This window comes from Urocitellus parryii, chromosome 10 (assembly GCF_045843805.1).
Source record: "Urocitellus parryii isolate mUroPar1 chromosome 10, mUroPar1.hap1, whole genome shotgun sequence".
NCBI classification, from domain to species: domain Eukaryota; kingdom Metazoa; phylum Chordata; class Mammalia; order Rodentia; family Sciuridae; genus Urocitellus; species Urocitellus parryii.
Genome location: NC_135540.1, coordinates 70,629,486 through 70,701,574, shown reverse-complemented (window position 1 = coordinate 70,701,574; position 72,089 = coordinate 70,629,486). Strand labels below are relative to the sequence as shown.

The 72,089-nt window shown below is 41.9% G+C and overlaps 1 protein-coding gene across 1 annotated transcript; it reads left to right on the top strand.

The window, feature by feature from the left end:
* The first annotated feature begins 22,104 nt into the window (after positions 1-22,104).
* Positions 22,105-71,411, top strand: LOC144257164 (transcription factor RFX3-like). The gene is made up of 9 exons (XM_077803125.1): positions 22,105-22,174; positions 23,482-23,563; positions 33,641-33,899; positions 42,565-42,746; positions 46,742-46,861; positions 64,689-64,810; positions 66,484-66,596; positions 70,549-70,664; positions 71,195-71,411. The coding sequence occupies exons 1-9, from the start codon at positions 22,105-22,107 to the stop codon at positions 71,409-71,411; spliced, it is 1,281 nt and encodes a 426-aa protein (XP_077659251.1).
* Positions 71,412-72,089: the final 678 nt, after the last annotated feature.

Below are 72,089 nucleotides of genomic sequence, written 5' to 3'. Positions count from 1 at the left end.
TGTCGCATGCATGCAAATTCCGCGTGCATGCAAATTCCGCGTGCATGCAAATTCCGCGTGCATGCAATTTCCGCGTGCATGTGCAAAGTCTGCATGCACGTGCAAAGTCTGCATGCACGTGCAAAGTCCACGTCCTTGCACCAGATGCGGAAGAAATAGGCACAACCAATGGACGTGGGGGCAGTCAGAGGGCTGAGAAAGCTCTTGCTGCGGGTTGAGGGTAGCTCTTGGGGCGTGGAGCACTTGCGGACTAGGGTGATGAGCAGGTGTTTGGCTGGCAGTACCTGCACCTCCGGTACAGGGACAGGTCGGTGCCTCTTCAGGAGTGCTCTTCTCTGAAAAGGCGGCAAGTGCCATGGCCCCAATAGAAGCGCCCCCCATACCTCCAAGCTTGAAGCAGGGGGTAGCCTCCCTGGGCCTCTGAAGGGGAAAGCAATGTCATTAGATGGGCGGTGCACCAGCAGGTGAGCAAGTGGTGGTGGCATCTCCAGGATCTCGCTTGCTGAGGCTGGGAAGGACACCTTGTCCTCCCTTGAAGGTGTGAGCTAGTGTTTGTATCTAGCCTTGCTCTGGTGAGGGTGGGCGGGGCTTAGTTTGACAGCCAGGAGCTCTTGCAATGGCAGGAATCCCTCAGCCCATGCCCCGCCCCTGAGCTGTCAGAGTTCTGTCTGCTCTCCTGCCTGGGCCAGGAACTGTCGCACGCGTGCAAATTCCGCGTGCATGCAAATTCCGCGTGCATGCAAATTCCGCGTGCATGTGCAAAGTCTGCATGCACGTGCAAAGTCTGCATGCACGTGCAAAGTCCACGTCCTTGCACCAGATGCGGAAGAAATAGGCACAACCAATGGACGTGGGGGCAGTCAGAGGGCTGAGAAAGCTCTTGCTGCGGGTTGAGGGTAGCTCTTGGGGCATGGAGCACTTGCGGACTAGGGTGATGAGCAGGTGTTTGGCTGGCAGTACCTGCACCTCCGGTACAGGGACAGGTCGGTGCCTCTTCAGGAGTGCTCTTCTCTGAAAAGGCAGCAAGTGCCATGGCCCCAATAGAAGCGCCCCCCATACCTCCAAGCTTGAAGCAGGGGGTAGCCTCCCTGGGCCTCTGAAGGGGAAAGCAATGTCATTAGATGGGCGGTGCACCAGCAGGTGAGCAAGTGGTGGTGGCATCTCCAGGATCTCACTTGCTGAGGCTGGGAAGGACACCTTGTCCTCCCTTGAAGGTGTGAGCTAGTGTTTGTATCTAGCCTTGCTCTGGTGAGGGTGGGCGGGGCTTAGTTTGACAGCCAGGAGCTCTTGCAATGGCAGGAATCCCTCAGCCCATGCCCCGCCCCTGAGCTGTCAGAGTTCTGTCTGCTCTCCTGCCTGGGCCAGGAACTGTCGCACGCGTGCAAATTCCGCGTGCATGCAAATTCCGCGTGCATGCAAATTCCGCGTGCATGTGCAAAGTCTGCATGCACGTGCAAAGTGTGCATGCACGTGCAAAGTCCACGTCCTTCACCAGATGCGGAAGAAATAGGCACAACCAATGGACGTGGGGGCAGTCAGAGGGCTGAGAAGGCTCTTGCTGCGGGTTGAGGGTAGCTCTTGGGGCGTGGAGCACTTGCGGACTAGGGTGATGAGCCGGTGTTTGGCTGGCAGTACCTGCACCTCCGGTACAGGGACAGGTCGGTGCCTCTTCAGGAGTGCTCTTCTCTGAAAAGGCGGCAAGTGCCATGGCCCCAATAGAAGCGCCCCCCATACCTCCAAGCTTGAAGCAGGGGGTAGCCTCCCTGGGCCTCTGAAGGGGAAAGCAATGTCATTAGATGGGCGGTGCACCAGCAGGTGAGCAAGTGGTGGTGACATCACCAGGATCTCGCTTGCTGAGGCTGGGAAGGACACCTTGTCCTCCCCTGAAGGTGTGAGCTAGTGTTTGTATCTAGCCTTGCTCTGGTGAGGGTGGGCGGGGCTTAGTTTGACAGCCAGGAGCTCTTGCAATGGCAGGAATCCCTGAGCCCATGCCCCGCCCCTGAGCTGTCAGAGTTCTGTCTGCTCTCCTGCCTGGGCCAGGAACTGTCGCGCGCGTGCAAATTCCGCGCACGTGCAAATTCCGCGTGCATGCAAATTCCGCGTGCATGCAAATTCCGCGTGCATGTGCAAAGTCTGCATGCACGTGCAAAGTGTGCATGCACGTGCGAAGTCCACGTCCTTGCACCAGATGCGGAAGAAATAGGCACAACCAATGGACGTGGGGGCAGTCAGAGGGCTGAGAAGGCTCTTGCTGCGGGTTGAGGGTAGCTCTTGGGGCGTGGAACACTTGCGGACTAGGGTGATGAGCAGGTGTTTGGCTGGCAGTACCTGCACCTCCGGTACAGGGACAGGTCGGTGCCTCTTCAGGAGTGCTCTTCTCTGAAAAGGCGGCAAGTGCCATGGCCCCAATAGAAGCGCCCCCCATACCTCCGAGCTTGAAGCAGGGGGTAGCCTCCCTGGGCCTCTGAAGGGGAAAGGAATGTCATTAGATAGGCGGTGCACCAGCAGGTGAGCAAGTGGTGGTGGCATCTCCAGGATCTCACTTGCTGAGGCTGGGAAGGACACCTTGTCCTCCAATGAAGGTGTGAGCTAGTGTTTGTATCTAGCCTTGCTCTGGTGAGGGTGGGCGGGGCTTAGTTTGACAGCCAGGAGCTCTTGCAATGGCAGGAATCCCTCAGCCCATGCCCCGCCCATGAGCTGTCAGAGTTCTGTCTGCTCTCCTGCCTGGGCCAGGAACTGTCGCGCGCGTGCAAATTCCGCGTGCATGCAAATTCCGCGTGCATGTGCAAAGTCTGCATGCACGTGCAAAGTGTGCATGCACGTGCAAAGTCCACGTCCTTGCACCAGATGCGGAAGAAATAGGCACAACCAATGGACGTGGGGGCAGTCAGAGGGCTGAGAAAGCTCTTGCTGCGGGTTGAGGGTAGCTCTTGGGGCGTGGAGCACTTGCGGACTAGGGTGATGAGCAGGTGTTTGGCTGGCAGTACCTGCACCTCCGGTACAGGGACAGGTCGGTGCCTCTTCAGGAGTGCTCTTCTCTGAAAAGGCGGCAAGTGCCATGGCCCCAATAGAAGCGCCCCCCATACCTCCAAGCTTGAAGCAGGGGGTAGCCTCCCTGGGCCTCTGAAGGGGAAAGCAATGTCATTAGATGGGCGGTGCACCAGCAGGTGAGCAAGTGGTGGTGGCATCTCCAGGATCTCGCTTGCTGAGGCTGGGAAGGACACCTTGTCCTCCCTTGAAGGTGTGAGCTAGTGTTTGTATCTAGCCTTGCTCTGGTGAGGGTGGGCGGGGCTTAGTTTGACAGCCAGGAGCTCTTGCAATGGCAGGAATCCCTCAGCCCATGCCCCGCCCCTGAGCTGTCAGAGTTCTGTCTGCTCTCCTGCCTGGGACAGGAACTGTCCCGCGCGTGCAAATTCCGCGTGCATGCAAATTCCGCGTGCATGCAAATTCCGCGTGCATGTGCAAAGTCTGCATGCACGTGCAAAGTGTGCATGCACGTGCAAAGTCCACGTCCTTGCACCAGATGCGGAAGAAATAGGCACAACCAATGGACGTGGGGGCAGTCAGAGGGCTGAGAAGGCTCTTGCTGCGGGTTGAGTGTAGCTCTTGGGGCGTGGAGAACTTGCGGACTAGGGTGATGAGCAGGTGTTTGGCTGGCAGTACCTGCACCTCCGGTACAGGGACAGGTCGGTGCCTCTTCAGGAGTGCTCTTCTCTGAAAAGGCGGCAAGTGCCATGGCCCCAATAGAAGCGCCCCCCATACCTCCAAGCTTGAAGCAGGGGGTAGCCTCCCTGGGCCTCTGAAGGGGAAAGCAATGTCATTAGAGAGGCGGTGCACCAGCAGGTGAGCAAGTGGTGGTGGCATCTCCAGGATCTCACTTGCTGAGGCTGGGAAGGACACCTTGTCCTCCCCTGAAGGTGTGAGCTAGTGTTTGTATCCAGCCTTGCTCTGGTGAGGGTGGGCGGGGCTTAGTTTGACAGCCAGGAGCTCTTGCAATGGCAGGAATCCCTCAGCCCATGCCCCGCCCCTGAGCTGTCAGAGTTCTGTCTGCTCTCCTGCCTGGGCCAGGATCTGTCGCGCACGTGCAAATTCCGCGCACGTGCAAATTCCGCGTGCATGCAAATTCCGCGTGCATGCAAATTCCGCGTGCATGTGCAAAGTCTGCATGCACGTGCAAAGTCTGCATGCACGTGCAAAGTCCACGTCCTTGCACCAGATGCGGAAGAAATAGGCACAACCAATGGACGTGGGGGCAGTCAGAGGGCTGAGAAGGCTCTTGCTGCGGGTTGAGGGTAGCTCTTGGGGCGTGGAGCACTTGCGGACTAGGGTGATGAGCAGGTGTTTGGCTGGCAGTACCTGCACCTCCGGTACAGGGACAGGTCGGTGCCTCTTCAGGAGTGCTCTTCTCTGAAAAGGCGGCAAGTGCCATGGCCCCAATAGAAGCGCCCCCCATACCTCCAAGCTTGAAGCAGGGGGTAGCCTCCCTGGGCCTCTGAAGGGGAAAGCAATGTCATTAGATAGGCGGTGCACCAGCAGGTGAGCAAGTGGTGGTGGCATCTCCAGGATCTCACTTGCTGAGGCTGGGAAGGACACCTTGTCCTCCCTTGAAGGTGTGAGCTAGTGTTTGTATCTAGCCTTGCTCTGGTGAGGGTGGGCGGGGCTTAGTTTGACAGCCAGGAGCTCTTGCAATGGCAGGAATCCCTCAGCCCATGCCCCGCCCCTGAGCTGTCAGAGTTCTGTCTGCTCTCCTGCCTGGGCCAGGAACTGTCGCATGCATGCAAATTCCGCGTGCATGCAAATTCCGCGTGCATGCAAATTCCGCGTGCATGCAATTTCCGCGTGCATGTGCAAAGTCTGCATGCACGTGCAAAGTCTGCATGCACGTGCAAAGTCCACGTCCTTGCACCAGATGCGGAAGAAATAGGCACAACCAATGGACGTGGGGGCAGTCAGAGGGCTGAGAAAGCTCTTGCTGCGGGTTGAGGGTAGCTCTTGGGGCGTGGAGCACTTGCGGACTAGGGTGATGAGCAGGTGTTTGGCTGGCAGTACCTGCACCTCCGGTACAGGGACAGGTCGGTGCCTCTTCAGGAGTGCTCTTCTCTGAAAAGGCGGCAAGTGCCATGGCCCCAATAGAAGCGCCCCCCATACCTCCAAGCTTGAAGCAGGGGGTAGCCTCCCTGGGCCTCTGAAGGGGAAAGCAATGTCATTAGATGGGCGGTGCACCAGCAGGTGAGCAAGTGGTGGTGGCATCTCCAGGATTTCGCTTGCTGAGGCTGGGAAGGACACCTTGTCCTCCCTTGAAGGTGTGAGCTAGTGTTTGTATCTAGCCTTGCTCTGGTGAGGGTGGGCGGGGCTTAGTTTGACAGCCAGGAGCTCTTGCAATGGCAGGAATCCCTCAGCCCATGCCCCGCCCCTGAGCTGTCAGAGTTCTGTCTGCTCTCCTGCCTGGGCCAGGAACTGTCGCACGCGTGCAAATTCCGCGTGCATGCAAATTCCGCGTGCATGCAAATTCCGCGTGCATGTGCAAAGTCTGCATGCACGTGCAAAGTCTGCATGCACGTGCAAAGTCCACGTCCTTGCACCAGATGCGGAAGAAATAGGCACAACCAATGGACGTGGGGGCAGTCAGAGGGCTGAGAAAGCTCTTGCTGCGGGTTGAGGGTAGCTCTTGGGGCATGGAGCACTTGCGGACTAGGGTGATGAGCAGGTGTTTGGCTGGCAGTACCTGCACCTCCGGTACAGGGACAGGTCGGTGCCTCTTCAGGAGTGCTCTTCTCTGAAAAGGCAGCAAGTGCCATGGCCCCAATAGAAGCGCCCCCCATACCTCCAAGCTTGAAGCAGGGGGTAGCCTCCCTGGGCCTCTGAAGGGGAAAGCAATGTCATTAGATGGGCGGTGCACCAGCAGGTGAGCAAGTGGTGGTGGCATCTCCAGGATCTCACTTGCTGAGGCTGGGAAGGACACCTTGTCCTCCCTTGAAGGTGTGAGCTAGTGTTTGTATCTAGCCTTGCTCTGGTGAGGGTGGGCGGGGCTTAGTTTGACAGCCAGGAGCTCTTGCAATGGCAGGAATCCCTCAGCCCATGCCCCGCCCCTGAGCTGTCAGAGTTCTGTCTGCTCTCCTGCCTGGGCCAGGAACTGTCGCACGCGTGCAAATTCCGCGTGCATGCAAATTCCGCGTGCATGCAAATTCCGCGTGCATGTGCAAAGTCTGCATGCACGTGCAAAGTGTGCATGCACGTGCAAAGTCCACGTCCTTCACCAGATGCGGAAGAAATAGGCACAACCAATGGACGTGGGGGCAGTCAGAGGGCTGAGAAGGCTCTTGCTGCGGGTTGAGGGTAGCTCTTGGGGCGTGGAGCACTTGCGGACTAGGGTGATGAGCCGGTGTTTGGCTGGCAGTACCTGCACCTCCGGTACAGGGACAGGTCGGTGCCTCTTCAGGAGTGCTCTTCTCTGAAAAGGCGGCAAGTGCCATGGCCCCAATAGAAGCGCCCCCCATACCTCCAAGCTTGAAGCAGGGGGTAGCCTCCCTGGGCCTCTGAAGGGGAAAGCAATGTCATTAGATGGGCGGTGCACCAGCAGGTGAGCAAGTGGTGGTGACATCACCAGGATCTCGCTTGCTGAGGCTGGGAAGGACACCTTGTCCTCCCCTGAAGGTGTGAGCTAGTGTTTGTATCTAGCCTTGCTCTGGTGAGGGTGGGCGGGGCTTAGTTTGACAGCCAGGAGCTCTTGCAATGGCAGGAATCCCTGAGCCCATGCCCCGCCCCTGAGCTGTCAGAGTTCTGTCTGCTCTCCTGCCTGGGCCAGGAACTGTCGCGCGCGTGCAAATTCCGCGCACGTGCAAATTCCGCGTGCATGCAAATTCCGCGTGCATGCAAATTCCGCGTGCATGTGCAAAGTCTGCATGCACGTGCAAAGTGTGCATGCACGTGCGAAGTCCACGTCCTTGCACCAGATGCGGAAGAAATAGGCACAACCAATGGACGTGGGGGCAGTCAGAGGGCTGAGAAGGCTCTTGCTGCGGGTTGAGGGTAGCTCTTGGGGCGTGGAACACTTGCGGACTAGGGTGATGAGCAGGTGTTTGGCTGGCAGTACCTGCACCTCCGGTACAGGGACAGGTCGGTGCCTCTTCAGGAGTGCTCTTCTCTGAAAAGGCGGCAAGTGCCATGGCCCCAATAGAAGCGCCCCCCATACCTCCGAGCTTGAAGCAGGGGGTAGCCTCCCTGGGCCTCTGAAGGGGAAAGGAATGTCATTAGATAGGCGGTGCACCAGCAGGTGAGCAAGTGGTGGTGGCATCTCCAGGATCTCACTTGCTGAGGCTGGGAAGGACACCTTGTCCTCCAATGAAGGTGTGAGCTAGTGTTTGTATCTAGCCTTGCTCTGGTGAGGGTGGGCGGGGCTTAGTTTGACAGCCAGGAGCTCTTGCAATGGCAGGAATCCCTCAGCCCATGCCCCGCCCATGAGCTGTCAGAGTTCTGTCTGCTCTCCTGCCTGGGCCAGGAACTGTCGCGCGCGTGCAAATTCCGCGTGCATGCAAATTCCGCGTGCATGTGCAAAGTCTGCATGCACGTGCAAAGTGTGCATGCACGTGCAAAGTCCACGTCCTTGCACCAGATGCGGAAGAAATAGGCACAACCAATGGACGTGGGGGCAGTCAGAGGGCTGAGAAAGCTCTTGCTGCGGGTTGAGGGTAGCTCTTGGGGCGTGGAGCACTTGCGGACTAGGGTGATGAGCAGGTGTTTGGCTGGCAGTACCTGCACCTCCGGTACAGGGACAGGTCGGTGCCTCTTCAGGAGTGCTCTTCTCTGAAAAGGCGGCAAGTGCCATGGCCCCAATAGAAGCGCCCCCCATACCTCCAAGCTTGAAGCAGGGGGTAGCCTCCCTGGGCCTCTGAAGGGGAAAGCAATGTCATTAGATGGGCGGTGCACCAGCAGGTGAGCAAGTGGTGGTGGCATCTCCAGGATCTCGCTTGCTGAGGCTGGGAAGGACACCTTGTCCTCCCTTGAAGGTGTGAGCTAGTGTTTGTATCTAGCCTTGCTCTGGTGAGGGTGGGCGGGGCTTAGTTTGACAGCCAGGAGCTCTTGCAATGGCAGGAATCCCTCAGCCCATGCCCCGCCCCTGAGCTGTCAGAGTTCTGTCTGCTCTCCTGCCTGGGACAGGAACTGTCCCGCGCGTGCAAATTCCGCGTGCATGCAAATTCCGCGTGCATGCAAATTCCGCGTGCATGTGCAAAGTCTGCATGCACGTGCAAAGTGTGCATGCACGTGCAAAGTCCACGTCCTTGCACCAGATGCGGAAGAAATAGGCACAACCAATGGACGTGGGGGCAGTCAGAGGGCTGAGAAGGCTCTTGCTGCGGGTTGAGTGTAGCTCTTGGGGCGTGGAGAACTTGCGGACTAGGGTGATGAGCAGGTGTTTGGCTGGCAGTACCTGCACCTCCGGTACAGGGACAGGTCGGTGCCTCTTCAGGAGTGCTCTTCTCTGAAAAGGCGGCAAGTGCCATGGCCCCAATAGAAGCGCCCCCCATACCTCCAAGCTTGAAGCAGGGGGTAGCCTCCCTGGGCCTCTGAAGGGGAAAGCAATGTCATTAGAGAGGCGGTGCACCAGCAGGTGAGCAAGTGGTGGTGGCATCTCCAGGATCTCACTTGCTGAGGCTGGGAAGGACACCTTGTCCTCCCCTGAAGGTGTGAGCTAGTGTTTGTATCCAGCCTTGCTCTGGTGAGGGTGGGCGGGGCTTAGTTTGACAGCCAGGAGCTCTTGCAATGGCAGGAATCCCTCAGCCCATGCCCCGCCCCTGAGCTGTCAGAGTTCTGTCTGCTCTCCTGCCTGGGCCAGGATCTGTCGCGCACGTGCAAATTCCGCGCACGTGCAAATTCCGCGTGCATGCAAATTCCGCGTGCATGCAAATTCCGCGTGCATGTGCAAAGTCTGCATGCACGTGCAAAGTCTGCATGCACGTGCAAAGTCCACGTCCTTGCACCAGATGCGGAAGAAATAGGCACAACCAATGGACGTGGGGGCAGTCAGAGGGCTGAGAAGGCTCTTGCTGCGGGTTGAGGGTAGCTCTTGGGGCGTGGAGCACTTGCGGACTAGGGTGATGAGCAGGTGTTTGGCTGGCAGTACCTGCACCTCCGGTACAGGGACAGGTCGGTGCCTCTTCAGGAGTGCTCTTCTCTGAAAAGGCGGCAAGTGCCATGGCCCCAATAGAAGCGCCCCCCATACCTCCAAGCTTGAAGCAGGGGGTAGCCTCCCTGGGCCTCTGAAGGGGAAAGCAATGTCATTAGATAGGCGGTGCACCAGCAGGTGAGCAAGTGGTGGTGGCATCTCCAGGATCTCACTTGCTGAGGCTGGGAAGGACACCTTGTCCTCCCTTGAAGGTGTGAGCTAGTGTTTGTATCTAGCCTTGCTCTGGTGAGGGTGGGCGGGGCTTAGTTTGACAGCCAGGAGCTCTTGCAATGGCAGGAATCCCTCAGCCCATGCCCCGCCCCTGAGCTGTCAGAGTTCTGTCTGCTCTCCTGCCTGGGCCAGGAACTGTCGCATGCATGCAAATTCCGCGTGCATGCAAATTCCGCGTGCATGCAAATTCCGCGTGCATGCAATTTCCGCGTGCATGTGCAAAGTCTGCATGCACGTGCAAAGTCTGCATGCACGTGCAAAGTCCACGTCCTTGCACCAGATGCGGAAGAAATAGGCACAACCAATGGACGTGGGGGCAGTCAGAGGGCTGAGAAAGCTCTTGCTGCGGGTTGAGGGTAGCTCTTGGGGCGTGGAGCACTTGCGGACTAGGGTGATGAGCAGGTGTTTGGCTGGCAGTACCTGCACCTCCGGTACAGGGACAGGTCGGTGCCTCTTCAGGAGTGCTCTTCTCTGAAAAGGCGGCAAGTGCCATGGCCCCAATAGAAGCGCCCCCCATACCTCCAAGCTTGAAGCAGGGGGTAGCCTCCCTGGGCCTCTGAAGGGGAAAGCAATGTCATTAGATGGGCGGTGCACCAGCAGGTGAGCAAGTGGTGGTGGCATCTCCAGGATCTCGCTTGCTGAGGCTGGGAAGGACACCTTGTCCTCCCTTGAAGGTGTGAGCTAGTGTTTGTATCTAGCCTTGCTCTGGTGAGGGTGGGCGGGGCTTAGTTTGACAGCCAGGAGCTCTTGCAATGGCAGGAATCCCTCAGCCCATGCCCCGCCCCTGAGCTGTCAGAGTTCTGTCTGCTCTCCTGCCTGGGCCAGGAACTGTCGCACGCGTGCAAATTCCGCGTGCATGCAAATTCCGCGTGCATGCAAATTCCGCGTGCATGTGCAAAGTCTGCATGCACGTGCAAAGTCTGCATGCACGTGCAAAGTCCACGTCCTTGCACCAGATGCGGAAGAAATAGGCACAACCAATGGACGTGGGGGCAGTCAGAGGGCTGAGAAAGCTCTTGCTGCGGGTTGAGGGTAGCTCTTGGGGCGTGGAGCACTTGCGGACTAGGGTGATGAGCAGGTGTTTGGCTGGCAGTACCTGCACCTCCGGTACAGGGACAGGTCGGTGCCTCTTCAGGAGTGCTCTTCTCTGAAAAGGCAGCAAGTGCCATGGCCCCAATAGAAGCGCCCCCCATACCTCCAAGCTTGAAGCAGGGGGTAGCCTCCCTGGGCCTCTGAAGGGGAAAGCAATGTCATTAGATGGGCGGTGCACCAGCAGGTGAGCAAGTGGTGGTGGCATCTCCAGGATCTCCCTTGCTGAGGCTGGGAAGGACACCTTGTCCTCCCTTGAAGGTGTGGGCTAGTGTTTGTATCTAGCCTTGCTCTGGTGAGGGTGGGCGGGGCTTAGTTTGACAGCCAGGAGCTCTTGCAATGGCAGGAATCCCTCAGCCCATGCCCCGCCCCTGAGCTGTCAGAGTTCTGTCTGCTCTCCTGCCTGGGCCAGGAACTGTCACACGCGTGCAAATTCCGCGAGCATGCAAATTCCGCGTGCATGCAAATTCCGCGTGCATGTGCAAAGTCTGCATGCACGTGCAAAGTGTGCATGCACGTGCAAAGTCCACGTCCTTGCACCAGATGCGGAAGAAATAGGCACAACCAATGGACGTGGGGGCAGTCAGAGGGCTGAGAAAGCTCTTGCTGCGGGTTGAGGGTAGCTCTTGGGGCGTGGAGCACTTGCGGACTAGGGTGATGAGCAGGTGTTTGGCTGGCAGTACCTGCACCTCCGGTACAGGGACAGGTCGGTGCCTCTTCAGGAGTGCTCTTCTCTGAAAAGGCAGCAAGTGCCATGGCCCCAATAGAAGCGCCCCCCATACCTCCAAGCTTGAAGCAGGGGGTAGCCTCCCTGGGCCTCTGAAGGGGAAAGCAATGTCATTAGATGGGCGGTGCACCAGCAGGTGAGCAAGTGGTGGTGGCATCTCCAGGATCTCGCTTGCTGAGGCTGGGAAGGACACCTTGTCCTCCCTTGAAGGTGTGAGCTAGTGTTTGTATCTAGCCTTGCTCTGGTGAGGGTGGGCGGGGCTTAGTTTGACAGCCAGGAGCTCTTGCAATGGCAGGAATCCCTCAGCCCATGCCCCGCCCCTGAGCTGTCAGAGTTCTGTCTGCTCTCCTGCCTGGGCCAGGAACTGTGGAGCGCATGCAAATTCCGCGCGCATGCAAATTCCGCGTGCATGCAAATTCCGCGTGCATGTGCAAAGTCTGCATGCACGTGCAAAGTGTGCATGCACGTGCAAAGTCCACGTCCTTGCACCAGATGCGGAAGAAATAGGCACAACCAATGGACGTGGGGGCAGTCAGAGGGCTGAGAAAGCTCTTGCTGCGGGTTGAGGGTAGCTCTTGGGGCGTGGAGCACTTGCGGACTAGGGTGATGAGCAGGTGTTTGGCTGGCAGTACCTGCACCTCCGGTACAGGGACAGGTCGGTGCCTCTTCAGGAGTGCTCTTCTCTGAAAAGGCGGCAAGTGCCATGGCCCCAATAGAAGCGCCCCCCATACCTCCAAGCTTGAAGCAGGGGGTAGCCTCCCTGGGCCTCTGAAGGGGAAAGCAATGTCATTAGATGGGCGGTGCACCAGCAGGTGAGCAAGTGGTGGTGGCATCTCCAGGATCTCGCTTGCTGAGGCTGGGAAGGACACCTTGTCCTCCCTTGAAGGTGTGAGCTAGTGTTTGTATCTAGCCTTGCTCTGGTGAGGGTGGGCGGGGCTTAGTTTGACAGCCAGGAGCTCTTGCAATGGCAGGAATCCCTCAGCCCATGCCCCGCCCCTGAGCTGTCAGAGTTCTGTCTGCTCTCCTGCCTGGGCCAGGAACTGTTGTGCGCTTGCAAATTCCGCGCACGTGCAAATTCCGCGTGCATGCAAATTCCGCGTGCATGCAAATTCCGCGTGCATGTGCAAAGTCTGCATGCACGTGCAAAGTCTGCATGCACGTGCAAAGTCCACGTCCTTGCACCAGATTCGGAAGAAATAGGCACAACCAATGGAAGTGGGGGCAGTCAGAGGGCTGAGAAGGCTCTTGCTGTGGGTTGAGGGTAGCTCTTGGGGCGTGGAGCACTTGCGGACTAGGGTGATGAGCAGGTGTTTGGCTGGCAGTACCTGCACCTCCGGTACAGGGACAGGTCGGTGCCTCTTCAGGAGTGCTCTTCTCTGAAAAGGCGGCAAGTGCCATGGCCCCAATAGAAGCGCCCCCCATACCTCCAAGCTTGAAGCAGGGGGTAGCCTCCCTGGGCCTCTGAAGGGGAAAGCAATGTCATTAGATGGGCGGTGCACCAGCAGGTGAGCAAGTGGTGGTGGCATCTCCAGGATCTCGCTTGCTGAGGCTGGGAAGGACACCTTGTCCTCCCTTGAAGGTGTGAGCTAGTGTTTGTATCTAGCCTTGCTCTGGTGAGGGTGGGCGGGGCTTAGTTTGACAGCCAGGAGCTCTTGCAATGGCAGGAATCCCTCAGCCCATGCCCCGCCCCTGAGCTGTCAGAGTTCTGTCTGCTCTCCTGCCTGGGCCAGGAACTGTCGCACGCGTGCAAATTCCGCGTGCATGCAAATTCCGCGTGCATGCAAATTCCGCGTGCATGTGCAAAGTCTGCATGCACGTGCAAAGTGTGCATGCACGTGCAAAGTCCTCGTCCTTGCACCAGATGCGGAAGAAATAGGCACAACCAATGGACGTGGGGGCAGTCAGAGGGCTGAGAAGGCTCTTGCTGCGGGTTGAGGGTAGCTCTTGGGGCGTGGAGCACTTGCGGACTAGGGTGATGAGCAGGTGTTTGGCTGGCAGTACCTGCACCTCCGGTACAGGGACAGGTCGGTGCCTCTTCAGGAGTGCTCTTCTCTGAAAAGGCGGCAAGTGCCATGGCCCCAATAGAAGCGCCCCCCATACCTCCAAGCTTGAAGCAGGGGGTAGCCTCCCTGGGCCTCTGAAGGGGAAAGCAATGTCATTAGATGGGCGGTGCACCAGCAGGTGAGCAAGTGGTGGTGGCATCTCCAGGATCTCGCTTGCTGAGGCTGGGAAGGACACCTTGTCCTCCCTTGAAGGTGTGAGCTAGTGTTTGTATCTAGCCTTGCTCTGGTGAGGGTGGGCGGGGCTTAGTTTGACAGCCAGGAGCTCTTGCAATGGCAGGAATCCCTCAGCCCATGCCCCGCCCCTGAGCTGTCAGAGTTCTGTCTGCTCTCCTGCCTGGGCCAGGAACTGTTGTGCGCTTGCAAATTCCGCGCACGTGCAAATTCCGCGTGCATGCAAATTCCGCGTGCATGCAAATTCCGCGTGCATGTGCAAAGTCTGCATGCACGTGCAAAGTCTGCATGCACGTGCAAAGTCCACGTCCTTGCACCAGATGCGGAAGAAATAGGCACAACCAATGGATGTGGGGGCAGTCAGAGGCTTGAAAGAGAGGAGTGGGTCTCCTGCTGAGGTGGGAGCCACAGGGGGTCTTCTCCCAGGGAAGTGGAAGCCTTCTGAGATGCCATCAATGGGCCGGGTTCATCAAGAGAGACAACATCCTCTGCATTCTTTCCTTCATGCAATGTCACCAGCAGTGCCCTGGGAGACTCCAGAAGAGTCCCTCAGAGTTTGGAATGGCTGGTGTTCTTCCTAATAGGGACGAGACCCCTTCTTTAGTGCTGCCTGAGCACCCAGAGGAGGAAATCATGTGAAATAGTTCAGTCAACCCTCTCAGGCGAATAGAGACAAGTTCTCCATGTTGGTGGCATAAGTGTCACCTAGGGAGACAGTTTAAACTGAGCCTCAGCACCAGCGCTTCATTCAGGAAGTTTGGGCCAAGACCTAAGAATCTCCTACTGAAATGCACACTGCCTGTCATTTCAAGCCCAAGGTCACATGTCAAGGTCACATCAAAGTCACATGTCAAACCATTTGATAAGTTGATGTAAATACTTGAAATTCCTCAATTATCCATAAAGTTTCTCCTTTTTTATTTTTTTCAAGACTTTGCAGTTTGGTTTCTCTCCCTCAGAAGTTGGAGTCTTTGGAGACTGATAATCAATCATGCCTCTCTTTCTAATTATAGTCATAGTTTTATAAAAAGGGCTTGCCTTGGCTTTGTAGAAAATCTAGACTTTATGGATCGGTAGAGGAAAAGCTTAAATAATTCGCCCAATAGCAACACCCTGGTCTATGCTGGTTGGTGGAACATTCCAAATGTATTTGGATTCTGGGAACAGAAAAACCAAGCTGCATCCAGAGACTTTTTTTTTAAATGCTCTGGATAGAAAAATAAAGCCCCAATTAGAGCAGAGAAAGAAAAACAAAAGCATTAGATGACAATAATAATGACAACAAGAATAAAGACCGATTGTGCTCCCAAACAGCAGGCGGTGTTTGTGCAGGGGATGTGGCTACACTGGTGGGTACCAGATGGAAATGGTTTTAGTGTAACTTCCCTGAGCTGCCAGGCCTTTTGCACACGGGAAAAGCACCTCATGTTGACGCTTCTCTCCAGGCAAAGTTCAGATGACCAGGGTAGAAATGGCATGATCTTTGTTTTCACCTTGATTTCCATCCCTGTCAAGGATTTCTGGTTACAAGAAAGAACCAAGTAACCCCAAGACTCAGGGCTTCTGTGTTCCAAACTGAAAATGCAGAGAACCTGGCAGGAAATGAGAGGAGATCCGAGAAGCTATCACAGTAAGGCTGCTACGGCTTCCAGCTCCCTCCCCACCCCCTTCTCAATACTGCCCCCCCACTCTGTCCCGTCCCTCTGGGGCCATTTAGTGTCTTGCTTGAACTTCTGCAGATTTGTCTCATTCTCCACTTTTCTCTCTGTTTACACCTAAAACTGGTTCTCCCAACTCTTCATCACCTTTCAGGGGCGTGCTCTCTAGTTTAATATCATCTCTGTCACTCACTCCAAAGTCTGGAGGGAGGGGTTGGAAGGACCCCCAGTCAGCCGAGAGATGGGACCAGCCTGGGGGGGGGGGCTCTGCTTTGGGACCAGCATCTGATCAGTCCAGTGGAATCATGGGTATTAACACAGATCCTAGGTGTGCTCCCCAAGAGTGGTTATGGACGAGGACCATTCCCAGATGGGGTACCCCATCATATTCACTGAAAAACTGCAGTAGTTTCTAGAAGCTGGGTTAAGGACTGGTGGCATGTTCAGAATCAAGCTTTTGCCTGTTATGAAATAAGAAAAATAAGTGTGTGTGTGTGTGTGTGCGTGCGCGCGCACGCGCATGTGTGTGTGTACACATGCATGTATGTGTGAAATCATGTTGGTACAAGCTTTCAGATATCATTTTTGGAAAAGGCTGTCTTCACATGGCTCTCCATGGAAGAAATGTATCGTCAGTTACATGATGGCACTACAGCATCAGCAATGGAGTAGTTCAGCTCTGGAAGCCAACTCGGACTCCAAAAATAAAGTCAAGCTGGGTGCCGGGGTGCACTCCTGTAATCTCAGCGGCTTGGGGGGCTGAGACAGGAGGATCGAGAGTTCAAAGCCAGCCTCAGCAATGGTGAGGCCCTAAGCAAATCAGTGAGACCCTGTCTCTAAATAAAATACAAAATAGGGCTGGGGACGTGGCTCAGTGGTGGAGTACCCCCTAGTTCAATCCCTGGTACCCTCTGCCCCCCCCAAAAAAAGGAACATGAATAGAAACAGAACTCTCTCACAGAGCCAGAGGGGACCCAATAGCAGGTTTCCCTAGATTCCTTTTATTAAAACATTTGTAAATTCTAAGGACACTTATGAATTCTCTCTCATCTTGTGTGTTTTGTGCCAGTTTCTACCTGCCCTGTTAATTGCAAACTCTAAGAGCAACCACTATGCCCGGAGGACGTATGGTGAACACAGCTCCAGTGTGTGGAGCCCTCACTACGCAGCAGGAACTATTCTAAACTCTTCCTGGGTTTAACCTCCCATCGTGCCAGGAGTGACCTTTTATAGGTGGAGAAACCAAAGCACAGAGAAGTTAATTAACTTACCCCAGGTCACAGAGCCAGAGTATGAGATGGCAGGATTTGCACCCTGGCAGTGGAATTCTGGGGCCCACCTTAATCATTACCCCACTAGGCTCCCTAGTCACAGAAGGCCCCTCCAGATGCCATCATCTGGGGACCTGAAAGGGTCCATAGTCTTCTCTTTTGGTCTCATTTCCAGAGGGGGTACAGTAAAGACTAAACATGAGATCGTCAGCGCTCATCTCTTGCACACTGCAAGCCCGCGTTTGCTCTCTAGTTCAGGCCGCCTCTTCTGCACGCCCCTTGCTCCCTCCCTCCCTGATCAGGCCCTGGGCCCCCTGTGGCTTTGTCACCCAGCCTTCCTGCAGCCAACTCCCTGCTCTACCAAGGCCAAACGCACAAGAATCTTCTAGAAGTCTGCTTCAAGTCAGTCTTTTATTCGGGGTGGGTGGGGGGAGCGGGTACCGAGGATCAAACTCAGGGGCACTCGACCACTGAGCCACACCCCCAGCCCTATTTTGTATTTTACTTAGAGACAGGGTCTCACTGGATTGCTGAGTGCCTCACTTTTGCTGAGGCTGGCTTTGAACTCGTGATCCTCCCGCCTCAGCCTCTGGAGCCTCTGAGATTACAGGTGTGCGGCACCAGGCCCAGGGAGTCGGTCTTCTTTTCAGAAATGTATTCCTCCCCAGATGCCCTCTGGTGATGGCACAGAAGATGAGAAGAAAATCAGAGAGACAGGATGGGGGAAATCCTTGTGCAAAGCCCTCACCGGGACTCAGCAGCCACTAACGTGCTGGTCACCATGCCAGATTTGTAAAGATTCACTCCGGTTCTCTACACTCCAGCCTTACGCACACTGACCCACATGGCAGTTACAGTGTGCTTAATGCTTTTTCTTTGACTTCAAAAAAGAAAGAGAGAAAGCCACCAATGAAGTCAGCAGTAGTGATCAATCTAACGCACTCCACTCTGAGTACAGTCCAGGTGACTGCTGGGTCCTTTCTCTACCAGACAAAAGATGGCCGCCAGGCCTTGGTCAGGGGATCACAATGCTCTGCTACCTTGACGATAGCATCGATCAGGTTTCTAACGTGTGCCCTGCCGTCCTGGGCTCCAGGGAAACCACAGGCGTCAAACCCAGTACCCGGGAGCTGATCATGTTCAGCGAGATGCTGGCAGGTTTCCTGGGCAGAATTCTCCTGAGAAGTGACCGTAAACATTTCTTGCTGCTGAGCAGAGACTGAAGGAGGTAGCCCAGGTTGAGTGACAGCCACAGACTGGAAACATCAGGGTGTTCTCCCCTCAGTGGCCCTGGTAGCTGGTCCTTAGCTCCTCAGAGCATCCTTCTCGCCCGTCTCTGTGCCTAAGCTCCTGCGTCCCTCCAAACCCAAGGATGGACATGGCTCCTGACCTCTGTAAGACAAAATGCATCCCTACTTTGCATTTTCCACTGGGGCTCAGAGCGACCTCTCTGTCCACCAGAGAGTCATTCATTCACAGCCAGAAAGGAAGGGCATGTGCCTTATCTGTGCTTGCATGGTCACCCTGTCCCCATCTGTCCCCCAAACCTCCTGACCCTGCAGCTGGCAAAGGAAGGTACTAGAAGTTGGAGCCTGGGTAAGAAGAGCGTGGACTGTCTGTCCATCTACTCAAGATGTCGCCTTGTTCGCAGACACCCCAAACTTCAGGACCATCTCCTCTTTCCCTCCCCCCCCCCGACCCCAACTGTAGAAAGACGTCAAGATGGAAGAGACTCCTTAGTGACACAGAAGGACAATGGACCTTCCTCCTCAGCCAGGTAAAGCTTTTCAACATCAAGTTACTTGGTTTCTATGGGGCTAGGAAATGTGGCCAGAATCAACTAGGGTTGTAGGAAAAGACGTGCCCAGCAAAGTGGGGTCGTCCCAGCTGCAGACTGAGGACAGCGACCCTGGGCAGGAGCCCCAGCTGAGCTCCAGGGACACAGAATCTTACTCTAGCTGCGGGGAAATGGGCGTGAAGAAGGCCTGGGGGGAGTCAAGGCTCAGAGAGAGGGAGAGAGAGAGAGAGGGAGGGAGAGAGGGAGAGAGAGAGAGAGGGAGGGAGAGAGGGAGAGAGAGGGAGAGAGAGGGGCCAGTGGCCAGTTGCTTCAGCACCTGCTCGTCCATCTGAAGCCCTCCCAGCTCACCCTGAAGGGCCAACACATGTCAAATGTCACCTTCCCGGAGACCTTCCTGCTAGAATAAACGGCCCTTTCCGCCGCTCCTGCCTGTCCCTGGTCTCGTTCTACCTTGTCATATCGTTATATCTGTCAGCCAGTGGGATGGAAAAACCCTTGAGGTGAGTGACTGTCCCACCACCTTTAGGTCCCACTGCCCCATGCCTCACGCACACTCTGTGCTGGTCCCAGGACCTTCTGGAAGTCTCCTGAGCAGCCCAGAGACTGCCCCACTTCCACAAGGAAATGTGACTACGTAAGAGGGAGAAGTGAGTTTCCAACTGTGTCTGAAATGCCAGGGCTGACCTCGAGCCACACCTCAAGCCCTCTGTGAGCCCAAGAACATATTCATCCTCTGTGGGACACCTCCTTCCTTTTCTCACTCACCTTTGAAAACAAAACACTTGGATTGTAAAATAATAATAATAATAATAATAATAATAATAATAATAATAATAATACCTAGAGTGGGCACTGGGCCTGGGGACACTACACAGTGACTTGCCTAGCATATGCAAGACCCTGGGTTCCACCCCAGCACTACACACACACAAAAAAAAAAAAACCAAAAAACATTAAAATTTAAAAAATGCAAAAGTCAGAGCAGTCCTTAATTTTCTTTTCTGAGTCTACTTTATCTGCTGCCAGGGACATTTCTAGAACTCTAGGCAACATGGCGTTGAAGGCCAGAGATGTCAGCCACCCCATCCATTTACAAGCAAAAGCCAGAGGCCCAAAGAGACCAGGTGCCTTGCCAATTGGTGGCATGAATTGCACCCGGGCCTCTAGTTCTCCGAGTGTTCCCCTCTATCATGGGACAGTGATCCTTGCTTGGCTTTCCATTTGAAAAGCAGAATTGAATATTTCACATTTTGTGGCACTTTCAAGTCTCAATAAAATAGAAAGAAGAAATTCAAACGGGGGAGCCCCCCGGGCCTTCCAGCGTCAAGCTCCCACGGTGGGTGGTGGGGCTGCTCTGACCTGCAGGGGCCACCTGCCTGCCTCAGCGGCCATTCCTGCCAACCTAGTGGTCTCCGGGTGGGACGTTGCTGCTGCAGGTCTGGCCCTGCAGACGAGCCCTGCCCCTGCCTCCCACCAGCAGCTGTGGAAAGGAGAAGCAGCTAACAGAAACAACAGCAAGGTCTTCCTGACCAAGGTCCAGATGTGCAGCGGAGGGTTCAGAACCCGGCACCCAGGGGCAGATGAGGTGGACAGAAGAGGGACCTGGAGCCCAGAGCTCAAGGGGAGAACGGAAAGGGCCAGGGAGGGACCAGGGAAAAGCATGCGACATTGCTGCCACGGGAATCAGACGGCTGCACCCTTCTAAACACAGGGATCGGCCAGGCCAGGGGGGCAACCTGCAGTGCCCGCTCCTCAGGAGGCCGAGGCAGGAGGATGCCTTGAGCCCAGAGTTCAGAGTCTGGGCAAAATAATAAGAATCTGTCTCTTTTAACAAATGTGGCAAATATATAAAAATAGAGACAGAGTTTTACCCGGATGGGAATGAACTAGCCCAGGCTTTACAACCCGGCTCCTTGCCCTCCTCCCTGGGCCTGTCCTCTCTCTGCTCTGGGGTAGGAAATAATGAGATCTTTGGGGTGAGGAGGATGAACAGGTGGCTGGCCATGCTGTGAAGTTACAGATGTGACCCACGGGATTCTGCATGACCATCCCTCCTGGCCATGTCACCTCTCATCCTCCTGGCCATCTCACCTCCTAGTGACTCTTCTTGACTCGAGTGGAGCTTGGTCATCCGACGCCCACCCGCCATCCTGTTCCCACGACACACCTGGGGTGGGAATGACCTCACTGCCTCTCCCCACAAAACTCACTCCCTTCTGCAAACACCTCTGCTCAGACCAGGCCCGGCACCGCACCTCCCCACAGGTGCACCAGCTCCCCTGTGCCAGGGAGAGCGCCGTCATCAGCCCTCCCCCACCCAACCCGGGCACCCCACGGGCACCCCGCTCCTCAGAACATGCCACCCTGTCCTCTGTTGGGATAAATAAGGAGCCAATACGGGGAGTGGCAGAGGTCCCTTAGGTCACGTGTGCTTCCAAGACCCTGGGTGGCTGCAGGTGCTGGGGGGGGGGGGTCAGAGCAATCACAGTGCCCGACACATTCAACGTGCCTTTGCCCTCCAAGGCCGTGGACCTGGGTCTGTTCTTGGTTGGAGAGATGCTGTTTTTCAATTGAAAGTTCAAGGAAAAAAGATTCCAGGGGTTGTCCAGGAGCAGGTGGAGGAGGAGGGTGTGGAGATGAGAGAATTTAAATTCAGCCTCCATTCAGAGAGGGATGCACGAGCTTGGGGACAACCCTTTGCGGTTAGGCAGTGGCACTTGGAAATCAAGGTGGGCATGGTGGGCGGTCTCCCACCCTTGGCACCATCCTGGGGCTCCCTGCATGAGTTGAAGAGAGGGGAGCAGGTGGCTCAGGACGGAGAAGATATGCCCCACCACTGGGAGGAGAGGGAACCAAGCCAAGCCAGTCTCTGCCCCGGCCTTTCAGGGTCAGGGTCAGGGTTAGGTTCAGGGTGAGGTTCAGGGGTCTTGTCATGCACTGCAAGCAGAAAGGAGCCACACAAATGGCCCTGGTTCCCACTGAGTCCTGCAGAAGCCCCAGGGTCCTGCCAGGCTGGACCAGGCTTGTGGCAGAGGAAACATCGTCACCTGCTGATCTTCATGGAACAGGCAGAAGGAAACCATCCTGCCTTCCAGGGGGTGAGGGCAGAGGTGAGGAATTCAGGAAGAGCCAAACACCTCCTGGGAATAAGCCAGATACCCTGCAGGCAGCTTCGTTTAATCCTCACTCTCACCCAATCAGGCCTAGGGCACAGCCCCATTCTGCAGTTATGAATACCTAGGCTCAGAGAGGCTGTTATGACCCAAGGTTGCACAGTAACTGGGATATGAGGACTTGAACTCCGAACTCCCGGGTTCCTCCTCCTATTATCAGGCTGCCCTCCAGCGGGATCCCCAGGCAGCCCTGCTGGAATTCAGCATCCAGGGGCAGCCAGCCCCTCCCGACTCCCACTCCGCCTTGGGGGAGGGAAACCCTGCCCGGGCAGAAACTTTCTAGCTGCAGACAACCTCGTGTCGTGCTGGGTCCCTGGAAGCCTCTGTCGTGAGCGATCGCTCCGCCGCTTTGCACCAGGCCCCGCCCTCGGGGTGGGGGGGGCAGGTGCAGGGGCCGCAGGCGGGCGGCCAGGAGGGCCCGGGTTTCAGTTCGCACAGGTTTGGAGAAGCACCGAGGTTTCAGTTCAGGAGGCCTCTGGGTGGGGAGGGCGCTTCTCTCTGGTTTTGTTCCCTCCCAGCTGTCCCCATCACGTGCTGTGTCCGTCCAGGGCCTGCTGGACCCGAGTCCTGGGGAGGGGGCTACCAACGTCCTGCAGGCTGGATCCTTCTCTCCTCGCCTCCCAACCTCCCCCAGAAGCATTTCAGAAACCAGAAATGCCCTTTCAGAGAGCCAGGGGACCACTGATGGTCCTTTGGTTGATGCCAGGCGGGAGGGGTGCATGTGAAGGGGTGGGGGGCCTGGAGGGAGCACACGCGGAAGATGGATAAGGCGGCTGTCTACGGGCCAGGTGTTCAGACTAAGAGCAGGAGGAGGATCCAGCGAGGTCAAGGTCAGCACCACCGACCTGGCTGGATGCTAGTGCTGCCCCTGGCTGGACCTGCCCTTTGCCCTGGAGAGAGGCCTGGTTTCCATAGAAACCAACCTGCCCAGTCTGCAGGTGGGCCCTCCTCTACCCTCCCTCCCACCTCTCATTCCCTCCCCATCCCCCTTCCCGGCTCCTCCCCTGGCACGTCCGCCCCACCCCTGATTGTACCTCCCTCCCTCCTGTCCTGTATCCCTGCACCTACCCATTTGAAACAGGGGCACACTTGCTGAGCACACTCAGTGTTAGCTCAGGGGCTCCCAGCACCGACTGCTGCAGCACAGACTACCAGCTGACCCCAGTATCCTGATCTACCTTCTGCCAATTTGTAGCTGGGCACGTGAGCACCCAGAATAATGACCACGTTTAACATCTAAGTGTAGAACGAGGGCTAAATCCTGGCCAAGGAAGGGCAAACAGGTTGGTCCCGTCCAAGTTTTCCCAAGTGACCCTGAGTGGAGGAGACAGATGCCTTTCCCTTTCCCTCCTACCTTCTTTGGCAGCAGGAATGTGAACACAGGCTGGAGCATTTGCAGTCATTTTGACCTAAGTCAGAGATGTTCTAGGTGCTGCACAGCATCTTCTCCGTGCTACTAATGGATCTCTGAGAGGGTCACGTGGTGCCAGTTACATTCTCTTAGGCCAGGGAAGGGTTTCAGTGTTCTCAAGGGGAGACTCACTGAGTCCCATGCCATCTGTGGCAGAGGTGAGGGCACCATGACACTTCACCTGATTGGATAGACTGAGCCTATTGTGTCAGATGATCCTGTTTCCTCAGGTTGCTGATGGGCGCAACCCAGCAGCACACTGCTCCACACCATGCAGCACAGGCCTCTCACCCGCTGCCCCAGGGCTTCCCAGTTGCTGCTAAGGAGCTAGACACCGCCAGACCCACTCACGGAGCAGGCACAGGGCCTCTCCAGACAGACATGGTGGGCAGGGAGAGAGGCCCCTGACTCACGCCCACTCACCGGGCTCCTTGTGCTGTGATTCATGGCACACATGCCTCTGACCATGTTGTGGAATCTGGCTTTCACTGGCAGGAGATGCCAGACGCAAGTGTGGGGGTCCTCCTGCCCCTGGAAGCCCACTGGGAGATACGACTGGGCCAACAAACTTTTCTCCTTCCTCCTCCCAGGCTCCCCAATGGGCCTTTCTGGAGATGAACCAGGAAACAATACAGTTAGTTGGTGAAAAGCTAGAGCCAGCCAGAAACACGCCCCTCAGTGCTGCACCCATCTTGATCTGTCTCACCTCCTTTTCTCACTCCCCAGGAAAATATCAGCGCTTTAGCTTTGGCCTCAAGCTCCAGTGTTCAGAGAATGCAGGTTCAGACAGGAAGGCACAGAGAGAATGGCAAAGAGGTCATCATGCAAAAGGACCCAGAGTCCTGAGAACTGCACCCCTGGGCTTTCTACCCAAGAGAGAAACCCATGTGGCTGTATTTCAGCAACGGCTTTTGGGGGCCATCTCTTACCTGCAGCCTTGTCCTATTAGACGCAACTTAAAATGTGACTCACATCGGGGCTGAAATCCCCATCATTAAAATTGTTTCTCCCTTTTCATTTCCATTTCCCTTTCACTGGCTTTGCTGAATTTTGATGCATACCACATTCCTACCAGACAAGGGTATAGGCTACCCTCCCATTGATCATTTAGTAGTCATCTTAGCTATCAGATCTTTGTCATGGTATCACAGCACTTGAGTTCAAGTAACCTTTATTTTACTAATGATAGTCCTAAAGCACAAAAGTCCTGATGCAAAGGAGGCCCCAGGGCAGACCCCAGAAGGATAGCCAAGGGTGATCAAGCACACATGTGATCCCAGAAACTCAGGAGGCTGAGGCAAGTTCCAGGCTAGCCTCAACAACTTAGTGAGGCACTATCTCAAAATAGAAAATAAGAAAGGGCTGGGGATGTGGCTCAGTGGTGGAGTGCCCCTGGGTTCAGTCCTCACTACAGAACATGAGAAAAAGTAGCAGTATACTCAGGGTTCAGTACTATCTGGGGTTCTAGGCAGCCACTAGGAATCATAGAATGTATTCTCTGTGGATAACCAGGGACAGAAGGCTTTGGGGAGTTTTGTTTGTTTGTTTTCTTGGGACTGACAATTGAACCCAGGGGCACCTTACAGTCCGACTGGAAGCAGCAGCGGTCTTGGGGAAAGGATGGGCTGATTCTCTTTACAGTGACTCTGGGTGTCTCTTCGTATATGTGTCAGATTTCATCCCTATAACAAACACCTGAGGAACCCGATTTACAAAGAGAAAGGGGTTATTTTGGCTCCCAGTTTTGGAGATTTCTGCCTAGGATCGGTTGGCCCCATTGCTTTGGGCAAGGCAGCGCATCATAGCAGGAAGCATGGCAGAGTAAGACCACTCAGTTCACAGCCAGAAAGTGAAAAGAGAGAGGAAGAGGAAGAGACAGAGGTCCCAATATCCTCTCAGTGATCTAACTTCCTCCCGCTAGGCCCCACCTCTTAAAGGTTCCCCCACCTTCCAAATAACACTGGAGACTGGAAACCAAGCCTTTAAATACATGGACTTTTGGAGAACACTTACCTAAACTGTAGGTAAAAAGGAAGAAAATTTGCCCCTATGCAAAGTAGACCCAAGCATGTCAGAACCAAGCCTGCATTTCCTGCCCCAACCCAGGAGAATTAAACCCTTTAAAGAGGGTGGGGAATCATGGCTCAAAATTGTATGTTCTTTGCTTTAACAAAAAGGGACTTCTGCTTCTTTTGAGCTTGTAATCTTTGAGCACTGCAGCTCTATTTAAAGTAAATACTGCCCTATCCAGATCTCCCGGGGGGTTTTCCTCCTGCCCAGCCCTGGCAATCTTCCCATTGCCAAGGTGGCTTCTCTCGTCCTCACTCTCTTTGCAGCCCTTGGAGCCACTCCAAGCCCACCTCCTCCGTGCAGCCGTGGGTCACGGTGTTCCCTCCCAGAGGTGCTGTGTGATTTCCTGTCAGACCATCAATAGAATCCTTAATACTTCATTTTGTGACTAATTGTCTCAACGGGCCACTTCCTTGTCCAGCCTCCTCGTCAACCATTCAGAGCAGGAAAACCGTGGCTCATTTTCTATTGTTTTCATCTCACCTTCCTTGTGAGAATTTTGCAGGGGTGCAGCAACCACTCAACAGCTACTGGCTGGCTGGGTCCCGTGGAGCTTGAATGAGGCTGTTTCTTCCTTTATGAGAACAGTTTTTGAGGATCAAAGCACCAACATGGAACACTGCACGGGCACGGGGACCCCTGCCCACTCCACCTGCCAGGGGACTGGCCCCGTTTCTCCAGAATAAAGTTCGTTGCCACTGTTCCTGGGGCTGATAGCACTCCGTGGGGAAACCCTCCAGGGGGTGCTGTGTTCTCTAGTCACAGACCTGGTGCCTTCTCTGTCACGCTCACTCCCTGTCTTCTGCAGAGTTCCTGACATCCTCCTAGACCCATTTGGCTTCCTAAATGGTTCTGTTCCATGCATGGAATGGGAAACGGGCTGGAAGAGGCCAAGACTGACACCTGCCTGGATCTTGGTCCTGTCCTCACCTCTCTGAGTCTCAGATGCCAGACCCACAATATGGGGAGTAAATAGACACCGAGGGAGCCGAAAGGTTCCTTCCAACTTTGGCTTTGCACGACTTCAGGTCAGGCGCTGTCTGGAGATGCTGTGTCCTCTCTCCCGTTGGCTTTTTGGCCATTGCTTTATTAACAGCCCGTCACGTCACTGAGGGAGGCAGGTGGTTGGGGAAAAGAGCTTTCTCCTGGAATCTTCCAGGTTTAACATCTGGTGACCTCTGACCTCCGAGTGCCCACGAACAAGAGCCCAACCCGTTTTCTCAGGTCAACTCGTTGGGGGAAAGATTCTTATGGAATGAGAAGCTCATAAGCACAGAAGGTGATCGTAATTTTCACTGCAAGAGAAGAGGTTTTCACTGAACTCCTCCCCCGTCTACTTGGTAAATTGAGACACACACACACACACACACACACACACACAGAGAGAGAGAGAGAGAGAGAGAGAGAGAAAATGGATTTGTGACTGTTTATGGCTGGTGGTGCCAATTTGGGGGAAGCATAGCTAAAAGGCTTTCTTTGGGAGGTGGTAAAAATGTTCTAAAGTGATCATACTCATGGATGCCACATCTGTGAACACACTAAAAACCACTGACTTGAAGACTGTAAAGGAGTGGATTGTGTGGCCTGTGAATTACATCTCAATAAAGTTCTCTCTCTCTCACACACACACACATACACACACAGTTAAGGGAAAGAAAAGAAAAAAAAATGAAATCCCCCTGTGTTGTGTTGTTTCCTGGTGGGGACTGAAGAGGTCAGGCAGAAGAGGCCGTCGGTGAGGCCCGTGGAGTCAAGAGGCCAGGCGATGGGAGGGGGAAGAGGTGGAGACCAGGATCTAGGCTGGAGAAGATCAGGAGCCAGGAGAGCAGAGCCCCAGCCAGGCAGAGGTGGAGATCAGCAGCCGGGCCTCCCTCCCCACATCAAGGTGTGCAGAGACTCCAGACAGGGAGGGGACCTTCAGCACAGGGTCCCTGCCCAGCTCAGGACTTCAGCGCCCACCACCCTTCCCTCCCATCAGCTCCAGAAGTTCTAGGGTAATGGGGTGGGGTGGGGTGCTTAAGGCTTCAGAGAAATGAGAAATATGTTCCTCCAAAATTTTTAAAGAAAGAGATGATAGAAAAATAATAGAGATGGAGATGGAGAAAATGAGAAATAGATGATAAATTGAATGAAAGATAGATGATAGATAGAGAACTGAGAATGAGAGAGAGAAAAATAAGAAATAGGTGGTAGAAAAATAAATGACAGATAGAGATAGATAAAGTGAGAAATGCATGTCATAGAGAATGAGAGATAGATACATAGATAGATAGATGAAAAGAAATAGACAATAGATATGGAGATAGAACAAATAAGAAATAGACGATAGGTATTCAGAATGAGAGAGAAATGATAGATTGAGTAAGACGGAGAAATGAGAAATAGAAAATAGAATAAGAGAGATGATAAGTTTAGATACATACGGAGAGACAATAAATAGAGGATGAATGAATGACAGATGATGGATGGATAGATAGAAAACAGATATGGAGATTAGATAGAGAGAGAGATACCTTGATGGATTCCAAGATATAAGTAAAGTGAGGTTATTTCAGTGAGTCCAAGAAAGCCATAATTTGGACAATAACTTGACCGAGTAGCCGTGGGACATTGTCTACACCTCACCTTCCTACGCCTCTGAAATGGGGACGGACGGGGTCCTCGCTTCACTGGGTCTTAAATGAGGTGGTGAATGGAGACCCAGGGCGACCGGGCACACAGTCAACTCTCCATAAAGTCAGGGGTTGTAAGCCTTGATCTTTCCATGAGGACATCCCACCGTGCATGGAAGATGGAGAGCCTGAGATGGAAGCGGGGGCTGTAATCCAGGTCTCTGGCAGGGTTTCAGGCTCTGCTGCCCAGGCTGCGAGCTGGGGATCCGGGGAAGGCAGGGCTGGGTTAGAATGAGCTCCTCCACCCGCCCTGATCTGGGCCCAGGGAACACCACAAACCAGAGAAGACCCCCTGAGTGACATCAGGTCTTCCTTTTATGGCCCAAGGGTGATGCTTGCCTCTAGTTAGGGGCCTGGGAATGACATCTCCATAAAGTCATCCCTTCCTTTGCCATCCTCTGCTCAGAAACTCCTGATGACTGCCTGGGGAGCCATGTCCACCCCACCAGGTGATTCAGAGCCCTTTCCTGCTACAGAAGGTGGAGAGCGTCAAGGGAAAGACAAAACAGAAACAAAACCCACACACGCTCCCTGCGAGAAAAGGATCAGGGCCAGCAGGAAGATGGGCCCAGAGCCGCTGGGCGTGGCCTGGGATGCCTTTGGGTTAAGTGGGTCCTTGGGAGGTCAGCCAGGTGAGGCCAGAGGCTGAGCCTCTTCTGGAGATGACTGCTCGAGATGACTCGTTCCCCTGGGATGAACTTTTTTCTCAGGACTTTGTTGCAGCAAAATTTCTTTGGAAAGGAGACTCTGGACCTGCCAAGGATGGGATTGGGGTCGAGGTGGGACCCGTCAGGGGCTTGTAGGCATTGAGGACCCAGGAGAAGAGGCCAAGGAGGAGGATCAGGAAGAGGAGGAGGAGGGGGAGGAAAAGAGGGAAAAGATCAGGAGGAGGAGTCTCCAGGCAGGCAGAGAAAACCTCTGTGCTCCTTATCTTGCTGACTAGGTCAGCCCAGGGATCCAGCCACAAGGAAAGGGTGGGGCGTGGTGGGGGCCAAGACAATAGCTGGGTTGTTGTTTCACCGGGCACACCCTGGGCTCCCTCGTCATTTCTTCTTTAGAGCCAGAAATCCACCCTCAGGTGTGTTCAGGAGCCCAATCACACCTCAGAAAGCAAAACTGGGCTCTCGACTTCAAAAGAACCAGCTGCCCGCTGCACAGACGTCTAGCACAGAGTCACTGTCTTACGTGTTCATGTTTTTAAATGCCCATCTTTTATTTACCCTACTGACCATCTCCTCATCCGTAGCAATTAGGACCACAGCCGAACTGTTTGTAAGTTTATAAAATCAAGTAATGTTCCTTCTCGGGAGCATTACTTTTGATCATTCTTAGATCTGGAGCGGTGCCCAAAGACATGAGCACCGATCTGTCTTTCTCTCTCAAATACACATTCATTCCGATGCTCAGAAAAAAAAAAAAAAAAAAAAAAAAAAAAAAAAAAAAAAGAAGTAAAGCTAAAAGCACCCCATGAAAAAGACAGGGTTGCCTTTTAAAACCAATATTTATTTCAGGAACTTTTTTAGCTGATGGACATAAACCAGGTGACTATATTCAGAGAGGAACAGGAACATCCCATAATAAGGCCTCAGGTACCTGCTTGGTCACGCAAATCCAGAAAACAAGGCTGGAAGGTTTGCATTTACTTTTGCAGCTGAAAGGCGGAGTGGGGGAGGGGAGGGAGTCCCTGCCTGGCGGGTTCCTCTGTTCCTGGAGTGAAGGGAGACATCGAGGTCAATTAGACATCAGAATGACAGGCTTGAGTCAGGTCTGATGGAGAGGTTGAGTTTTTGTTCAGGAGCTGAAAGCACTTTTAGATATGGAAAAGTCTTTTAGGAGATGCTTGTGCATGACTTCAGCTCAGAATCAAATGATTCCAATAAATGGATTAAAGCTGGCTTTCTTAACTTTAAAGAACAGTGACTAAAGAAATCATGTCTGCCTCTATTATTCAACCCAGTGTTTTAAAGTCTCCAAGTGTATTTTTGTCCAAGTGAAGTTCAGACAATTCATGACACTTCATTTCTTGACATAATTTTTTTACTCTTTAGAAATTGCCAGTCTTTGGCCTGAATTGTATTTATGCAGTAGCCAAACTTTCTTCATAGTCCTATCCTCCATGATTGAATATTGGAGTAATGGTGATAGTTTATAGATTGGACATGCTCTTTAGCAACTTACTTCCTTCTGCTGTTCTTTGGTTATTTTTCTAGCTCATGAATCACATCCAGCTAGAAGGAAGTATGAAAATTAAGTAGTTTGTTTTTTACTGTTACATTTTTATACTGAGTTACATAGAGTTTATACATATCTCTGTGATGCATTTGTATTACTTTGTTCACCAAGAAATAATTACATAAAAAGGGCATAGAGTGATTTAAATCCCTTGGGAGATTTCTCCTATAATGGTGTGGAAATTCCATGATTATAGAACTTCTAATATTCAGTTGTGTGGTGGTAAATATCTTTTCAGTTGGCTCTGCCTTATCCAACTATTCTTTTTTACCACAAGGGCGTCATCAGCATGGGTGAGAATTCTGGGTGAGAAGAGGGAATATAGTTAGGTGCTAGTAAACAGTGAGTTAAGGGGTCAGGAAGTACCAAATAGCAACAGAAAATTCATATGCCCTATATACCACTTGTTATGGCTGTTCCTTAGTATTTGTTCTCATGTATCATTGACATGCATAAAATGTTAAAGTTTTTTTATGTTATGAAATAATTGAGAGTGTGGGCTCAGTTCAGATTCCAAATCCCTGGTTCATCAGCTGTGTGCTCTGGACAAAACTTCTTAACCTACCCAAACTGCAGTTATTCAGCTTGTGTATGAAACAAGAGTCATAACTATACGTACCTCAAAGAGTAGTCATAAAGATTAAGTGAGTAAGTTTGTGAAAAGCACATAGAATAGTCAGTTGCATAGTAAATGGTCAATAAATATGAGCTACCATTAGTTATTATTTTTATTTGCAAAATCTACCTTCTGTTAAAAGGTATACTTATTCTCCCTGTTTGGAATATTGAAAAGAAAGTCATCACAGTGTGCTACATCTTTCAAAGTATTTATTGTCCTATATCTATCTGTACAACTTATTTGACTATACTTAAATACCAACATCAGGTTGTGTTACTTTAAGCACAGTTAAATGAGGCCACTGTTGTATTATGTGGGCATAAATTAAAATGGCCTCATTTCTCTTGTTATGTAAAATTGAAATCAACATGGTCATTTTACCTAATAAATGAGGTTTCCAGAAAATAGAGCAATGGTGAAACAAATGTATACAAACATACATATATATTTAAATGACTTTTTTTTTCTGTTAAAAGAATGTTCTCTAGGGTTTTGTTTCTATCATCACCCCAAACTAAAATTTATACCTGAAGTTGTTATGGTGCTTTCTGGAAAGGATTAATATTATCCAATATGAAATACTTTCTGAATACCATTATAATCTTACTAATATTCATACTGTAAATTATAGCCATTACAATGGCTTAAAAATACAGAAATCTTTAAAATTTAGGCATGCTTTCTCATGTTTTAACAAACATAAAAGAATTTGTATTATTGAAATTTATGAATCTGGTTATTATATCCAGTATACTTTAAATAGAATCATATTTTAATTTTTTGACCATGTAATGTACTCATTGTGCACCAGCAACATATTAAGTATTGAGATTACAGATGGGAAGAAGTAAAAATTTCATGGGAATACAAAGTTATGAGAATAAGCATATTGAGAGTTGTATTTCCGGAATACACAGTGTTAGAAAAATACAGAAAACAAAATATAACATCACTCTGAGGAGTGGTAATGGAAAGCAAAAGATGCAGAAAATAATTCAAAATAAGTAGCTTAAGATGAGAGTTTAAGGATGATTATGACGAAGACAAATACGAACACCTTCTGGGCAGAGGAAACCATATGTAGTAAAACAGAAGCAAGAGAAAAATTACGCTTTGGGAGCATGAGCAAAATGGTCATTATAATACTAGTGAAAAAAAGCCTTCGAGAATGTGGCTAGAACTGAGTCCTAATATGTAGGCATCAGATTCTCAGGCTTTCTATGAATCTGTCAAAGTTTGTGAACATTTTCTGAAGGAAAGAGAGAATTTTGAAGGCAAGAGGGAATCATGGAAAGATTTTCAAGTAAAGTTTTGTTTCCACAGTTGCATTTTACAAAATTCCTGTAGAAACAAAACTGGAGCAGCAAAGTTGGAAGTAGGTTGGAAGAGAGCCCAATTCGTGGAATGGAAAACAAGTATAAGCAGTTATAATAGAGAACATTATGAATTAAGGCAGTGAATATGAGAAGAAAAAAAGAGAATAGGAAATTTTGAATTTTATTTAGAAGGTAAAATTGATAGCACTTTGTGATTCATGTCTTTCTAAGTGAGGGAAGAATCAGCATTATTTTCCAAAACTGAACATGGTGGTGCTGCTCACTGAGAGGATAACTATAGAAGAGCAAAACAGAGAAGTAATCCCATCATACTTTAGATTTTACATATGAAGCTGCCCATATATTGTGGGGTTTCCTAATAAAAATAACTTTTGATTGGCTGTTAGAAACTCAGATTTAAAATTCTTAATATATAACTAGAAAATAAAGGAGGCAGAGATATCAACTCTGATGATTACTTACTATGAACAGCATCTGTTATGTAGTAGGTGATAAGGCAATGGTATAACTTAAAATAAGCATAAAAATCTGAACCTCAGAAAATAAAGTGCCAGGAAAATGGAGACAAAAAATAAAAGTAGAAACAAAATCCCTTTGAAACTAAGGGACAGGAGTGGTTAAGATAGAAAAGCCTTAACAGAAGTATAGGAACTGTTTGAAAACGTGCATGCCATACTGTCACGTGTGACTAGCTCTGGGATGTGAAATTAAAGAGAATAGCACGAACTGGGGAATTTAATTTTGTATTTGAATTTTTAAAACATAATATGTTATATTTTTGTGACTGTACATTTTTGTATTTCTGTATATTTTTGTAACTTCTGTGAACATTTAAGTATTATAAAATTTAAAGGAAATTCATCTTAAAATGTAAGTTAGAGTCAATTGAAAATGAAAAATAAGTTAAATCAGAACAGAAAAAAAAAGAGGAAAAGGGCAATATGGAGTGATCAACAATGTTATACTACAGATTGGTTAAAAAAAGGTGAGGGCTGACAGGAGCCTTTGAGCTTGATATTTAGAGTTGGTTACAAATGACCTTATTAAAAGCAATTTAAATAAAAGACTAGGGACAGAAGCTTGACCACAGTTGTTAGAAAGCAGAAAGTGAGAACAAGAAGGGGGTTGGGGGGCATAGTTATCTCATAATGGAGAGACTTGGGTATGAAGAAAGAGATGTTAGATAGGGATTTTGGGTCCAAGATGGGAAAACTGTTTTTGCTCAAGGTCCTTATGGTAGTAAGAAGGAGATTCATGCAAGCTACCTTATTCATGGAGGGGTATTAGGAGTCATTCAGGAAAGTGAAGAGATGTAGAAAGTTCACTTGTCAGCCTCCATTCATGACACAGCTGTTTTTCTGAAACTGGGATTTGCAAGGGTTTTTTTGTTTGGATTGGTTTTGTTGTTGTTGTTGTTTTTTGGAACTGGGAATTGAACCCAGGGTATGTGGGATGGTGTTTTACCTCTGAGTCATTTTTAAAATTTTTTTATGTTGAGGGTTTCACTAAGTTACTAAGGATCTTGCTAAGTTGCTGAGGCTGATTTCGAACTTGTGATCATCCTGCCTCAGCCTCTCTAGCCACTGGAGTTACAGGTGTGCATCTCTGTGCCTGCCTGGCAGGTGGTTTTATAAGGAAGTGAAAAAATCCATCAGCAAGATTCCTTTGAATGAAGTTAACAACAGAGCTTATTTATATGCCCATGATAGGCAGCTGAAGAAGGCCAACCCCCTAAAGTATAGAAGGGTGCTGAGATACCTTTTTAAGACATGTACCTTTAATTTGGAAAATACACCCAACTATTTCCAGGAATTAAAGTTTCTTACAAAAATGAAAAACTTGTCATATTCCAAAGACTAAATTGTCTATTTTAAATAGACCCATATTAGAAGATAAATTAAACAGATGATATAAATCAGCTAGTAAATTTCTCCTTTCTTCTTCTTCTTCTAAAGCCGAACAACAACTTATCCTTACACAGAAACACAGATGTACAGCCAAAACACTGGAGGAAATTACTTTGATACTCAAGGGAGTTCTGCACAGGTGACTACCGTGGTCTCCTCCCACAGTATGGTGGGTACTGGTGGGATCCAGATGGGTGTCACAGGAGGTCAACTCATCAGCAGCTCTGGAGGAACCTATCTGATTGGCAATTCAATGGAGAATTCTGGTCACTCAGTGACACACACTACTCGGGCCTCCCCAGCAACAGTAAGTATTCATTTGGTCAGTTTAGCTTCTTGATGATTTCTGTTGTACATTATTTCTTCTGTAGGGGAAGAGAACCACAAAGACTGGACTGGGGCAAGAATGTGTTAAGCAATTATAGTATTATGATAGTGTATAGCATGTAGTATATATATTATTACATAGAATGTTACTGATATGTGTGCCCCCAATTAAATGAATTAGGAACTTTTTATCAGTAATAGGAAGTTAGAGTTGAGTTGTACTCCTAAAACTGCTAATTTTAATAGGCTTTCTTCAGTGATATTATTAAATACTTGCAATTTCTATTGAAATAACTTTTTATTATGCTACTTACTTTATAAGGTAAACTCCAATTAGTAAAATAGAAAATAAAATATAGTTTAATGTGGAATTTTCCTCAGTTTTTTCACTTGCGTTTATTTCAGCTCATTCCCAGAGGTGTTAGTTATGTAGGACAGTTTTCCCGTACCTTAGATATTTAAGTTTTATCATATTCACCTCCTGCCTGTAATATTATTTACTTAATACATTTTAAGCCTGATTCACTTTTAAAATAAAAAGTCATGTGTAGTTTTGTCCCCTAATTCATATTGAAATCAGTACTTAACTAGTAAAATTTAAAAAGGCTGCCCAAGTGCCATTTGTAAAGTCATGTTCTATTCTACCAGAGATTTGTGAAGCACATATACAGTTGATTCAGATGAAAAATATTTATGTTGGGGCAGGGGTTGTGGCTCAGCAGCAGCGAACTTGCCTGGCAAATTTGTATCTGGGATTTCAAGTTTTTAAAATTAAATACTTTGATACAATATGCTTGAATGTGTTCAAATGATGTCACAGAAATAATCATAGAAAGTAAGTAGTATAAGATTAAATATCAAACTTAATAACCTGAATTTCCTATTTTTATATCAACCAAGCATATAAGAGAGAATGATCATTTAAATTGAAGTAGCAGTGAAATTGATTTTATAGATATTTCATATAAAAGGGTAGTAGGGATTTGAACTAAGTAGATGTATCCTTTTCCCACCATCTTACCATAGAGTTTGTTCTTGAAATGAAATAAGGTAGAAATAAAGTTGGGAGAAATACTAAGAGAGGTTTATATTTATTATTTAGTGGATTTTCTTCAAGATGTTATATGTATGTGGTAAGTACTTTGCATATATTTTGTGTATTTGTGGTGATTACATATGTTCACACTTTCATCATTTAGTGATTTTTTTTCCCTAATCTATTTTTAAAGCCTTTTGTTTTTAATTCAGGATTTGTTATTAACATCAGAATAGATAACTAGCTGTTCTAAATGGAGAATTCCTTTCTGTAATTTGTGCTTTTGAAGCATTTTGTGTATTTGTCTTGTGCTGTTACTGATATTAAATATAGTATTTCTAAACCTTTTGGTCACACCAGTATGTTTATATAGATTAGAAAGTGAAGAGAATTGCCATTAATAATTCATAGACTCTCTGGACCTCAGTTCCCCTATCAATAAAATAAGGGGTTGTTTAAAGTAAATTATTTCCTAATTTCCTTCTGGCTTTTAAGAGTCACAGTATTTTTTTTTAAATTATAAAATACTATGTGAACATAACCACAAAAGGAAAAGGAGAAAAAAGGTACCAGTACTTGATAGCACTCCTAATGAAGGCCACCCAGAAAGTTATTTTCCCTGCAAATCAAAGTACTTGCCACTTATTGAGGCCCTAGGAAAACTGAAAAGCAAGGCAAATGTGTACTTTCACACTTTTCTTTTCATCTACCCTCTCTCATGTTGGTATCCCATCCTTTCCTACCTTACCTTCTCTTGCCATTCCCACTTGCCTTCACACTTATTTTAGCTACTTGTTAAACATCCCCAGCAACCATATTTAGGTTTATTAAACTGACTAGTTCTATCACTAAATTAGCTAAGATGTATATTCCAAGTCATGTAAATATATTTGCAAACATTAACAGAGAAAATATATATATAAATACAAATATATAAACATATACATATGTATCTACATATATATATGTTTATATATTTATATTTTTATATATATACATGTACATATATAGTTAGATGGATAGAATTTTTTGATGAAGGTCTTCTCTATAGTACAGGAAAAGTAACATTACCCCTTCAGTTACCCAATACACAAATATGATATGTGATTTTTACTATATTCATCAATAAATTAGACACATAAAATTACTAAATATAATTGGCAATATTTGAAAATTCTTCTAAGAATCATCAATTCATAATATCAATTATACATATTAATTTACATTTTAAAATGTTCATATTTGAGATTGATTTTTTAATGATGAAAATTCTGTCTGAAATGATTTTGGGGTTGTTTTCCTTTTTAATAAGAATATTTTTTATTTTTTAACAAAAAGTATAAAAATTGAAGATATCTTTTATATGAAAATAAAACACAATGTACCTTATCAAATCCCATGTGGTGGTACATACTTATCTACTAGTGTTTATTGTATTACCTTGCATTTATTACCAAAGGATGTATTTTATTTAGATCCCCCTCTCAATCTGAAGATTTTCATGAGTTTGATTCAGAGTGAGAAAATGATTCCCAGTATGCACTTCACATTATAGTAGTAAAGTTAGCAGTGTTTAATAAGGACTATGGACCTAATTAAGATTTTCTACCAGCCTCTTCTTACCAAATGTTAGAAAATTGGTCAATTTTTGTTTGTTTCAACTTGTAGAAATCAAGACTTTTTTTTTTTAAGTAGGTGATAATTTACCAGTTCATTGAAGGGAATTTTCTTGAATTCATCTTTTTTGTTTACCATAGAACCACACAAAACGGTGTATTTGAGCACAATCTTTGGCAACTACTTGGTCAAGATTCAATCTGTTTCTTTCCAAATATTGGGCCAAACTGTACTATACTTAGTTCACTGTTTTTCTGGTTATTCTTCTTGCTCAACCTATAACCTATAGCATGAATGATTCAACTGACTACATAGTAGTATCCTATATTGTGGACAAAATTGCTGACTGGAAATTATGCAGTCAGCTCTTTATACCTACAGGTTTCACATCCATGAATTCAACCAACCTCAGGTAGAAAATATCCAAAAAAAAGAAACTTGTATATGTACTGAACATGTACAGATTTTTTGTCACTATTCCCTAAATGATATAATGTAATAACTGTTTATATAGCATTTACATTTAAGTGGGTATTGTAAATAATAAATAATCTAGACATGATTTAAAATACACAGGAGGGGGTGCTCATAGGTTTTATACAACTGCTACACCATTTTACATAAGGGACTTGAGAATCTACAGCTTTTGGTGTCTGAGGAGGTTCCTAGAACCAGTAGCCTGTGAATACCAAGGAATTTTTTAGTCAACTGGACTATTACTTACAAGCTTAGAAGTAAGTGGAATGTAGAGTCAATACATTCAGTTGATGTGGAACTAGTTAAATTTGGATACTTGGGAATAGCAACTGCCCACTCTTATTCAATTCCTGGCTAACAAATTTTCTTGCAATGGTTCTCAGAAAAATTGTGTTGACTCCCTTTTACATTCAAACTATTTCTATACAGACATACATTCATTTAGAATTATTAGAAATGATATCCTACCACAAAGAAAAGTTTACCTTAATGTATAAACAGTTTCTCAAGGTATACGGATGAAGAAAGCTGGTTGTTTTATGCTCATCATAGTATAGTTTATCTTAAACTATACAATAATTAGTAATATGCTTTAAAAAGCTTTATTTGCGCCTCCTGTAGTGTTTCTATTCCTATAATAAAATGGAGTTTATTTGTGGAGTTTTTGGGGTTTTAATAATAAAATAAGATTACTTTAAGCATTTCAGACTGGGCTATGAAAGCTAATCTTAACGCCTTCATTTATTTACTTTTAGTAATTATGTATGTTAAATGGCTTTTGCTAAGATTAGATTTCAATAAGAAGCATAAGGAAAATGTTTTGAAATTGATATTCATATTTCTTTCATTAATATAAAATATTATAATTTAGTTTTTGGAAGAAAATATGAATGTCTATCTGCTGTAAAAGTTTAGCTTAACTTATTTATAGAAAGCTAAGAATTTGTATCAGACTTTTAGGTACTTTTATTTTTTTAATCCTTGGGTTTATATGCTCATGAATTTGGAATAGGGAAATGCTTTTTCTAGGATGAATGTTTTTAGTTCCCTGAAAAATCATTTTACCTTCTTATTTTTTTTTTTTTTGCTGATATGGTGCCAATGGTCATTTGCTTTGTTTGAAATTTTTTGTTAATTTCATTTCTTAGAACCAACCAATGTTATCATGTTCTTTAAGCATCATTCGAGAAACATTCTTTGAATATACAAGCAGAATTCCTTTAATTTTTTCAGATATATTATAGCAAAAATACTTAATTTTGCTTTCCCCCTACCTTACAGCATGATTTGGAGTTTGTTTTTTCATATCAGTACATTGAAGGACTCTTTATATTTATAAAAAGTGATTATATTAAAAGTAGCTGGGCTGGGTGCAGTGGTGCACGACTGTAATTAACTGTAATCCTAGCAACTTCAGAGATTGAGGCAGGAGGATGGCAGGTTTGAGGCCGGCATTTACAACTTTAGACAGACCCTGTCTGAAAATAAAAAGTACAAGGACTGGGGATGTAACTCAGTGGTACTGTGCCACTGAATTCAATCCCCAATACCACCCTTTGCCAAAAGAAAAGTAGCTGAGTTGTTCATCTATCTTACTAAAAGAAACACTGTGTTAAAATAATGATGGATTATTGGTTTGGGCTATATTGAGATTAAAAAAACAATGTAATTACATGAGATGAAAAGTGTCTGTTGAATTATCATATATATAGGCATTACTGAAAGAAAATAATTTTTAAGTTAGTAGTATGCAAATTGTGCATAATTCATAGTTTTTATTTTTAAAAACAATTTTATGTTCTAGTCAATCTCAATGATTAAGGGAATAAAACACTTCTTCACTTATTCAAGCAGAAGCATGTATCTCTATTATGATCTTAGCATTTCCTTTTTCCTATGTCCCTTTTCCTCTAGGGCAATCTGAGCCATCAAATGAAACTCCTTAGACACAGTACAAATCTTCTGCATCTTGTACTAAATCATAAATTGACTGAAGGTTCTAGGACATGATTTTCAAAGCACTTAATAAAATGGGACTTTGAGTGATTTGTGGTCTCCATCATTTCATCTATATTCCATTCAGCTGTCAGTCAGTTTCACATTGCTCCAGCCTTAAAGCTGATGAGACCTAGAGACAGTAATTTTACAGTTAAGGCTGTAAAACATTTTTCTCCTAGAAATCTTGATAAACTAGAAGAGTAAGACAAACAGAATGACATGGCCTTCAGTCTCTCTTGAGTACAACCAATGAATTCCCCTGTAATTTTAATGCAAATGTAGTAATAAGTAATTTTATTTTTCAGCTATTTTAACTTACATGGCATTTCAGAACAGAGGTGTATTATAACATTTCCAGAAATATCTAGGAAAAAAATCAGGTAAATCAGATAAAACATGAAATGTATTAGTGGCAAAATGAAATAGACTGTTGCCTGTGAATAGCTTCTAAGTTAGACCCAGAAAGTTTCAGTACTGTTTCTTCTAATTTAATGGGGTACAATACAACACAAGGCCTATGACCAGTTATCACTTTTCTAATGTGAGGGAATTTCTTCATGACCCATTATTTGTTCATCCTGCAAACTGTATGATTTGATTACCACTCTTTCAGTATGTATAATTCCAGTTCTGTTTATTGGCTACGGAAATTATCTGGTTCGTCTTAAAATCTAGCTACAGTGTTTAATTTAAACTGTGGATGGTGGTAAATTTCATGGGTTAAGAGTTTTATAATGTAGCTACAGACTGTTAGAAATAATTTTAAACATTTATTTCAAATTTGCTTGGTGTAAGTTTTAGTGACTTTCCCATCTGTCTCATAAGAATGGACGGTGTGATATTTAATTGTGCTTTCCAAAGTACAGAACAAATGCAGTAAGGCAAGAAAAGGAAATTAAATATAAAAATAGGAAATAAAGAGGTTACAGTTTATAGATGATATAATTGTGTACCTAATAAAAATCATAAGAGAATCAGACGAAACTGTAATGTGAGAGGTGACTGAGTTAAAAATTAGTATATGATAAAATCAACAGCTTTTCAAGATGCAAAAAACAGTAATTTTAAAAAATTTGATAGAAGCAGAGGTCTTATTTACAATAAAAAACAAAAGTATATGATAATAAACTATTAATGTGTGTATAAATCTAACTGCTAAATAAAATTCCTGAGGGACACAAAAGGAAACTTGAGTAATTAGAATACATACCATATTCTTAGATAAGAAATATCAGTATCAAATATTGACTCTCCCTAAATTTACATAAGAAGATATTTTAACATAATCTTAATCAAAATACCAATATATTTTTTCTTTCTATAAATAAATATATAAGAATAATAGAGAAACTTTAGTAAAAAGAAAAAGAATAGGGAATGAGCAGGGAGGAAACAGACAACTGCTTATGAAAACAGGTATAAAATTATAATTAAAGCAGAATTGTCTAGGCACAGTAATAGATCAGCAAATGGAATAGACTAGAAAACTGAAATAGGACAAATGCATATAGGAATATAGTAGAGAATAAAGGTGACATTGCCTGTCAGTGGAGAAATAATAAATTATCATTAAATAAATGATGTTTTGAATAGTAGGATAAACAGTTTAGAAAAGAAAATTAAATTAGTTCCATACATTATTCCTTATACCAAAATTAAATTTCACTTGGATGGAAAATGTATTTATTATTCTCTTCAAGTAGAAAGCATGATGTAAAATCCTCAAAATACTCAAAAATCATGTTTAAATGACCCTGGAAAATTTGTTGATGTTATGGTTATAGATGATTCATATGAAAAGAATTCTTTTTAACTTGGAATATTTTTCTGTCAATACAAACATGAAAATTTATCTTGTATAATCTTTTCAGAGTTTTACATTGGAGGGTTGTATACATTACAGAACTAATACATATGTTTAAGTGTACATATTCATATGCATATGTGTTCCATAGAGAACTGGAAGTCTTTCTGAATAGAATACAAATTTTATTTTTTAAAGTGATCTGCTCTGTAAGCTCAGTGGCTACATTTTCTAAGCCAACAGTTAATATGGGTTTAATGACATTTAATTACATAAGCGCAATATTTGCAATTAACATGATTCTGAAAAATTCAATTAATTGTCATGGTTAAAAGCAATACTGAAAATACTTAAAATAATTTTTTCTTAAAAATCTGAAAGTTCAAGTTCTCGTTTTAACCACAGATCTTAAAATATGTAAGCAAAATGGAGAAATGCTTTAACTTATTTAAATGTCCATTTCATCATTTATAACATTTGAGTCTAAATTTCTACAGAAGAAGTGAGATTAAATTCATCTTTTTATCAGTGGATGCCTACCACATTGTTTGGGTTGTCATTGGTGCTAAATAAATGAATTATTTTATTTCCATAATTTTAATTTAAATGATATTTCATTCTAAATATTAATTGTTTATTTTACCTCTTATATATGTCATGGAAATTTTTTTGAGACAAGTAATATGAAATATTTGCTGCTTTTGTGGAACTGTTATTCTAGTGTATTTAGGAAACTTGAGTTTGAAACCGTGCTCAAGCATCAAGAAAATGTATGACTTTAAGAAAAATTCTTTAAGTCTATTTTACTTCTCCTTTTGTAAGAAAGTAAATAAACAAATGAAAAATTTAATTTTGCTGAAGTTGAATGCAATAATATGTTACTGGATAAAATTTTCTAAAAATTCTATATTCTAAATTCTATACTTTAAAGGTATTTTCAAAAAATACAGGATAATGCAACTTTAAAATGTTAACTATAGGTTGAAAATATTGCTTTACTACATGTCATTGTCATGTGCCTTCTAAAATTATGAAAAAACACATCGAGATAGAATTACTCATAATTATAAAACCAATTTTTTTTTCATTTTATATAAGTTCTTTGCCAATGTCTCATGAGTTTCTTTCCCTTTTGGGAAAGAATGAGTGAATTTTGTCCTTTCTGTTTTCAGAATAAATCCCATTATGAAATGTTATTATTTTATTATCTAGTGGTACCTTGAGATAAGTAAATTATAATTTCTAAAAGTGAATAGACTCTTAATATAAAACCTCATACAAAGCAGTTTGCTGTTCATGTATTATAACAAACCAACATGAAAGACACATTAGGTACCATGCTAGCAGACTTAGTAATGTGTTTTTTTCTATAACAATTAGAAATTTTATTTATGACTGATTAACTAGATTGTTTGAATTTTCTGAAGAAATATTTGTCTTCTTACAAGTAATACAGGGAAAACTAGTATGTCTCTATATATGCTTGACTCTATGAAGAAAAGGATATTGTCTAAGATGAAAAATGATGTTCAGCTATTTACACTGTTTCTGGAGGTTTTTAAAGCCAGATCTCTTCAGTCTCTGAATTTTAGCAGTTTACTCTTAGATTTAATGAAGAACTTTCAAGTATTTTTGCATATTGTGTTTGCAGGGGACTGGAGAAACTTTACAAACTGTATGACTTCTCTGTTTGCTGTGTCTTATTTCTACTAGCTCCAGTGGCTGTTGGACAATTATGAGACAGCAGAAGGAGTGAGCCTTCCCAGAAGCACTCTGTATAACCACTACCTTCGACACTGTCAAGAACACAAACTGGACCCTGTCAATGCTGCCTCTTTTGGAAAACTAATAAGGTCAATTTTTATGGGGCTGCGAACCAGGAGATTGGGCACTAGGTTAGTACTGAAAAATAAAGTCATAAACTTACTTCCCCTTTTCAAATTACAGCAGTTTTGTGAATTGTTTGAGCAAAAGTACTTGATTACAGGAATACATAAGGGAAAAATATAGAATAAGAAAAGGAAAGTCGCTGAATACTACCAAGCCAGAATGATATGCTGTCCTAAACACTGAGTGAGCAAAGCTTTGAGAATATTTGATTTTCAGCCTACATAGAAATTAACTGACTCAGAAGGGTGAGGTAGGAGGATCACCAAGTACAAAGCCAGCCTCAGCAATTTAGAGAGGCCCTAAGCAACTTAGCAAGACCCTATCTCAAAATAAAAAATTAAATGGGCTGAGAATGTAGCTCAGTGATTAAGTGCCCCTGGGTTCCATCCCTGGTACCAAAAGAAAAAAAGAAAAGCATTAACTGTTAATGCAAGACTTGCACATGATATTTTAAAAATCAATATGTCACTTACTTTTTTAAAAAACACTGAAGGTTTAGTGTTTGACATTGTAAATAGGAGACTATCTCCTGATTTTTACAAAATTATATTTAATTATCTTTATAATAACCTTATTTGAGTAGAGAAAAAAATTAAAGCTGGGTTTTCACTTCATTTCATGAAGCTAGGAGCAATTAAAAGTCATTTGGTAAATTTGCAAAATATAGGCATTTGAAGTCCTCTGTGATGACATAGGTCCTATTTTACCTCTTATTTTCCTTTTATTTATTTGTTTTCTCTGCTCTTAATCATGAAATTATCATGTGTAGAAGTTAGAACGTGGTATAGTTCAATTGTATAGAAGCCAATAATGTAAATAAGCACTTTTCAGTTTCTGTTTTCCTTCATTTGAAAATTAATGACTATTTTTACTAATCAAAGATGATGAAAAGAATACTTAGAACTGTGGAGTTTGTTTTTGTCTTTCCATAATTTCTACATAATGGAAACAAATATTTAGGCAGAAGGATTTGGGTGGTTTTGACTTTTTAAACTTACAGAAATTATTTAAAAATATTCAACATAGAGATGCTACACTGTATAACTTTAGGTGATGTACCTTTAATTACTTATAAATAATAACCTCAAAGGTTTTTTTTTTTTGGTAAAGAATTTACCAAAATAAAGAGTTTAGTAAAATAAAAAGTACATTAGTAATTAACTTCATTATATATTAATACCAAAGCAGGTCTTATGACCTATTTTTATGGGAAGGTCATCTAGTTTTTATGTTCCACTTCACGGAGAATTCATTCTACTTTCTATGGCCTGTTTCTGCTGTTTTCTCCTGCCAAGGTACATATTTTGGGATAGTATGTCTTGAACCCTGGTACTTTGTCAGTTTTATAAGATTTATAGGTCTGTATGCATTTGAATTCTGAATTATTCCATGATATTGTTTTTTTTAATTTATTTTTTATTAGTTCTAATCAGTTATGCATGACAGCAGAAAGCTCTTTGATTCATTGTACACAACTTTTAAGTAATAGTATGGCTTTTAGATTGTTGGAGGTTTAGTTCTCGCATAAATATATTTTCTTCTATCTATACTTCAAAATAGTAGTATATTTTAAACTACAGAACATGATTATCTCTTCAGACTAAAGGAACCAGTTTTCATTCCCTTGAAAAAAGCTTTTTGTTTCTTTAGTATTTTTTTTAAAACCAAAATGAGGAAAATCATTATTTGGGGACCTAACCCTCTATTTCTGAACTGATAGCTCAGTAGTTACATATACTGTGCCAATATTTTGAAACTCTGGGCTTTATTCAACATTATAATAGCTGTATTGTTGTGCTACATTTGTTACTGAAAAGGATTTCAATGGGCCCTATTCTGAGGCTCCATTCAAACCTTGAAACATCTTTAATAATAGAAAGGGATAAAATTGGGGTTGTTTGGGTTTGTGAATGAGTAGAATCCATATTCTCTAAGTACATTTTACAATATTTCAGCTTTTATTTCTAATGTTCCCCCAATCCCCAACAATTATGTCTCCTGTTCCTTTTAAAATTGTATTCTATGTTTGCAATTGAGTTAGAATGCAAAGCCTAGAAGAATGAGGAGAAAATAAATACTATGCAAGAGTACGGGCTTAAACAAATGAGGTGTTATAAAGAGAGATAACTATAATGTAGGAAAATTGACAGTATTAGTGGTAGGGTAAAGTCCCAGAGATTCATTCTACTATGGCATTTACTTTCTACTCCTAATCCAAGAAGTAAATCAATATAAATCATGAGGCAAACTAAATCAGATATTTTTTTTAATTTTTTTAGTTATACATGGGCACAATATCTTTATTTTGTTTATTTATTTTTATGTGGTCCTGAGGATCGAACCCAGGGTCTCACATGTGAGAGGCGAGTGTTCTACCACTGAGCCACAACCCCAGCTCCAAATCAGATATTTTTAAAAAGAAAAAAAGTGAACTTTATGCCAGGAATGTTATGTATCAGTAGTATTATCTGTTGAAATTATTAGAACCAGACTACATCTTTTCTCAAGTTTGGGGGTCTAAGTAAACAACAAATAAATGAAATCACTGTATTTTTAAATAAAGGTGAATAAAAGGTACTGTTTTTTAGATCCCTTCTCCAAATCAAATTTGAGCAAAACTGACTATGGATATACTTCACTCTCCAAACCCTTTCCACTGAATAAAAAGAACTTCCACTCCCTCCCAACCCAAGCAAAATGATGATATGTAGAAAACTGAAAAAGAACTAGATACTTCAAGAGAAACATCATTTTACTTTTTAGATTTTCCCCATGATTAATGCCTTTTACTCCTACCTATGCTACTTGCTTTCTACCCATACCTATACTATATCCTTACCTATACTATCTGCTATCCTTCAGTTTGTATGAAAAACACTGCAAATTGTGTTTTTGGTATTTCTTGTTTGTATTTTTAGCTCTGTCTTTGGACTTTGGAGAGCAAGATCTAATCTCTGCAAGTGATTAGACTTTGTAGGCATTAAATTTTCATTTTTATTTTGCTGAAAGAGTTCATACATTCAAATGACTTTTTAAAAAATTAACAATATTATTTATGTAATATGATTTTAATGTCTTCAAATGTATAGTGTTCATATTATATATGTTAATCTTGGAAGTAAAATTCTACTCTATTTTTATAAAAACTATTTAATCCACATTCCTCTTGCATTTCTTTTTCTAAATCTAACTGAAAGAAAAAATTGGAAAGAGCACTGATGTCTTGCTATATATAGACTTGTGAAAAACTATTTTCTCTTTGCAAGAATTTACATATTTAAAATGTTATTTTTGCAAGAATTTGCAAATTCCATTCAGAGCAAAACTTGTCATTTCTAATAGCAAACATGGTCTTTCTCATGAACATGGGGAAATTGTGACATTTTTATTCCAGGTGGGAATTTGCCATTTTCACAGAAAAATTTCCCCATGTCTGTTGTGATATATCTTATTCAGCCTACAAAACTGATATAAATTCATAAAAACAGAGACTAATAAAATGTGTTTCAAAATAAAAAATATCATCTTGTTTTAAGTTTCAAAATACTAATATGTTTCACTACAACATCCTATAATAAATTTATCTTATTTCATCATTCCTATGATAAAGAGAAAAATGTTGAACTTGTCCAAGTCTGTAGAATTTTTCTTTGTTCTCAATTTGCCACTTACAAATTCATATTTAATGTACAGTCCTTTATCCTGTTAATGAATTTTTGTTGGCCAAAACTGTTTTACCACATTAAATTACATTTAAAATATTAATTTGAAAACAAAATACTTATCTTAGGGTCTTGAACTGATTGACTCAGAATCTTATTTTGATTCTTCAGATGTTCTCACTATAAAAACATAATAGGTATCAGGAAAAGATAAATAAAAAATATATAAGATTAGTATGCTGCTTTTACCTGATTTTTCAAAATGTGAAATTAAATGGACATTCTCTGTGGTTGATACTGGTTTGACTTTGTGTTTCCAATGTTGTTCTTTTATAAAGAGGAAACTCCAAGTACCATTACTATGGAATTCGTGTCAAGCCAGATTCTCCGCTTAATTGTCTGCAAGAAGATATGCAGTATATGGCTATGAGACAACAACCCATGCAACAGAAGCAAAGGTAGACTCTGGAGTTATCACTGATATGTCAAAGCTATATATTTCTAAGTTGCTTAGGTCACTTTTTTCTGAACAGAACAAATACCTAAGTGCATATGAATGTGACTGCTGTTGACAAACTTTCACTAAAGATAACTTTTAAATGTTCTAGAATTTTAATGTTCCTGTTTTTCACATTTAAAGAAAATATTTATTCTTTCATCCTTTTGGCCCTTTTTAAGTTAAGTGTAACATCTAATCCTCCAAAACTATTCAGACAGGGAAGTGAAACATAAAACACAGAAGCACACCTAAGCAAATAGTAGCAGGAGAACTTGTTTCATTATTATGAGCTTCTGATTTGCTGTTCTGCATATCTTTCCTTTTGACTAAGTATGAAGTCTTGCAGAATGTTTGGGACTTTAACACTTTCTTTGAGTCCAACTTTTATTAATATAGAATTGCAGATATTGGAGTCATAAGAGATATGAAGCATTCATGAATGGATGACTGGATGGATAATAGGATAATATATCTTAGGAGTGAAAAATACCTCAGTCTAGTCTGGTCCCATAACCTTTTGACAATCAAAGCATTGGCAACCCTGCTTTACAGATGAATCCCAGAAATGATTTATTTGCACAAGCCCATAATTCTGTTTCTTAGCCAAGGACTTTCTAGTCAGTCCCATGTGCCTAATATCAAAATTTAGAAAAACAAAGAAAAAAGAAACCTTACTCCTTTTACCAGCATCACTCAGCCATACCTGTAATTATTATTTTTTATTTCAATCTAACATATAGTATTCAGTAGAAAAAAAGGAGGTCTCTGCTTAAATCCTAATCCATTAATCTAGTTGACTTGGCTAGTTCTCCACATCCATACTAGTTTAGTAAGAAGCACTAACTCTAAGACACTGATAGAAAAAGAATGTATCACACAGTAGGCCTTCATCTATTTAATCAGCAAACATTGAATCTCTTTTGTGTGCTAGGCACTGCATGCAGAGGATAAGACACAGTTTCTACCTTAGGTTAAAACATTAAAAGTAGAGATGTATGGGAAAATCGGGAGGGGAAAAGGAATGCAGTCTGAGACATGTTAAAATACAACTTTGGTCAAGAAACTATAAACTACAAAGTAATTTTCAGGAAACTCTGGAGAGTGAGGATTGGGAAATTTCATAGAGAAGTGCTCTTCAGTAGAGAGAGACCAAGAAGAGTCAGAAAAAAAAAAAAGAGGAATATTCAGGCAGAAGGAACAAGTAAACAAAATCACCTAGGGATAATATCTTTGATGTCTTTAGTAAATGGCCCATGATTTAGTGAGTTTGGTATTGCAAAAGGAACATTGAAGAGATGACAGAATAGCTTACTGGGAGATGCAGTTTAGAAAGCAGTTTGGATCATATATTAAGGGATATAGTTGTATATGAAGCTAATAAGTTTGTTCTTTGTACAGAACATAGCTTTGAAGCTTTTTAAGGCTTTGAAGCGAAACAATTGAACTTTGATTTTTTCTAGAGTGATGACTTTTTGATTTGGGGCAAGACATATTTAATGGGAAGAGACTGGAGGTAAGGATACTTGTTAAGTGGTTTTAAACACAGTGATAATTTCCAGTGTGTGTATTCCAGCCTGCAGACTCAGTTCAAGATTTGCTTTATAAAGAGGTATCTCAAGAGTTTTAGATTTTTAATTCATAAATTCTCAATTTTGTTTTTAATTGTGGATTCTTATTTTTTCAAATATAGCCAATGAAATATATTAAGAAGGAGTCCAAACAATTAACAGAATGAATCATAGAGTAGTACCTTACATAGTTGAAGACAGGGTTTGAATGAGTTATAATAAACTGTTACTTATTGTCTTGGATTATAATTTTTCTCCTATTTACTAGTAGCAGCAGCTACAGCTCTTACTTGCTGATGTGATCTCTACCCTCATGCATAGCAACATTACACATTGTGGCTATAGTGAAATTAAAAAAAAGAAAAAAGCTTGATTCAAAAGTAACATACTCAAAATAATTATGAGCAAAACCTTGTTAAATTATACCTAAGAGAACTAAAACCTACTTCTTCATATGATTTAACTATAAGGTAATCTACCAAGCTTTCAAGAAAATGTAGGTTTTCATAGAACATTTTTTATAAAAAGCCTAAAATACTCAAGTAGGAGCTACAGTTTCTTTTTTTTTTATTGATTGTTCAAAACATTACAGAGCTCATGATAAATCATCTTTCATACATTTGACTCAATTGGGTTTTGAACTCCCATTTCTACCCCAAATACAGATTGCAGAATCACATCTGTTACATACCCACATTTTTACATAATGGCATATTAGTGACTGTTGTATTCTGCTACCTTTCCTATCCCCTACTATCCCCCCTCCCCTCCCCTCCCCTCCCATCTTCCCTCTCTGCCTCCTCTGCTGTTGTTCAATTCTCTCCCCTTTTTTCCCCTCCCCCTTGCCCATCATAACCTCTTATAATTTTGTGTATCATTGAAGGTCTCCTACCATTTCCATATGCTTTCCCTTCTCTCTCCCTTGCTCTCCCCCCATTCGTCTTTGTTTACTGTTAGTCTTTTCCTCATGCTCTTCCTTCCTGTTCTGTTCTTAGTTGCTCTCTTTATATCAAAGAAGACATTTGGCATTTGTTTTTTAGGGCTTGGCTAGCTTCACTTAGCATAATCTGCTCTAATGCCATCCATTTCCCTGCAAATTCTATGATTTTGTCATTTCTTAGTGCTGCATAATACTCCATTGTATATAGATGCCACATTTTTTTTATCCATTCATCTATTGAAGGGCATCTAGGTTGGTTCCACAGTCTAGCTATTGTGAATTGTGCCGCTATAATCATTGCTGTGGCCATATCCCTATAGTGCGCTCTTTTAAGGTCCTCAGGGAATAGTCAAAGAAGGGCGATAGCTGGGTCAAATGGTGGATCCATTCCCAGCTTTCCCAGGAATCTCCATACTGCTTTCCAAATTGGCCTCACCATTTTGCAGTCCCACCAGCAGTGTAAAAGTGTACCCTTTTCCCCACATCCTCGCCAACACTTATTGTTGTTTGACTTCATAATGGCTGCCAATCTTACTGGAGTGAGATGGTATCTTAGGGTGGGTTTGATTTGCATTTCTCCGATTGCTAAAGATGGTGAGATTTTTTTCATGTACTTTTTGATTGATTGTATGTCCTCCTCTGAGAAATGTCTGTTCAGGTCCTTGGCCCATTTGTTGATTGGATTATTTGTTATCTTATTGTTTAATTTTTTGAGTTCTTTGTACATTCTGGATATTAGGGCTCTATCTGATGTGTGAGGGGTAAAAATTTGTTCCCATGATGTATGCTCTCTATTTACCTCTTTTATTGTTTCTCTTGCTGAGAAAAAACTTTTTAGTTTAAGTAAGTCCCATTTGTTTATTCTTGTTGTTAACTCTTGGGCTATGGGAGTCCTATTAAGGAATTTGGAGCCCGACCCCACAATATGTAGGTCGTAGCCAACTTTTTCTTCTATCAGACGCAGTGTCTCTGATTTAATATCTAGCTCCTTGATCCATTTTGAGTTAACTTTTGTGGCTGGCGAGAGAAAGGGATTCAATTTCATTTTGTTGCATATGGATTTCCAATTTTCCCAGCACCATTTGTTGAAGATGCTATCCTTCCTCCATTGCATGTTTTTAGCCCCTTTATCAAATATAAGATAGTTGTAACTTTGTGTATTAGTCTCTGTGTCCTCTATTCTGTACCATTGGTCCACCCGCCTGTTTTGGTACCAGTACCATGCTGTTTTTGTTACTATTGCTTTGTAGTACAGTTTGAACTCTGGTATCGCTATACCTCCAGATTCACACTTCCTGCTTAGAATTGCTTTTGCTATTCTGGGTCTTTTGTTTTTCCATATGAATTTCATGATTGCTTTACCTATTTCTACAAGAAATGCCATTGGGATTTTGATTGGCATCGCATTAAACCTGTAGAGAACTTTGGGTAATATCGCCATTTTGATGATGTTAGTTCTGCCTATCCATGAACAGGGTACATTTTTCCATCTTCTGAGATCTTCTTCTACCTCTCTCTTTAGGGTTCTGTAGTTTTCATTGTATAAATCTTTCACCTCTTTTGTTAGGTTGATTCCCAAGTATCTTATTTTCTTTGAGGATATTGTGAATGGAGTGGTTTTCCTTATTTCCATTTCAGAGGTTTTGTTGCTGATATACAGGAATGCCTTTGATTTATGCGTGTTGATTTTATAACCTGCCACTTTGCTGAATTCATTTATTAACTCTAGCAGCTTCTTTGTAGACCCTTTTGGTATATTATCATGTCATCCGCAAATAGCGATAATTTAATTTCTTCTTTTCCTATTTTTATGCCTTTAATTTCTTTTGTCTGTCTAATTGCTCTGGCTAGTACTTCGAGAACTAAATTGAATAGAAGTGGTGATAGAGGGAACCCCTGTCTTGTTGCAGATTTTAGAGGGAATGCCTTCAGTTTTTCTCCATTTAGGATGATGCTATCCTGAGGTTTAGCAATGTTGAGGTAAGTTCCTGTTATCCCTAGTTTTTCTAATGTTTTGAACATAAAGGGATGCTGTACTTTGTCAAATGCTTTTTCTGCATCTATCGAGATGATCATATGGTTCTTGTCTTTAAGTCTATTGATGTGGTGAATAGCATTTATTGATTTCCGTATATTGAACCAGCCTTGCATCCCAGGGATGAATCCTACTTGATCATGGTGCACAAGTTTTCTGATATGTTTTTGTATTCGATTCGCCAGGATTTTATTGAGAATTTTTGCATCCAAGTTCATTAGAGATATTGGTCTGTAGTTTTCTTTCTTTGAAGTATCTTTGTCTGGTTTTGGGATCAGAGTGATGTTGGCCTCATAGAATGAATTTGGAAGAGCTCCTTCTTTTTCTATTTCTTGAAATAGCTTGAAAAGTATTGGTATTAATTATTCTTTGAAGGTTTTGTAGCACTCCACTGTATACCCATCCGGTCCAGGGCTTTTCTTGGTTGGTAGTCTTTTGATGGCTTCTTCTATTTCATCCTTTGTTATTGGTCTGTTTAAATTGTGTGTGTCTTCCTGTCTCAATCTGGGGAAATCATATGCCTTAAGAAATTTATCGATATCTTCACTATCTTCTATTTTATTGGAATATAGGGTTTCAAAATACTTTCTAATTATCTTCTGTATTTCTGTAGTGTCTGTTGTGATATTTCCTTTTTCATCCCGTATGTTAGTAATTTGAGTTCTCTCTCTTCTTCTTTTCATTAGCATGGCTAACGGCTTGTCTATCTTATTTATTTTTTCAAAGAACCAACTTTTAGTTTTATCTATTTTTTCAATGTTTTTTTTTTGTTTCAATTTCGTTGATTTCTGCTCTAATTTTAATTATTTCTTGTCTTCTACTACATTTGCTGTTGTTTTGCTCTTCCTTTTCTAGATTTTTGAGGCATAGTGTGAGTTCATTTATTTGTTGTTTTTTTCTTTTTTTGAGGAAAGAACTCCAAGAAATGAATTTCCCTCTTAAAACTGCTTTCATTGTGTCCCATAGATTCAGGTATGTTGTGTCTGTATTATCATTTGACTCTAAGAATTTTTTCATCTCCTCCTTTATGTCTTCTGTAACCCATTGATCATTCAATACCATATTGTTCAATTTCCATGTGGTGTAGGGTTTTTCCTTCCTTCTTTTATCATTGATTTCCAATTTCATTCCATTATGGTCAGATATGGTGCATGGTATTATCTCCACGCCTTTATATTTACTAAGAGTTGCCTTATGGCATAATATATGGTCTATCTTTGAGTAGGATCCATGTACTGCTGAGAAGAACGTGTATCCACTTGTTGATGGTTGATATATTCTATATATGTCGGTTAAGTCTAGGTTGTTGATTGTGCTGTTGAGTTCTATTGTTTCTTTATTCAGTTTTTGTCTGGAGGATCTGTCTAATGGCGAGAGCGGTGTGTTGAAGTCACCCATAATTATTGTATTGTGGTCTATTTGACTCTTGAACTTGAGGAGGGTTTGTTTTATGAATGTTGCAGCTCCATTGTTTGGTGAATACAAATTGATAATTGTTATGTCTTGTTGGTGGATGGTTCCTTTTAACAGTATATAGTGCCCTTCTTTATCCTTCTTGATTAGCTTAGGTTTGAAGTTGATTTTATTCGATATGAGTATGGCCACTCCTGCTTGCTTCCGAGGGCCATGTGAGTGGTATGATTTTTCCCAACCTTTTACCTTCAGCCTGTGTATGTCTTTTCCTATCATATGAGTCTCCTGAAGGCAGCATATTGTTGGATTTGTTTTTTTGATCCAGGTTACTAGCCTATGTCTCTTGATTGGTGAGTTTAGGCCATTAACATTTAAGGTTACAATTGAGATATGATTTGTACTTCCAGTCATGCTTCTTTATTTATTTATTTTAGTTTGGCTAGTTTTACTTTTTGGTTATTTTCCTCCCCCTTTACTGAGATACCTCCTGCTATTGGTTTTGGGCACTATTTTTCAATTCCTCTTCTTGTAGTATTTTGCTCAAAATACTTTGCAGTGCTGGTTTTCTTGCTGCGAATTCTTTTAGCTTTTGTTTATCGTGAAAGATTTTAATTTCGTTGTCAAATCTGAAGCTCAATTTTGCTGGATACAGTATTCTTGGTTGGAATCCATTATTTTTCAGTGTTTGAAATACATTGTTCCAGGATCTTCTCGATTTCAAAGTCTGTGATGAGAAATCAGTTGTTAACCTAATTGGTTTACCCCTGAATATAATCTGCCTCTTTTCTCTCGTAGCTTTTAATATTCTCTCCTTGTTCTGTATGTTGGCTATCTTCATTATTATGTGTCTTGGAGTTGGTCTATTATGGTTTTGAATGTTTGGGGTCCTGTAGGCTTCCAGGATTTGGCAATCCATTCTATCTTTCATCTCTGGGAAGTTTTCTACAATGATTTAATTTAATATGCTGTCCATTCCTTTGGTTTGAATCTCTGTGCCTTCTTCTATCCCAATGACTCTCAAATTTGGTTTTTTTATGACATCCCATATCTCTTGAATAGATTGCTCATGGGATTTAAACATCTTTTCTGTGTTGACTATACTCTTTTCAAGTTGATAAACCTTGTCTTCATTATCTGATGTTCTGACTTCTACTTGATCAAGTCTATTTGTAATATTCTCGTGTGAGTTTTTAATTTGGTTTATAGTTTCCTGCAATTCTAGGATTATTGTTTGATTTTTTTTTTAAGATCTCTATCTCCTGGTAGAGCTCGTTCTTTGCCATTTGAATTTTTTGTTTAATTCATTTTCAAAATATACTTTTATTTCTTGGACTTGCTGTCTCACGTCTTCTCTAATATTCCTTTCCATTTGAGTTAGGTATGCCTTGAGTTCTTTCCTTATCCCTGCTTCTGATGTTTCTATGTCCTCCTGTAGAATTAAGTTGTCTTGCATTGTTTGTACTCCTTTTTTCCCTTGTTTTCTCATGTTGTCCACGTTACTTTCCAGCTCTTTTTGATTGTCGTGTTTCTGCTCTCTTCTATAGCTTTGTTTTGGTTCTGTATTACTCTGATGTCTCTCCTTTGTGTTGTTAAACTATGCCTGCTAACATGGATTCCGCTGGGAAGGAATTCCTCCGACATCTGAGCTCCAGTGACGACACTACTCTGCTATGGCGGGCCCCAGGCTCCTTGCCGGGGTGTACTAATCGGGGGTGTGACTGGACTATCTCTGTTTGGTTTCAGTTCCCGGTCGCGGCAGTATCACAGGCCGAGGGCGGTGATCGGTCGCCTGCGGGCGGCGTTCTCCTATGGCCCAGTTATGCAGGCAGTGGGTGAACTGTCGCCGGCAGGCCTGCGGTTTCTAGCCACCCAGTCTCGAGGGCCTTGCCTCTAGTCTCCTGGTTTCTCCTGCTAGTCTTGGTTTCTCCTGCTAGACCAGATTTCCCCTGAGTGATGGCTCTCGGCAGTTCAAAGTGTACTCTGGGCCTGCCGTTTGTTGAGTGTGGAGGGTGACTATTGGGAACCCCGGCACTCTTTTGTTTTTTTTCTGTTGTGGGGGATGGGACTGTACCGCTTCCTTCCCCCTCTGAAATCCTGTACTCAGCCCGGGGGTCAGTGCTGTCTTGGCTGGCAGGATTCCACCGACTCGCAGCCACTTTTCTCCCTGCTTGCTAATTAATCGCTTCTCTGCGGGGCAGGCCACGCGAATCAGTCGGCCTGGATCTCCAGGGTCCTGCTGTTGGCTATTGGGATCCCTGGCATTCTATCGCTTTGATTTTTTCTGTTTGCCCCTCCCCCAGTGCTGGCTAGCCAGGTTTCGTTTTGGCTGCTGATGGGAGAAGGGGTTGAAGGTCAGGTGTCTCTAGTTTTCCCCTAGTCTTTATGCAGGCTCACTCTGATACTCCCTCCCCCGGAAAGCCTAGGAGAGATTTTATGTGAATTCCCCGATGGTGGGGGGGGGGTGAGCTGAGTGACACACACCTGTTTTGATGTTGCAATCTGTCAGAGAGTGGTGGTGTATACTTCAGCTTTCCAAGATGGTGTCCGCTGTGGGGGGTGGGACTGTACCGCTTCCTTCCCCGTCTGAAATCCCGTACTCAGCCCGGGGGTTAGTGTGGGCTTGGCTGGTGGGATTCCACCTAATTGAGCTACAGTTTCTAAGGTCTCCTATGAAACAGATTCCAGAGCTATCAAAGTTAAGGAGCTATGAAAACCTCTGCAACCTCCATAATTGCTTTTAGAAACAGATGCAATATGTATGTATCTAGGAAGTGATATAAAATTCTCAATAATATTAATAAATTCTACCAACTTGAATTTCTTATATCATATGCTTTCTTGTGAAATAAGAGTGTTAGGTACTGAACCCTCTTTTGATTCATTTGTGTTTTTGATGATGCAAGTTTTGTATTATAGATGATTGCTCTTGAAATTCTGTCTTGATGAATGATTGTATTAGCGTTGTCAATTGCACAGATTTCTTTATTGAGACGAGCAGGAAGCTTCAGTTGTCTCATTGAAGGAGACTCTTCACTGACAACCTGCGTAGGCCTCAACTGAACCCATTTACTTCATTTTGTAGAAGTACTTGGATAGTTTCTCTCCTTGCATCTGGATGTAAGGGTGAAGTTAAGCATATTTGTTTAAAATGATGGAAAAAGAACTTATTGTATCATTTGTTTTATGCCTTAAACAATTAAAAATTGATGATTCCAAAAGTGAAATGATTCTATTGAATGTATTAAAATTTGTATAAGAAGAAACTTACACATTATGTTAAAATGCAAGTGATATGTGAAAGGTTTAAAATATTTCATAGCAGGTACTGGTATTTAATATGGCAGAATATTCAAATTGTTTAAATGACTTCATGATTATTGAATATATCCATGTGGGCACGTCTTCCATCTTATATAGTCACGTTTCATGTGTTCTTATAATGAAAAAATTCAAGTATATTCAGTTATTATTTTGTTAATTAAATTCAGGTGTTTAATTTGTAAATTTTTCTAGTGGATTTGGTATTAAAGTACTTTTAGAGATGTAATTATTATTATTTTATATGGTTGTATATTATCTTTTGCTCCTTTATATGCAGAATCTTATTTGAAGATTAATAGGATCATAGAGGAAATTTCCACTTATCCGCAAATCATGGAACATAGCCATGAGTATGGAAATAAATGGAAAGTGCTTCTGACTGAAAAGCAGATGTCACACAGAGTCTGTAGTTTCATGTACTTGAAAAGAAATATCCATCCTCAAACCATTTACTTAAAATAAAGGTGCAGATTAAGGCCCACTTGATTCATAGGCAACCATGGAATACGACAGCTGGCAAAGGAAGTATAAGTGGACAGGGTCTTCTGCTTACTTTTGAGTTGTTCATTACAGTAGTTTGTTGATACTCAGTGGCGAACAAATGGACCCAGGCACTCCGGTAAGCCCTTAGAGTAAGATTCTAGAGACTACAATCTAGTCTGACACAATGTAAAAACTGCTTTGCAGATTGATGGCATTATGGGTAATCAAGAAGAGAAAGAATGTATAATTTTAATAGCTTCTGTTGAAAACATCTCTTATAAAAATAATATTTGCATTTAAAGGAGGTAATCTTAAGTTCTTAAAGAGATTCACTAATGGACTAATTTGCTTTCCCTAATTTAGACAACATTAATTTAGGTTATCAAAGAACAAAAATGAGATCAGTAATTTTCAGCTCTACAAACTAAGTAAAAATGTTTGCTCCAGTTTCTTTTTAATATTTAAAAGAAGTACATAAAGAATGTTGGCACTATATTTTAGTTATTCTTCCAAACCCTAGTAGCTAAAGTAGTGGAATGAAGCCAAGTGTTTTTGACAATGTGCTTGTCTGTGTTTGATTCCAGTAGCCATTCTCAAAATATTAAACTGCATTTATCATTTCTTCAACAAATATATATATCAATTGTCAGTTGCATTAGAATATGTGCATCACATCTAAAAGAGATGGCACAGGATTCTAAATGCCAGAACCTGAAAGAAGAGATGGCCTAGTCCAACCCACTCTCTCTCTCTTTTTTTTTTTTTGTGGTGCCAGGGATCAAACCCAGAGTCTCCTGCATGGTAGGCAAACCCTTACCCACTGAGCTAAAATTCTCAATCCTCAATCCATCCTCTTGATAAGAAAATGGAAGTCCATAAGGGAAAATAACATCTGAAATCATGTAACAACCTAGATAAGAACCCAATTCTCTTGTCAAAGAGGTAATATAATCTATTCAGAAACATATAATATTTTTTTCATAAAATGGAAGGAGAAAACACATTTTAATGAGTATATTTCAATTAAGTTAGGAAATGTGCTACTTCCTACCTATTTGCATGGTCTCTTTTTTTTTTAAAGAGAGAGTGAGAGAGGAGAGAGAGAGAGAGAGAATTTTTTTTTTAATATTTATTTTTTAGTTCTCGGCGGACACAACATCTTTGTTGGTATGTGGTGCTGAGGATCAAACCTGGGTCGCACGCATGCCAGGCGAGTGCACTACCACTTGAGCCACATCCCCAGCCCTTGCGTGGTCTCTTAACAGGAATTGAATTCTGTGAAAGAAAGAACTTTTGTGGCACTGAAGGGGAAGCCAAGAGAGGTCCTGTGAAAAGATGTTATAGCAAAACTGTTTTTGCTTTGTCTATGAATATTTGTATATATATAAGGAGAAAGGAAGTATTATTATTATTATCATCATTATTATAAGTACTAGAGAAAAAATCTTTAGGAATATTCTGGTGCTTTGGAGGAAAACGCAGCCTGGCAATTAGACAAGTTTGGCTTCTGTTTCTTTATACCTCTATGCTTGTGGTTTTCAATGTTGATTAATTTAATAGTTTATAATTATTTTCTAGACCTCTAGTTCCCTGGGATCATCACAGAGCTAAGCATATAGGGCAAGTAAATTGGTCTAGGCAATGAGGGTGGCAGGCATCTTTAGTGAGATGATCTGGTGCCTGTGCATTTTGCTTTGGAGACAAATAAGAAATCTTGGCATTTAAAAATGTTCAGTGTGCACTGTGGTACTCCATGATGAAATGACCATATTTTCTATTAAGTCAGGAAAATTGTAAATAATCACAACTCAGTAATTTCAAATTATTAATTCATGTAAAGTTTAATAATAGTAACAGTCACCACTAACTTATTCTCCTGATAAGTATTTATTGAACACTTAAAATGTTCTTTTAAGTTCATACAAAGTAAAGCACTTTATCTGTAAGATCTCATTTGGCAATTATATTGCTATTTACTGAGAAAGAAACTAGGTCCACTTAATTTGGGCTGCACGCAAAAAGCTCACTAATTTATTTTTTTTCCTAGATAAAGATTCAGATACCTTTTTCTTTTTTTTTTAAATTTATTTCTATGTCCTGGCATCAGGTAGAGCCAGATTGTCACTCTCCAAATAAAGAAGTTGGTGAGGGGTATCACTCTGGAATCTGTTTAACAGAAAGAGCCATGTGTTATTCAGCTTCTCATGGCTATGACCAAAATACTTGACAGAAACAACTTAGAGAATTAAAGGTTTATTTTGATCTCACAGTTTCAGAGATTCTGTCCAAGGTCACAGGATACTGTACTGAGGTGAGATGGAACATCATGGTGGAAGGACATGGCATAGGAAAACTGCTCGCCTCATGGCAAATATGAAGGAGGGAGGGAGGGAGGGAGGAAGTGGGGAGAGAGGAAAGAGGAAACACACAAGCATGAGGAGCCAGGGACAAGATATAATTCACCAAGAATACACCCCCAGTGAGCTAGTTTCTCCAGCCATGCCCCACCAGGCTATAGTTGACACCTAGTAGTCTATTCGAATCATTAATCTATCATGTGGATAAATCTACTGATGAAGTTGTAAACTCTTATAATCACTTCTGACATTTTTGCATTGTCTAACACATGAATATTTGGGGGGACACTTCTAAACCATAACAAGCCAACTGTAGGTAAAAAATGTGGCATGCATATATATTCGTAGTAAGAATATATTCTTCTAGATATTTAACTGTAAATTACCTGTACTAAAAGGACACAATAAAGAAATTCATGAGATCAGGGAATCATGTCTGCCTCATCCAACATTGCATTTCAGTGCTCTATAAATATTCATTGAATTAATGAATAATCCATTCCTCTGGATCATTCATTTTCATTTTAGCCTTGGGCCTCAATCTCCTTTCCTTTCTGCAGTTAATACATTTAAGGCCTTGGGTTGTGGCTTAGTGGTAGAGCACTTGCCTAGCATGAGGCACTGGGTTCTATCCCCAGCAGCACATAAAAAAACTAAATAAACAAAATAAAGGTATTGTGTCTGTTTACAACTAAAAGTATTTTTAGGGAAATACATTTAAATTTAATTATTTCTCTTCTCTTTGCTCAATTATAAATCTAGAACTAATGAAGAGAGATACATACTCTGAAAGTTACCAACAAGAATTGAAGAGAGAGAATTCTATCATTAATCAGCAAGGTTGATATTAGAAGTCATTTAGATAAATATAAATGTATATTTTAGTGTGGCATCAAAGAGTCAGTTACTGTTTTGAAAGAATGAATCTCTTCACACAGTGGTACTTTTTTCTTATTCATTCATGTTTATATCACCTGGTTCATTTTATACATCAGGTAATCTAAAGACTTTCTGGGGCAATTTTTCAAAAGAGGTTTAAAAGAAACTTCTAGTCATAGAAAATTGTAGTCTCTTGCCCTGATTGTCAGGTCATCATTTTTACTTATTTATGCAAATCAGTGATCATGTACTTTCATATATTATGAACATAATAATGACTCTGCCTGTGGAGTTAATATTTTGCATGTGTGTATTTCATCTGCTTTGAAAGGACTTTCCAAATTTAGTTTTTTTTTTCATTTAGTTTATTGAAAAATCTTCTACTTGGTACAGTTGATTGAATGTGATGGTAAACATATACTACTCTTTGTCTTCCAGTGAACTGTTTCAGTATCCTTGGTTGTGAGATTCTGACAGAATATTATGATTACAGTAGAGTTGCAAATGTCCAAGTCCTAAATAATAGCTATAGGTAACCCCATGGGGGAAGATTCCTAATAATTTTCTAAGTTTTCTGTGTTAGTGGCAGGTTTCATGCATATACTCAGCTATTAAAGCATTACAGTTTCTTTCATTTCCTAATCATTAACAACTTTAGTTCTGATTGCCCATGGAGTTGCAAGCTGTTAAAATGATCGTTTGCCTCTTACTAATTTTGAAATCCAAAGCTGTTTCTTCCTTTGATACAGTGCAGGTCATTATCAAGAACACACCATAACTCAAGAGCATACATTTGTAAAATAAATGGGGGTAAAGGAAGGGTAATACTTTTAAATACTGAAAGTTCAGGTTTTAAAGAATTCAACACAGAGGGGTTTGTTTGTTTTCAATAGAAAGAATGTTTTTATAATTTAATATTTATGGTGATTTGTAAAGAGTGCAAAGAGGCAGGAAAATATATGTTCTGTTTCATTGCTAAAAATTTAGTTGAAATTCAACCAGAATTAAATAATGTAGAATTATCATGTTAATAGAATATTTAAAAACTTAGAAAAAAAATCATTTATACTGAACCTTTTCAAAACCCTGAACTTATAGTGCCCTATGTATAGTAAATGCTCAATAAATATTTGTTAAATTCATTAAAAGTATGTTAAGATTAACTGATGGCATGATAAAATGAAAAGTTATCTTGATCATTCATTCATTCTCCATTTAAAGATATTTATCATGTATTTCAAATTTAGTTCTTGGGGGAAATAGAAAACTGATGAAATTTTTGTTTTTTAAATTGGCTCTTCTCTAATGTTAATGGGTATATTTCTACAACATTGATCTGAAGGACTCCTTACCTGATCAAGAGGCTCCTATGGACTAGGACTATGCATTCTGCCTAGAAAACATCTCAGAAGCTTGTAATACCAGTTGCTAAGCCCCATTCTCAAAGATTTTATTAGGTAGGTCTTGAGTGAGCCTCGATATTTGAATTTTTGTATTTGAATTTTTTAGGTATTTTACATAGTTAATTTATAGGTATAGGTATTTATTTAGCCTATTTTTAATGTGGTTGTTTTTGACTCCTTGTTAAACTCCCTTCTCTTCTGGGAAGACCCAAACCTCTGAGATGATGGTAGGAGATAGAATGTTTTTCTTAAATATGGAATCAGGCAGATGAACATCCAGCCCCTTGCTGCCCAATGTTTCTGGTTTCTGGGGATTTCTTGCAAGCACTAATCTAGTGTCAAGCAGTAAACTTTGAATATGCCACTATATGATTCATTACTTAACAAAGAGGAAAAGCAAAAGTTAACATTACCTAGAAGCTCTTCCATACTTTCAGGCTCACACTAATGCAACCCCCTGCCCTTGCTGGTGCCATTCTTCCTAGAGCTCTTTGAACTCTGTACCTGGAGTCTAGCATGAGTCACAATATAAGTTTCCGGTTTTACAGCACTTCCACCAAGGAAATACCCATACTGTATTATCTGTGCCTGTCTTTCAATCTACTATTCATCTTTCTACCCTTATTCTTATGGTTATAATAAAAGCACTCATTTCCCAGCTCTGACTGTATTTTCTCTGTGTTTCCCTTCATCCCCACTATGTAAGAACTTTTCTAAAGTACCGACCTGTACATTTTCTCCTGGATTTGTGAATTTATCTCCTTCTTTCCTTGTAAGCTGGCCTTGATGCATTTGCCATCTCCCACTTAATGTAGTAGACCTCTAATTAGTGCTTCCCACTCAATCTTATTAAACATCATCATACATCAATTGTGATTCATTGTGATTTTGACTGCATATTAAAAATACAATATTTCCTACTCATAGACACTTTCACTGTGTATGATACAATGATAATGCTGTCTTCTTAAAGAAGAAGGTAATTTTGCTTGTAGGTTATAGGCTTGCTAAGCACTGTGTGCAGGTAGATTGTGGCATAGCATCTGTCCTCTGAAAACTTATTCTAAGAGGAGTATATGACATTTTTTTTCCCACTAGTCCTTGGTTTCATGTCTTTAATACTAGGTGCTATATATGGCAAAGGAACATTATAAAGCACAGCTGGGCAGAGTATCATAATTACTTTATAAACTCACATCTAAACTTAGTAAGTTAAAGTCTATAGGAAATATTTTTTTTTCCCTCTTCTCCGGGGTAAACAATTCAGATTCCTTTAACTACTTTGGTTAAACTCTGTGAATTCCAAACTCCACTAACTTAAATTAAGAAACATAAACAGTTTTCAGATATATTGTTAGTGAGAATAAGAAAATGAGAATAAGAAACTTCCCTAAATGAAATAAGGATGTAGTCATTCAAGTCTGCTAGAACAGAATGATTAAGCAACTGTTCCCCTATATAAGTACACAAAGTACTTGCCTCACAAAGGGTTAGGGTTAGGGTTAGGGTTAGTGTTAAGAAGAAAAAATGCAGAAAAAACATTAGATTTTTCATAATAACACATCTTCCATTGTCTTTTGGTATGGTCCTGAATGGCGGGGAAAAAAAGGCTTTCCAGAAGATTTTTCTATTCAATAAAAGAGTAGGTTTAAATGTCTGGCATAACTTCTTTATGTAAATATAAAAAAATACCACAGTGAATCTCTCCATTATGTATATCCACAAGAAATTACTTAAAAGAAATAACTATGGGTAAAATGACAGAAATATCAATAGAGGAAAGGGAGCAAATGGTGGGGAGAGAGAAAGGGAAAGAGAGGTACTGCATTACTAAGTTAGAACAAGATATATTCCATGCTTGTGGAATTATGTCAAAATGGATTTTACTGTCATGTATAACTAAAAGAACCAATAAATAAAAGAGTATATTTTTATATATTTATATTAGAAAGTACCAACTAATATTTTGTTGTTGAAGAGGTCATCACTAAAGTTATAACCATAGAATGAGATGAGTTGTACCATTTTCACCCAGCTCATCCTTTGACTTATCTTTGCTTTCCATAGTTGCATGTAAGCTACTGTAACATAAAAAATAAATGTCAATATCACTATGAGAAACTTTGAAATTTTCATGAAAGTTTCATTTTTCTAAGTTATAATTGATAACATGCAAGTCTGAATCATTTCCTAAGTAGCCTGAGCAATATTTGTGCGATGTTTCACCAGATCCATTCATTTCATACCTGTTGTCAGAGTACAGACATCTCTAAGTATATAGTAATCACAAGTTAGGGGCACTGATATTTACAATAACTTCACACTATTGATGTAGTTGAATTTTGGTTTAAATAAGGGTTAAGTAGGTGGTGAGAATATCTAGTTCTTATGTTTATAAAAACAGTTGAAAATAGCAATAAAGGAAGGACTAACATGATAATGGGAATGAAGCTATTTCTAGGCGATAAGTTTATTGTAGATTATTTAAAAATTCTTTTCTCTCATTTCTAAAATGAAGAAAAATACTTACAATCTGAGAAAAGAAGAAATTAGAGCTGCCGCTTCCTTATTTTTTGTACACTTGTCCTAGAAGACTTGCCTGAGATGTTTTATATATGATTTTTCTCTTCTAAAAAGTTTTTTTTTCTTTTTCTGCTTGCTGCTGATGCACATTTTTTCTATTTTAGCAATATGAAAAGTACATAAGGTCATATAAATAAGATCTAAAGATAAATACACTGCTGTAGCTGACTTTTTCTTTTATTTTGGTAAACTAGGTTTGTAGATGTATTATTGCTTGTATTTTGCTGCAAAAGGATGCACATAGTCTTTGTATTTGCAAATGTGGATAAGAGTCTAGAGAAATGAATGTGATGAGATACATATGAGATTTTAGGAAATATGAAAACAGTATGATGAGATTTGTAGACTGATTATATTTGTAAATACTAATAAGTTGAAAGCCACTCATCAACATTTTTTAGGTCCCAGTAGGCTCCTAGATCTTAGTTCAAATTCAAGTTCCAGTGTCTTAAAAATGTTTCTAACTTGATCCATTGGCCTCCAAAACTTTTCAAAATATGTACTAATACTAGAAGCCTGGACATCTGCTGCTGCCATCCATAGAAATACCTCATAATTCTTTCATTATTATGTAAATTTCTGGATTTTCAAACATGGTTCCTTTTCCTGTTATTCTTCCCCCTTTGTTCTTTTCACTCTTGGAGAAAAAAATGCCTACATCCTAACTTTATGAAATTGTTAAGGGAAAAAAATTCCTACAACTATCATGAGACATTAAAGAAGACAGATTACAACTGAATGCCTTGGAGTTTGGGATAGTACAAAAAAGTAAGGAATAATTTTTTTTCCATCTAATATTTTTAGGTACAAGCCTATGCAGAAAGTGGATGGGGTTGCAGATGGTTTCACAGGAAGTGGTCAGCAGACAGGCACATCTGTTGAGCAAACTGTAATTGCCCAAAGTCAACATCATCAACAGTTTTTAGGTATGTTAAGGTGTACTGCCTATTAGTTGCTCTTGGGATTTTGAAGAGAACAATAAGTCTTTTCTCCCAGTACAATGTCCGTTACAAATGTTAATTACATAGAAAGATTGTTTTGGTGTTGAAACTATGTACATTATATAGTTCTAGTTCATCTCTACTTTCCCATTTGAACTTTATTTTTAAAAGTCTTGAGCAAAGTAGGACTTTGAAATGCATAATCCATTAAAGGCTATAAAAGTATTTTCCAGAATTTATATTAATTGGCTTATGTTATTAAAATTATGCTTTGTTTACTTGCAGTAGTTATTTCAAGGACCAAAAAGAATTCTCTTTTTCTGTATACAAAGTTGTATTTGCAGACAGTATCAGATTAGAAGAAAATTGTATTAAATTTTAAAAAAGAAATTTATTCTTTTACATTGATCCTAGTACTTTCTATTTTTGTAATTTTTAGATAGTATCTATGTTTCTTGTTATTGAAAGAATTAGAAAGTAGAACTACAACATTTTACATATTACTGCCATAGCCTAAGAAGAAAAGTAGCAGTTAAATTTAATGCAGAATTCTTCTGGAAATGAGCATGCATAGTGTTCATACAACATATCAACTTGCATAGGTCAGAGAGTGTGTGTGTATGTGCCTGTGTGTGCGTATATATGTATCCATGTGCACTTTCCAACAAAGACAACTGGAAGAGACTCTCAAATTGGAATGATTACTTAAGTTGAAAATATGGCAGTATTTCCCAAATTAAAGTCCTCAGATATAGTCTTGTGGACCCTTGAGCTTTCAATTAATTTCAAATAATGTCAAAAAATAATAAAATAATGTCCTGAATTTTGCCTAAAAGCTAAAACTAAATACAGTTCTGCAGTTTTACTTGCCACATTTATATTTGAGTTTATGATAAAGCAAGCACCAAAGTGTATTTACGATAATTGTCCAGAGCTAATGAAAAAAAAAAAAAAGAACAGAAAGAGACTATGTAAATTATGCCTTCCTCTCAAGGGAAGGCTAAATCATGTCCCTATTCTCTGTGTGGAGGCAAGTTTCACAGTCATTTGAATGCAGAAGAATAATGGGCGAAGTACCAATCATGGAATATATGTTGGAATAGGCCTATCAAATGCAAAAAATCCTGTACTACAACAGCCGATCCCATGTTCATGTTACAAGAGATAATTTAGTTATAGGACAATAGTATCATCCATTATATCAAATTAATGTTGTTAAATTTAACTTTATTTTGTGGTTTTCTTTGTATTTCATAACTCTCTTGGCTTCTGATTATATTATCTGAACATAATAAATTTAAGGCTACATTTATTTTTTGTGCAGTTAAGTAGCATGATAATGAAAATAACTAAATTTGGTACCAGCAAGCTTGAGATATTTTCTTTTAATAGAGGCCTGGGCTGTAGGATTTCTGATATAACTGGAGTGAAAATTTGATTTCTAAAAATTCCTCAGAGTGTACCCTCGATTCTTATATTTTGTGCTGATCATGTTGTTAAGTTTTGCTTGCAAAATATTAATTTGAAAAGTCCTTGTTCTTTGGCCCTCTGACCTCTAAATTTTTTTTTTCTTTTTAGTCTTCTGAAATTTTTCCTCATTAATCTGTAATTGACACCATCCACAGTAGCTTTTTTCTGTTATGTTGTCATGGTAACAGATGCATCTCGAGCACTTCCAGAGTTTGGAGAAGTTGAAATCTCTTCTCTGCCAGATGGTACTACCTTTGAGGATATCAAGTCACTGCAGAGTCTTTATCGAGAGCACTGTGAGGTAAGTCTTTTTAAACATGGTATGAACATGCACTAAGTTTTGCCAGAAAATTTGTTAAAGCAAAATAATCAAGCTTATTCCTAGAGTACACATGAAGTTAGTACTAATTCTTTTGAGCATTTCTTTGAGCACTAATAAATTCATTTTTCTTCTTTCTTGTCTCAGAGTGGAGAGGTGAGGAATGCAGGAAAGTGAGAGTACATTTTATTCTCCATTTCTTAAGCCTATCCTAATCTGAATCCTTTGATGCAGCAATTCCACTTCTAGGTATTTATCCTACAAAAATACTTACATATGGGTGACAAGACAAGTGTATAGGGAATTTGTTGCATTATTCTTTTTAATTTAAAAGGTTGGCTATATCTAATAGGGAACTAGATAAAAATCTGGTACTGTACAGCCAGAGAACAGACAACTCTAAATATACTAAAATGGAACAAGTGCCAGGATTTAATGTTAAAGGAAAAATCATAGTGTAATACTATATGTAGCATATTTTCTTTTAAGTGAAAGAGAACTTATATATATACATCTCTCCAGAAAGAACAGGAGAATGTTAATAGTAATTGTCTTTATAAAGGAAACCAAGTGACTGGGAATCAGAAGACTGATTTTTTTAGTGTGTCCTTTATCCTTTTGAATTTTACACCATGGTGTATTTCTTTTAAAAATGATTTCTAGAAATGCTCAATAAAGCACTTCAGGTTTTCCTTCCAGGGAACTTGAGGCTCTAATTTTGTTTCATTTTTTTGTGGTCAATTAAGTTTCTCTTGGTGTTTTTGATCCCTGTTCCTATTGTCCTTCCCACATGATGTAGTTTAAAAGGTGAGCTCTCTGCATGCCAGCATATTAATAAATCTGCAGCTCACCTGGTAGGGAAGGCATCATGGATTACAGAGTTTTCTTAAGTGCTTCTTCTTTTGAAAGAGGATTCTATTTAGAATTTAAATAGCTGTATTCCAAGGGTATTTGTTATTTGCTTAAAAGTTGAAGATTATCCGTTGAATACCTAGGATAGTCCTCCTGACTGCTAACAATGCAATGTGCAGTAAGAAATTTCAGCTTATAACACTCACAGATTTTTTTCCCACTCCAGAAATAAGAATTGCTTGGGTGAATCGAAGTATTCGTCAAGGATGCTAAGTTATTGACAACCAGGGTGAATTCTCTCCTTATTAGTAGAGTATGTGCCAGAAATGTTCTTCAGTGTTCCCTACCAGTTCCCAACATTTCTTAGTGTCATTTACCTTTGACTGTTGTGCTTTCGCCAAGATGAGAAAATTTCCGGATTATCCTTATATACATGGGGAAAAATTCTTTCTACAGCTGTCATCAAATTCAATGAAAGTTTGTGTACAGATTTTTTCTAAACAAGTTTTTGTTTCTCTGTGCTCAAATGAACCCTGCTTTAAGCAACCAGCCTGTAAAAATATAGTTTGAATTTTTAAAAAAAGTTTCTCATATTTATTCAGAATGTAAGTTTGAGCATAAATATACAGTAAGATATACAGTAAGTACTTCCTAAAGAATTGCAGTATGATTATTCTAAGTAAGAGACTCCTCCAATAAGATGAAAATATGCTTTGGATTATAAAATTTTCATGAACATACCAATTGTCAGGAATAAATACACTCTGCATGAAGAGATACGACATGTATAATAATTAATCTGTGTGGAAAATGATGGCCCATAAAATAATCCCTATTCATTTCAAAGTCACAAGTGTCTGTGCCACTTTTCATGGGGTGGATGGTGTACATAGAAAAGAAATACTCTAATTATTTTTTTCCTCTCAGACTTTTACATTTTTGAAATACAGCTCCCTAAATCTCATGTCCAATCCTGTAAATAATCCTTTGCCCTAAGGCAGTGGAATATGAATTATTTTAATTTATATCTTAAAGTGGGTGGACAAATAATAAAATGTTTTCTTCATTTGTAAAACTGCCTCAAATGAGATTGATGTTGAAGTCCTTTTCAAAAGAGTTATTTGAGATTATTTAATTCAAGGATATATTGAATATAAGATGCATTGAACCCCTTTATTTGCCTTACTTTATTGCACATTTCCTACAGTTTATATTTTTAAAGAAAGACTAATAAGCCTACTTTGCTTATTATTTGGAATTCTCATAATTTGTTTATCAAAGATTTCATAAATGTCACTAGTTTTGTTATATAAGGAGCAAGTACAATTTTCTACACAATTTGCTCCAGCTATATGTTTTTCTTTTAACATATACATAGTGTTCTTACAACAGTCTCATAGTAGAGGTATGTAAAATATTAATAGCTGTTTCACACTTAGAGATATCTCTTGGTATGCCTAAACTGCATTTTTGGAAAGCAACTATAATAATTTGCTTTTGGAGAAAGTTTTTATTTTTGTTTGGGCTAAGGGACATCTGTATGTCCTTTATTTTTAGGGCTTGTTTTAATTTTTACTAACTTTTTTTTCTTTTTTTTTGAGATGTGGTCTTGCTATTTCCTAGAGTGGTCTTGAACTTGCAATTCTCCTTTCTCAACCTGCGTAGTAATTGGGAATACAGACAAATGCTGCCACTCCCTGCTCAAAGCTCAGTTTTATATTTTTGAATGTTGCTGAGGAATGTATTGACTTCATTTTCATTGTCCAACTAACTACTTGCAGCATTCCCTACTCATTCCCAAAAGAGTAACTCTAAACAGATTTTTTTTTTAATATTTGAGTTAGTCTTAGGTTTTTAAGTCAGCTATTCTGTGTATCATGTATAGGGCTATCTCTACATAAATAGCACAATTCTATAATTATTAAATTCTAGAGTATAAATTATTGTTCTTTTTGCCCAAAATATTCAGACAGACTCTACTTGGCCCATTTTCTCTGCCTTCCGTGAATTTTGAAGATCTTGATGGGGCTCTTTTACCTATTCTGGTTCTCAATTTTTGATGACTCCACATTATACATGCATATAAGTTACTTCTGTCTTTAAAGGCTCAAAATATTCACAGAATCATGTGTCTTTTCATAAATAAGTGTCCTTTTGGCTTCATATCTAACAGCTAATTTATAAATTAATTGTAATGGTAGACTGAGATTATATCTGGTCATCATCAAAGTTAATAGAAAAAGTAATATATTTTAGCATCATTTAATAAAAAGCACGAAGAAAATAAAGAAAAGGAAAATTCCTTGATGCATCTGGAAAATGGTTCTAGAAACTAAAATTAAGGAGAAAATGAAGGTGAGGACCCTGGGGATAAAAAGGGGTTAGTCTTAAAGCTGCTCTCTACAGGGAGTGTGCAGAGATGGGTTAGATTCTTTGATGTTAAAGGGAAGGCATTGTGTGACCAAAGGAGGGTGCTTCTTGTATCCTTTTCTACCCAGATAGGTGCCATCCTCTGAAGGCCTGATGACTGTATACTTTGTTAAAGCCTCTCTCTGGCTAGGAACATCCTGGTCAGTGGCCTTACAAGAGTTAATTCAACCCTAACTCCATTTTCCATAGAGAAGCACCTCTACACTCTTGTGCCCCATTTGATAACCAGTGGTCACTTAGCCCAAAGAGGACTAATGTGAATTGATCATTTGCTATACTGTTCCTGGTCTGAGAATAGATAGAGGCAGAAGGAAGCAGCAGGTAAAGGAACACAAGAAAAATAAGGAAGAAAATGGAGAAAAGAAAAACAAGCATAAAAATGGAGAAGAAAGGTGAAAGCAAGGCTAGGATATGATGCCATTATAGAAGGAATACAAGTTATCCTGCTTAATTTTACAAGAGTTATTTTTCCTTTTATTTTCTAGTTAATCACTTTGTTTCCTTTACTTCCATTGGTAAAATTTAATTCACTTTCACTATTTGTTAACTTATGAACCCAATGAGATATTTACCATATAAAGTCTCATTAGGCTCTTTCACCTACCCCGTAAGTAATATTGTGAGGTAATACTGATACCATTTTGTTTTATAGGCAATATTGGATGTTGTTGTGAATCTTCAATTTAGCTTGATAGAAAAATTGTGGCAAACATTCTGGCGCTATTCTCCCTCTACTCCAACTGATGGCACTACTATTACCGAATCAAGGTCAGAATCAATATGCTTTTCCAATTCATTTTCATGACTGAGTAGGTGTTACAGCTAATGAATTAGAGATATGTATACCAGTTGTGAACCTTACTGATAAAATAAAGTGAATAGATTAATGCTTTGGCCATCCTTGAAATAAACCACAAACTGCTCTCTTGAGGTTTCAGTGTGTGTGTATATATATATATTTATACACACACACACATATAGCTCCCATTTTTATTGATATGGGGGACTACAGTAGAGCTATTTCATCCTCATGAAATTGCTATCATATCTGCCTTTCAGACCATCAGAAAATTTTAATGTGTATAGGCAACTCTGGGGGAATATTTTATATATATATATATATATATATATATATATATATATATATATATATAAATCCAGCCATATGGCACCAGTACAGTGGTGGTATAGTTCTAACCTCAGTAATATTTGATAAACTATTTTTAAAGTCCATTTTCTTTTTTATCCTCATTTGCCATCTATTCATTTGCTACATTTATTCACACCAGCAATCTGAGTGAAATAGAAAGTCGACTACCGAAAGCAAAGCTGATAACTCTGTGCAAACATGAGTCTATTCTGAAATGGATGTGTAACTGTGACCATGGGATGTACCAGGCTTTGGTGGAGATTCTCATCCCCGACGTCCTTAGACCTATTCCTAGTAAGTTAAATGCAGACAACTACGGATGCTTTTGTTCTGATACATTCCACCCAGGAAGTTTGGGGAAGTGACATTGCAATCTGGAATGATCCTAATTTTATTTAAATTTGTCAAATAGAAAACATGCAACAGAGAATATTGCATGAAAGCAGCCTAGAGCAAAACTGTAGTAAAAGGGGGAAAATGATCTGTTTTCCAATCTTTCACTTTCTTTTTGATTAAAAACGCCAACCTAGAGATGTGCCAGCCCTATAAACTAATTGTAAGAACACTCCCATTTTAGGCAACCATGAAAAATTATTTTACTCAAGGACAAGTTCCCCTTCATATAGCAAAAAATTGCTAAAATCTGTAATTGCAGATCAGTCCCTTCCATAGTTACCTTTGATGTGAAATGAATTTATCTTGGTCTTCCGTGAAGTTTAATTTCTTTAAAAAAGCATTTTCTTTGTCACCTACATCATGTTAAGAACTATAGACTTGGTTCCTATTAACAATAATGGTTAACTGGTATTTTAAGAGAAAAATCTATGTAACTACACAAGCATTGTATTTCCACTATAAAGCAAGTAGGAATTACATAGATAGCTTAGATTACCTTTATAAGTGATGGTGCTTTTTAAACTGCCTTGTTACAAACAAAGCTATTTTCTCCAATGATTAGTAAAAATGCTATTACAGATACTGATAGAAGCAGATGAAACTATTTTTTGCCTGCATCAGTATAAGCATATAATGGTGATCCTTTA

Excerpts from the sequence above, each read along its gene's own strand:
- LOC144257164 (XM_077803125.1), top strand. The coding sequence starts at position 22,105 with ATGGATAAGGCGGCTGTCTACGGGCCAGGTGTTCAGACTAAGAGCAGG. Across the intron at positions 33,900-42,564 it reads CTCGGGCCTCCCCAGCAACA|CTCCAGTGGCTGTTGGACAA; the intron begins GTAAGTATTCAT and ends TATTTCTACTAG. Across the intron at positions 42,747-46,741 it reads ACCAGGAGATTGGGCACTAG|AGGAAACTCCAAGTACCATT; the intron begins GTTAGTACTGAA and ends TCTTTTATAAAG.